At 42.1% G+C, this 72,089-nt stretch overlaps 1 protein-coding gene across 2 annotated transcripts; it reads left to right on the plus strand.

The window, feature by feature from the left end:
* The first annotated feature begins 36,221 nt into the window (after positions 1-36,221).
* Positions 36,222-49,296, plus strand: Gja1 (gap junction protein alpha 1). 2 transcript variants are annotated; one of them, XM_006981265.4, is made up of 2 exons: positions 36,222-36,469; positions 46,383-49,296. In XM_006981265.4, exon 2 carries the CDS (start codon positions 46,396-46,398, stop codon positions 47,542-47,544), a length of 1,149 nt encoding a protein of 382 aa, XP_006981327.1. In that variant the 5' UTR covers positions 36,222-36,469; positions 46,383-46,395; the 3' UTR covers positions 47,545-49,296. The 2 variants fall into 2 exon arrangements, with proteins under 2 accessions (XP_006981327.1, XP_076408611.1); XM_076552496.1 differs by lacking the exon at positions 36,222-36,469 and adding an exon at positions 37,771-38,313.
* The last annotated feature ends 22,793 nt before the right edge of the window (positions 49,297-72,089 follow it).

A 72,089-nucleotide genomic window follows, 5' to 3' on the forward strand; every position in this document is an offset into this window, starting at 1 on the left:
CCTGGGACTTGCCCTGTAGACTGGCTGTCCTCAAACTCAGAGATTCACCTGCCAGTAGACCATGGGAAGATCTTCCATGTTCTTAGACTGGGAGAATTGTTACTCTGAAAATAGCCATACTACCAAAGTTAATCTACAGACTCAATGAGATACTGATTTGCATTACTTACTTTTCTGTTGTTATGGAAAAACAAAAACAAAGAAAAACCACCATGATCATGAAGCAGAGAGCTTGAACTAAAAGTGACATTGGTAAGAGATTTCAAGTCTTCAAAGCCTGCCTCTAACAACATACATTCTCACAGCTTCATCACCTAACTCTCCTCAAACAGTGCCACCATCTGGGAACCAAGTGTCCAAATGTCCGAGCCTATAGGGAACATTCATCATTCAAACCACATTTCACATTATAGCCCTCATAGGCTCGTGGCCATATCATAATGTAAAATGCATTGAATTCAACTTCAAAATTCCCCATGGCATTTCACAGTCTTAACACTGTTTAAAATTTCCAAGCCCAAAGTCTCTTCTGAGACTCAAGTCAACATTTTTGTAACTTTTGTAAAACTAAAAACCAAATCACATACTTCAACATATAGTGACACAGAATACACCACATCACCATTTCAAAAGGGAGAAATGGGGGCAAGGTAAAGCAATCCTGGAGCAAAGCAAGACCAAAACCCAGCAGGAAAAAAACTCCAAATCCTGTAGCTCTATGTCTGATGTCAAAAGTCTTTTTTGTTTGTTTTGTTTTGTTTTTTGTTTTTCAAGACAGGGTTTCTCTGTGTAGCTTTGGAGCCTGTCCTGGAACTCATTCTGTAGACCAGGCTGGCCTCGAACTCACAGAGATCCGCCTGCCTCTGCCTCCCGAGTGCTGGGATTAAAGGTGTGCGCCACCGCTGCCCAGCGTCAGAAGTCTTAGATGACCCTCCTCTTCCAGCTGTGCTATCTACAACAATCATTTCTCTTGTGGACTGACTCCACCCCACGTATTCAGTTCTCCTTGGCAGATATCCCAAAGCTCTGGCTCCTCCAACGTCTTGATGTCTCCATTGCAACCCAGGCTTTTTACTATCATAGCTTCACCCAGTGGCCTCTCAGACCTTTTGCCATTTGAGGGCCTTTATGCAGGGGCTCCCCTGCCACCCACTCCCTGGCCTCAGCCGCCCTTTGAAACCATGGAGGAAGAATGCACATCTCCTTCACTCCTGCATTTTCATGCCTCTAACTCCAGCACCCTGTGGACAACACCGCCAAATTCAGCTGCCATCTTTGGATGGACCCTTTCCCTCTTGAATCATATTTGCAGCAGCTGCTTTCTGGAGCAGAATATTGTCTTATGCTCTTTTTCACAAGTTGGGAGGTTAGATGGGTAGGGTCTTTCCCTGAGGGAATCCTTCACTTTCTTCTAATATAGAACAGGCCTCTCCTGAATGGCACCAAACTCCTTAACAATTACAGTCTCTCTCCAGTGCATGTCTTCACTATAACATTGTTTCCTGTTACCCCTTTTTCTCTTCAAGCTGCACATTTTATATTTCTTCTTACCCCACTTGCATTTTTTCACTGTAGACCTGCCTAAGCATTATCAACAACAACTAAGCACCAGACATTACATAGTCTTACAATTTCCTCTGCCAAAGAAATTAGTCCATTGCTTTTAATTTCTACTCATGAGAATTGTTAAGACAAGGGGAGAAAAGCAGCCACATTCTTTGCCAAAATGTCACAGGACTGGCTTCTCTCCCAGTTTCTAGTATTGGTCCCTATGAAACCTCTATAGCCAGGCCTCTGAAACACGTTGCTGTTGGCACTACCATCTTCCAGGCTTCTCCTGGAATAGTCCTTTAAGTTCTTCGTAGAATATTCAACAACTTCTCTAGTCCAAAATTTCAAAGCTTTCCACATTCCTTCAAAAAAAATATGATCAGATTCTTCACAGCAGCATCCCAGTCTCTGTCACTGACTTCTGTATTAGCTACTTTCCCATTCCTGTGATAAAACACCATGAACAGCTGGATTATGGATAGTCTACTCAAGAGGCAAAGGCAGGTGGATCTTTCTGTGAGTTCAAGACTAAGTTAGTCTATATAATGAGATCCAGACAAGCCAGAGCTACAGAAGAAGACCTTGTCTCAAAAAAAACAAAACAAAACAAAAAACATCAACAACAGCGACAAAAACTATATGACTAAAGTCAACTAATAGAAGAGTTTATTAGGACTCCTGGTTCTAGAGGGATAAGAATCCGTCAAAGTGGGAAAGTATGGCTGCATGGTGGCAGAAACAGAAAACTGAGAGCTCACATCTTCAAACACAAGCATAAAGCAAAGAGAGTGAACTATATGCTCAAATGAGACTATAAACACCCAAACACACTCTGAGTGATATACTTCTAATAAGGCCATACTTTGTATATATTCCCAACAGCACTGGGGACTAAATGATCAATTATCTGAGCTTATAGGGGCCATTCTTATTCACACCACTAAACCATCAAAATTCTGATGTCATATGTAGGGGTCTGAAAAAAAATGGTCTGCGTAGGATCGTAGGGAGTGGCACTATTAGGAGCTGTGGCCTTGTTGGAGGCAATGTGTCATTGAGGGTGGGTTTTGGGGGCTTCAGAAGCTGACGCCAGGCCCAGTGGCATTCTCTCTTCCTGCTGCCTGCTGATCCAGATGTAGAACTATCAGCTACCTCTCCAGCACCATGCCTGCCTGCCTGCACCCATGCTTTCCACCATGATGATAATGGACCGAACCTCTGAACTGTAAGCCAGTCCCAATTAAATGCTTTTCTGTATAAGAGTTGCCATGTCTCTTCACGGCAATACAACCCTAAATAAGACATCATACTTCATAGAACTAGAAGAAAAAAAACAGTCCAAAATTCATATGGGACCACAGAAGACTACAAAATGCCAAAGCAATACACAATTGGAAGTATCATAATTCCTGTGTTCAACTTATACTACAGAACTATAGTGACAAAGACAGTCTGACGCTGGCATAGAGACAGACAGGTGGACCAGGGGAGCAGAATAGAGGCTCTAGAAATAAACTGACAAAGTTACAGAAACCTAACTTTTGACAAAAGTGAGAAAAAAAAAACCAGTCTATTTTACAAACAGTGCTGGCAAAACTAAATATCGTCCCCCAAAGAATGTAATTAAATCCAACTGTTTCACTCCGTACAAAAATAAACTCAAACTATAGCAAAGACCTTAATTTAAAACCTGAAATGCTTAAATTGATAGAAGAAAACACAAGGGATGCTTTTCAAGATTTGCTACAGGCAAGAACTTTCCGAACAGAATTCCAATAGCATAGAAAACAGCCCCACAAACCAAATTAAAAGGCCCCTGAACAGCAAAAGAAACTATCAGCAAAGTAATTAGACAGCCCACAGAAGTGAGAAAAATTTTACAGCTTGTATTAGTTATTTTCCAATTGCTATGACGAAAACACCATGACCAAGGCAATTTATAGAAGAAAGAGTTCATTTGGGATCCCAGTTCCAAAGGATTAGAGTCCATGATGGCTGAATGAAGCATGGTGGCAAGAGGAAGAAGCTGAGGGACCATATCTTAAGCTGTAAACAGGAAGCTGAAACAGAAAACATTAAATGGCTTGAGTATTTAAACTCTCAAAAGCCTACCTCCAGAGACACACCTACCCCCAACAAGGCTATACTTTCTAAGCCTCTTAAAACAAGGGCACCAAATATGGACCAAGCGTTCAAATGCCAGCAGCTATAGAGACTATTTCATTCAAACTGTAGTGTTGCATGCTTTAGTCCCAACCCTCAGGAGACAGAGGCAAGGGCTGACCCAGCTGAAGAGATAGGACACAGTCACATCACCTGGACTGGTTTACATCAGTTTTCAGCAAGTTCAAGGCTTTCTTCCGGTTTTGTAGGACTAGTTGGGGCTGTTGTGGTGTAGATCACCTTGGGAGCAGTTTGTAGTCCACAGCAGATTTCTGGATGGTGTCTACCAGTTGAGTAGAACTCTGCCAAGACAGATATCGAATAGACGTTTAAGTTAAAGAACTTAAAGGAAACTTTTATATTTGGAGTTCCCCCCTCAGGAATAGACAATAGGAAGGAAACTTAGGCTGTTGATTGACAGGAGTACTTATCTGGAGTCTGCTTGACCTGTGAGAGGTGAACCAAGTCTTATGACTCTTTTGACTAGTTGAAGATTACATTACCAGTGTTTGTAATCTGTACTGGAATCTACATTGTAGAAAAAGCAGCTAATGGGGGTCTATAATACAGGTAGAGTAGATTCACACCTTTGAGTCATAGGAAAAGCTGTCTTGGGTTAAAAAGCATAAAACGTTCTTTTTTTATGTCCAGCAGTATAGAGTTGTAGATTGGACAGACATGTTTTCAGCATGAGAAACATTGTGTGATTTGAATAAAAATGGCCCCCATAGGCCCATAGAGAGTGGGAGTATTAGGAAATGTGGCCTTGTTGGAGGAAGTATGTTACTGGGGGCGGGCTGTGAGGTCTTAGATGCTCAAGCCAGGCCCAATGTGTTACTCTGTTCCTGTTGCCCGCCTATTCCGATGTAGAATGCTCAGTTCCTTCTCCAGCACCATGTCTGCCTGCATGCTGCCATGCTTCCTGCCATGACAATAATGGACTAAGCCACTGAACTATAAGCCAGCCACAATGAAATGTTTTCCTTTATAAGAGTTGCTGTGGTCATGGTGTCCCTTCACAGCAATAGAAACCCTAACTAAGGCAAGCGTCCTTAAGTCTATACTTAGAAGAAAGACAACCACAGGAAATTTCAAATCTTAAGCTTGTGACTGGTAATAGTTAGTGCTTACCAGAATGTCATTGGTTAACCCTTAAGAAACAGTCATTAAAAGTCTCCCAACCAAAAAAAAAAAAAAAAAAAAAAAAGCCCAGGACCAGATGGTTTCAGTGCAGAATTTTCAAAGAAGAGCTAATTCCAATACTCTTCAAATTGTTCTACACAATAGAAACAGAAGGAACATTACCAAACTCTTTTTATGAGGCTACGGTTACCCTGATACCCAAACCACACAAAGATGTAACAAAGAAAGAGAATTACAGACCAATCTCCCTCATGAACATTGATGCAAAAATACTCAACAGAACATCATTGGTTAATGTTAAAACTTTGAACTTCAGCTGGGTGGTGGTGGCGCATGCCTTTAATCCTAGCACTTGGGAGGCAGAGCCAGGCAGATCTCTGTGAGTTCGAGGCCAGCCTGGTCTACAGAGCAAGATCCAGGACAGGCACCAAAACTACACAGAGAAAAACCTTGTTTTGAAAAACTTGAAAAAAAAAAACTTGAATTTTTGAAATCTTAGTTTAACAGTAGCATAGAGGAGGAAGGAAATCTGAAGCATCTCTCACTTTAAACCATTTTTTATATTTTTATAACTTATGTTTATATACCTTAAATCATTTTATTAGACCTTCGTAACTTTAGGCTTTTATATACTCAGATGTTTGCAACTTAAATTATTTTTAGACCTTTATGATTTACATAAACCTTACATTTTCTTAATCTAATCATTTACTATGAAATATATGTAAGTAGTTGATTACTGAGAGCACTCATTGCAAAGCAAGTTCTTTTAAATAAAAAAAATAGCAAAAAAGTTACTTCAGTAATCTGTTTATCCTTCAATATGAAGTCTGTTAGTAAGGCAAACCTGTCTGTGAGTTTGCCTTTTTTATCAGGTAACCTAGTAGCTCTAGAAAAGTAAGGCCTGGTTCATATATAAGAAACACACTGACATAAAGAAGATGGAGCAATCCCATACCAATGAATTAACAGCACAACTGAAAGCTCTAGAACAAAAAGAAACAAACTCACCCAGGAGAAATAGACGCCAGGAAATAATAAAATTGAGGGCTGAAATCAACTAAATAGAAAACAAGAGAATGCAACAAAGAAAGAGAACTACAGACCAATCTCCCTCATGAACATTGATGCAAAAATACTCAACAAAATATTGGCAAACCGAATCCAAGAATACATCAAAACAATCATCCATCACAACCAAGTAGGATTCATCCCAGGGATGCAAGGATGGTTCAACATACAAAAATCAGTCAATGTAATACACCATATAAACAAACAAAGAAAAAAACCACATGATCATCTCCTTAGATGCTGAAAAAGCCTTTGACAAAATCCAACACCCCTTCATGATAAAGGTCTTAGAAAGATCAGGAATACAAGGAACATTTCTAAACATAATAAAAGCAATTTATAGCAAGCCAACAGCAAACATCAAATTAAATGGAGAGAAACTCAAAGCGATACCACTAAATTCAGGAACAAGACAAGGCTGTCCACTCTCCCCATATTTATTCAATATAGTACTAGAAGTTCTAGCTAGAGCAATAAGACAACAAAAGGAGATCAAAGGGATACAAATTGGCAAGGAAGAAGTCAAACTTTCACTATTTGCAGATGATATGATAGTATACATAAGTGACCCCAAAAACTCTACCAGGGAACTCCTACAACTGATAAACTCCTTCAGCAAAGTGGCAGGATACAAGATCAACTCAAAAAAAATCAGTAGCCCTCCTATACACAAATGATAAAAGGGCTGAGAAAGAAGTCAGAGAAACATCACCCTTTACAATAGCCACAAATAATATAAAATACCTTGGGATAACACTAACTAAACAAGTGAAGGACCTTTTTGATAAGAACTTTAAATCTCTAAAGAAAGAAATTGAAGAAGATATCAGAAAATGGAAGGATCTCCCATGCTCATGGATAGGTAGGATTAACATAGTAAAAATGGCAATCTTACCAAAAGCAATCTACAGATTCAATGCAATCCCCGTCAAAATCCCAACACAATTCTTCACAGACTTGGAAAGAAAAATACTCAACTTTATATGGAAAAACAAAAGACCCAGGATAGCTAAAAGAATCCTATATGATAAAGCAACCTTTGGAGGCATCACCATCCCTGACCTCAAACTCTACTATGGAGCTATAGTAATAAAAACAGCTTGGTACCGGTATAAAAACCCGACATACAGACCAATGGAATCGAATTGAAGACCCTGAAATTAATCCATGTACATATGAATTCCTGGTTTTTGACAAAGGAGCCAAAACTATACAATGGAACAAAGAAAGTATCTTCAACAAATGGTGCTGGCATAACTGGATATCAATATGTAAAAGATTGCAAATAGATCCATATCTGTCACCATGCACAAAACTCAAGTCCAAGTGGATCAAAGACCTGAACATAAATCCAGTTACACTAAACTTAATAGAAAAGAAAGTAGGAAGCACTCTTGAACGCATTGGCACCGGAGACCATTTCCTAAATAAAACACCAACAGCACAGACCCTGAACACAACAATTAATAAATGGGACCTCTCGAAATTGAAAAGCTTTTGCAGGGCAAAAGACACAGTTAATAAGACAAAAAGACAGCCAACAGAATGGGAAAAGATCTTCACCAACCCCACATCTGACAGAGGATTGATCTCCACAGTATATAAAGAACTCAAGAAACTAGACATCAAAATACTGAACAGTCCAATTAAAAAATGGGCTAAAGAGCTAAACAGAGAATTCACAAAACAAGAATCACAAATGGCTGAAAGACATTTAAAGAAATGCTCAACATCCTTAATCATCAGAGAAATGCAAATCAAAACGACTCTGAGATACCACCTTACACCTGTCAGAATGGCTACAATCAAAAACACCAATGACAGTCAATGTTGGAGAGGATGTGGAGCAAAGGGAACACTCCTTCACTGTTGGTGGGAATGTAAACTTGTACAACCACTGTGGAAATCAGTATGGCGGTTTCTCAGAAAATTAGGAATCGAACTACCTCAAGACCCAGCCATCCCACTCTTGGGCATACACCCAAGGAATGCTGATTCATACCATAAAGATACATGCTCAGCTATGTTCATAGCAACACTATTTGTAATAGCCAGAACCTGGAAACAACCTAGATGCCCATCAACGGAAGAATGGATGGAAAAAATGTGGTACATATACACAATGGAGTACTACTCAGCAGAGAAAAACAATGAAAGCATGAAATTTAGGCAAATGGATGGAACTAGAAAAAATCATCCTGAGTGAGGTAACCCAAACCCAGAAAGACAGTCATGGTATGTACTCACTCATAAGTGGATTCTAGATATAAAATAAAGAACAATCAGACCACAGCCCATAGAACCATAGAGGCTATATATATAGTATGGAGGTCCCTAGGATGACTGTGGCTTATAATAAATTTCGGTTCTACTCAATTATTGAAAAAAAAATAGCCAAATGAATGGAAACACATGAACTATGAACCAAAGGCTGAGGGGCCCCCAGCTGGATCAGTCCCTCTGAATAGGTGAGACAGTTGATTGGCTTGATCAGTTTGGGAGGCAACTAGGCAGTGGGACCAAGTCCTGTGCTCATTGCATGAGTTGGCTGTTTGAAACCTGGAGCTTATGCAGGGACACTTGGCTCAGTCTGGGAGGAAGGGACTGGACCTCCCTGGACTGAGTCTACCAGGTTGATTGCAGTCCTCGGGGGAGGATTTGCCCTGGAGGAGGTGGGAATGGGGGGTAGGCTGGGGGTAAGAGGAGGATGTGGGAGGGGGGAGAATAGGGGAACCCGTGGCTGACATGTAGAACTGAATGGTATTGTAAAATAAAATAAAATGAAATAAAATAAAATAAAAAAGAGGGGGAAAAAAGAAACACTGATTGGCCAGCTGCTGCTAAGCTGATAAAGCTATGGCTAGCTGTCAACAGCATCAGCAATCTGAGAAGGATAAATTATAGCAGAAAATATAACCAAATGGCCCCTGTACTGATAAAAATGACAGATTTACTCATTACCTCGATGGTTACCCTAGACTCTTGTGGTCTCAATGGCTTCACTGGGGGCAAAAGTAGTTAGTCTCTGGATGTCGCCGTCTTCAGCTGCGGCACAGGAAGCATTGGCCTCTACCTGCCAGACTTAGACGGTCTGAGAGATTTTCCTGGGTAGAAGAAACTGGGGAAAATTGGCCTACCTTGACTAGGCAGAGAAGGGCAGTCAACCCAACAGTGTCCGTAGTTTGTGTAGGGTCCTGGCAGTAGGTGAGGCATGGGACAACTCTCTGTCCAGTGGTTAGTGTTACCACAATCCAGGAGGGGGTGTCTGTGCACCATTACCTTCTTTGTAGACCCTGGAGTTACCACTCAATGAAAAAATTTAAATGCCATACTCAGAAGATCTCTGAGAAGTTTTGAGGGCTATCCAATAAGTATAACTGATTTTAAATAATTTTTTTAGTTACTTGCTTTATGCTTGGCTTGAACACACACACACACACACACACACACACACACACACACACACACACACACACACGACCAAATAAAACTTATTCTTATTATTTTCTCTCTCTCTCTCTCTCTCTCTCTCTCTCTCTCTCTCTCTCTCTCTCTCTCTCTCTCTCTCTCTCTCTCTCTCCCAGAGCTGAGGACCGAACCCAGGGCCTTGCGCTTACTAGGCAAGTGCTCTACCACTGATATAAATCCCCAACCCCTAAAACTTATTATTACATTTGTCCTTAGCATGGCTACAAGTATAGTTCTGAATACATTAAAGAATTTGATCATTTATAAGGTGACTTGCATGTCTTAATTATTTTCAAAAGTTTATAGCAAGTTCGTATCTTTTATAAGATTAGGATTTGCATTTTATTCCTGTTACACTGAGCCTTTAAAAATTACAATTTTTGAATTGGAGCTCTTTTAGTATCAAAATAAAACTTTAAATCATAAATACAGTCCATAGGGAGACTGGTGAATTTATTCCCTGGCCCTTTAGTAGCATACCATTACAGAATACTACAATTTCTTATATTACTCAGTTTATCAAAACAGCTAAAGCTTAACAAAGTTAGCAAATACTTTCTCAGAGTGGGCCTTTAAAGCATTAAAAAAAAAAAGTGTCTTGAGTTGACATACTTCAGTTAACAAGAATAATTAGAAGTAGAACTATAGAAGTTAAAAACTGCCAGGTATAGTGGCACATGCCTTTAATCCCAGCACTCAGGAGGCAAAGGTAGGTGGATCTCTATGAGTTCAAGGCCAGCCTCGTCTACATAGTGGGTTACAGGACAACCAGGGTAACATAGTGAGACATGTCTCAAAACAAACAAACAAATAAACAAACAAAAAAAATAAAAACTGAGGTTAGTGCATTTGGAGCCTTTCCCAGACCTGCGGACTTAGATGGATTAGGACTTCGTTTTAGTTTGGCTGGTGGGTTTCAAGAAGCACAACATAAGCATAGCAAATTGGTCATAACAACCTTCTGAATCAAAGGGATGTTGCAAGGTGGTCATAAGAAGGTGGTCACAACGACCGTTTGAAACAAAGGTGTGGCTGCAGTTTCCTAGAAAAGGCAGTAGAAAACAATTAGGTCATGGGTGGCCACAGCCTAATACTTGAGTAACACATTTAATCATAAACAGAAATTAACCTCGTTTGTCTTTACTATAAGATGGCTTTCAAGCCCAAGATAAACGCAGGCTGGTTTACCATAGAAGCAACCTGTATACCCATCAACAGATAAATGGATAATGAAAATATGGCACATATACACAATGGAATATTATTCAGGTATAAAGAGAAATAAAATCACAAAATTTGCTGGAAAGTATAATATGAAGTGAGGTGAGCCAAAGTCAGACATAAAAATATTCTGTGTTCTTCTTCATATATGGATCCTTGCCTGTACTGTGTACATGTACAAATGTAAGCAGGTATAAGTAAGGGTAATATTAGGTGATGAGGAAGGAGGGGAATGAGCAAAAGAGCACACAGAACTTGAAAGGGGAAAAGATTCTGAGGGAATGCTGTTTGGACAAAGGGGTAAAGTGCATGATACACAGCAGCTCCCAACACCACTAAGATGAATGAAGAGGCGATGTGGAGGCAGGAAAGACAGAAGGGTGAAGTGGTTTCCTCTTTTTTTAATTGTTATTTTTATTCTTTTTTAGCGTTCCTTTGTAGGGGGACACTATAAGAGTGAAGGGCAGATATGGAGGAACTGGGAGGTGAGCGGGATTGGGGAGCATGATGTGAAACTCTCAAAGAATCAATAAAAATTACCTCTGTGTGTGTGTGTGTGTGTGTGTGTGTGTGTGTGTGTGTGTGTGTGTGTGTGATATGAAAACTGAAGGAAGACTAGGGCATCAAGGAAGATGCCCGCAAGAGAAAGGAAAAGGCAGGACAAGGGAGGGTAAGAGGGAGCATGAATACGAGCCAAGCGTCTGATGCACGTGTGTGACGAGATCACATTAAACCATCTTAGATGCTAACTGAAAATGAATGACACTTTAATATCTCCTTCTTATGATTTTCCTTGCTCCATGGGTTATTTGAAGATGTGAGCTAACATCTGATCTTGGGGAGGGTTTTATTTTCAGACTTGTTAACTGGTTTCTGGGTCTTTTAGAGCATATGTATATATGTATTTGTTTGTTTGGTGGTGGCACACGTGCTAAGCTATGCATTTGGAGAGCCTGTGGGAGTCAGTTCTCTCCTTCCACTACTCGGCTTCTGGGGATTGAGCTTGTGCTGTCAGGTTTAGGAACACACTAAGGATTTCATCAGCCTCTGACTTCTGGTTTTAATTTGCTGATTTCATTCTTTTTTTTTTTTTAAGAAAAAAAAACACCTTTATAAAACCATAATTTTACATATGTAGTAGCTACAAATAGATCATAACACCATTATCATTGTTATAATTTGCTATCTTAAATATATTAGCTTTGTAGAAAAACATTTTTTTTTCTGTAGTGCTAAAGATTAAACCAAAGTCGCATACTTGGTAGGTAAGCATTCTACCAATAGGCTATCTCCCCAGCAGTTCAAGCTTATTGTTAAAAATTATTAATGGGGGAGCAGAGAGTTGGTTCAGTAGTTAGGAGTGCTTACGACTCTTGCAGAGGACCAGAGTTCAATTCTCCGTATGCACATGGTGGCCCACAACCATGCATTAATCCAGTTCCTGGAGCCATCTTCTGATTTCCATGGCCACCAGGAAGACACATGGTACACACACATAGTACATATGCTTAACATACAGAGAAAACAAACTCATACACACAAAAAAAAAAAACAACAACCCATGATCTTTTAAAATATTAATGAGATTTTTTTAAACAGGTTAGTCATTGTGTTTTTTTAATCAAATATATAGTCTTATTGCTATTGATAGTGTTATATGAAATCTGAATTGATTTTTTTACTATATTTTATTTTAAATTTTCTTTTTATAAAGATTTATTTTATTTTATGTGTATATATGTGTGCATGTGCTCTGTATGTGTTCCTCGTGCCCATGAAGGTAAGGAGAAGGTGGAGATCTCCTGGAACTGGAGTTACAAAGAGCTGTGAGCTTGTGGGTGCTAAGAACCAATCTCGGGTCCTCTTCAGGAACAGCAAGTGCTCATAACCCCTGAACCATCTCTCCAGCTCCTTTACCTATGTTTTCTACATGTACCATAAATTCATTGCATGTCTTTCATGTATAGAAGAACACATATAGAAGACTTTACCTAGAGGTACATTTCTCCCATTTGGAATTGAGAAAGATCTGAGAGCATGTCTTATAGATCTTATTTAACCTATTTAGTGGGAAACATAACTTTAGAGAACACTAAGTACTCCAAGTCCTTTTGCATAATCTTGGTGTTGTTTCTAATAAAATAAACATTGCTGTTAAAAATATGAACACAACAATATAAATAGTTCCCATCCTTCATACTCCTCCTTAGGAGTTTATCAGAAGCAATAATGGAATTCTCCAGGGAAGACAGTTTATTTGATGAAAAGGCTATTAACGCTGTTTTTATTAAGTCTTTTAAATTATGACAACACGATTATACAACATCTTCTAAAAGTCAAAGACAATGAGAGCCATCAACCTCAGGCAAACTTAATTGAACCCTCTTAGCACATCTTATCTCAGCTACTCCTGCAGAAACGCATTCTGCAAAGCTGCAGTCTTGTCCAATATGTCCACGCCACGCTGCTCCTGAAGATAGAACTCCTAGAGTAATTATTGTCTCCATGGATGTGGGTGAAATGGCTTTTCAGCAAAATGCGTTTTGCCTCCTTTCTTTAAAAAAGGCATCAGCTTGAATATCTGGCTAAACATATTCCCTCTTTGGACAAAGTCTATATGTTTTATGATGATACTAGTGTGACATCATTAATTGTTGGTAAGAGCCATTATTTTTCTCCTTCACTCAGTGCAGCAGAATACTATGCTGCCGTGGGAAAGAGCAAGACATACAATTGCCCAGAGCCCTGTTAGCTTCTTTTCTTTTTCTTTTTTTTTAAAGATTTATTTATTTATGTATATAGCATCTATGACTGCAGGCCAGAAGAGGGCACCGGATCTCATTATAGATGTTGTGAACTACCATGCGGTTGCTGGGAATTGAACTCAGGACCTCTGGAAAAGCAGTCAGCGCTCTTAACCTCTGAGCCATCTCTCCAGGCCCCAGCTTATTTTCATAGTGGTGAGGGGATGATACTTAGGGTGAGGACGGTACTTGTGGTTGAAATGAGGAAGGCCTTGTTGGAGGAAGTGTGTCACTGCAGGCGGTCTTTGGAGGTTTCAAGGTTCCCATCATTTCCAGTTGCTCTCTGTGCTTTGTGCTTGAGGTTGAGATGTGTGCTCTCAGCATCTTGTTACACCTGCTGCCAGCTGCTGTAATTCCCAGGTATGATGGATTCTTATCCCTCTGGAACTGTAAACTTGCTCTTTGTAATCTCTTTGTTCTATAAATTGCCTTGGTCATGGAGTTTTTCATAGCAACAGAAAAGTAACTAATTCTTCTTCTGCTTGGAAGAGGAAAGTGTAAGAACACTGAGTGAGGTTTTTGCCTTTATCTTCCACTGAGATGTGAACACCTTAAGGTCAGAGCACCCACCACATTCAATGCTGTACTTGAAGTGCACTGAAGAACCTAGATCCCGGCAGCCAGTGGCCATTACTTATTTTAATATATGGGTAAGTAAATGAGCAATTGAAAAGGGCCAGCTTTTTCTTAGTTCTGTGGGAGAAAATAGTTTATTATGCTGGGTTGCAGATTTATGTCATTTTGGCCTCAATCCTAATATGTAATGATTAAATAATAAAATATACCAGGTTCCCTTTGATGGAGTTCTTAATCAACTACATTAAGTCATATTTGCACTCTACCTTAGTCCAGACGGCAAACCTGAAATGGGTATGGTTATCACTTCCCATTTACAGACAAGAAAACCAAGAAATGGAACCCTGTTCTCTGCAACCCACTTCTGTTATATAGGGGATGAAACTGAACCCTGTTTCCGACAACTCATTTCTGTTATACAGGAGCTCGATTTTTCCCTTTTCAGCTCCCTGTGATAAAAGTCCTTCTTAGAATTCTTCTCCTGAGGTTAGAGAACTTCATCCCTCAAATTATTGAGGCAAGAACTTGGAGCTACTGACCACGCCAAGGTTTTGGGTGAACATGGGCTTCTGGCATCCTAACTGTCAGGTTAATGTCCACCTGAGAAAGAAAACCTTTGGGCTGGAGAGATGGGTCGGTGGTTAAGAACACCAACTGGTCTTCCAGAGGTCCTGAGTTCAATTCCCAGCAATGACATGGTGGCTCACAACCACTTGTAATGAGATCTGGTGCCCTCTTCTGGCCTACAGTGACCCATGCAGGCAGAATACTGTATACATAATAAATTAATAAATCTTAAAAAAAAAAAAAAAAAAAAAAAAAAAAAAAAAAAAAGAAAGAAAGAAAGAAAACCTTCATCAAACTCAAGGTCCCCAGTTCCCAGAATCACTAAAGGCACATTGGCGTGCTTCAGAATCACCCACAGATCTCTGAAAACGCAGATGCCCTCAGGCAGGCAGGGTGGCTCAATATGTAAAGGGAACTTGTTGCATAAGCTTGAGGACCCAAGTCCAATTCCTGTAACCCCTGTATATGTAGGAGAGAACAGACTCCACAGAGCTGTCCTCTGCCCTCCACATATTTACTAGACACATGTTTGTCTGTGTCACTTACAGACCTCTATCCCAAAACCCAGATAGATGTACTATATCTACAAGATGATTGTAGATGATTCTAGTCATTCACATTTGAAATGAATTCAACCATGGCAGTGGCCGAGGGCTCTAGTCCCAGAATTGAGGTTGTGGAGGCAGGAGGATTAGGTCACACCAGTTTCACCTAAATAGTGAGTCAGAGGCTAGCCTGAGCTAATGGTTATTAAATAAAAATTAATTGCCAGGCATGTATGAGGTACCACCCTATAAGTTGCTAATCCCAGAGCCCCATTACCCCACCCCCAATAATAGAGGTTATTGTCCACCAGAATACACAGCAAGAATCTACTACTGAAGAGACCACATACTTTGGTTACAGGACGTAGAGAAACCATGCTGCCACTGAGCTAGAAGTTTCCTCCATGCTGTCTAGCTTGCCTAGGTTTGGAAGGTGCTGTGCAGGTTGATGAGTGAGAAAAGGCATCAACTCTCTTACCCACTTATACAACTCTCTTACCCATTTATAAACCCTCCAAATTACAGTCCCAGCCCGCTAGCAAAATGTACCCACTGGGGCAATAGTGGCATGAATGTTACAGGAGCAACGAATTGCTTTCTGATTGGAGCTGAGGCCCATTCCAAGGAAGAAATTCACACTCCGCATACAGTAAGTCTGGCTAGAAGCCCACATATCATAGACTCTAGGGGTGCACCCTTCTATTGTTTGGCTAAACAGACACTGGGCCAAGTTGCTTTTAAAATATTTACTCACATACTCATATGTTAGTGATGCTCTCAACCTTGGTCGGAGAAGTTTCTTTTTGGAGTGGGTAGCTGTTAATTCAGTACCTGGTCAACATGCCGAGAATCAGTGATGATGAGTGCTCAGCCTTAAAAGTTACAGCTGTGCACTGAGGACCATGGAGGAATGGGGTGGAAATAACATAAGACCCGGAAGACAAATATGTGCAATTCTGTGTTCTTGATATGACATGACTGTTTTGCTCACTAGCTCATAATATCTGTTATGAACAAGATGAAACCACAGCCTTTGAGTGAAGAAAGGTCCAGAGAGTCATCAGTAGAGAGTAGGAGGGTCAGACACTGATAAGCTGAAGTAGCTCAAGCTGGAGAGTGTATAAAGAGAGATGGTCTTGGGGGCTGAGGTAATTTTCTCATCAACTAATAATTAGCCTGGAGTTTGATAGCTTTGAACCTGAAACTACACCTTTAATTCCAGCATTCAAGAGGCAACGAGAGATGGATCTTTGGGAGTTTGAGGTCAGCCTGGTCTACATAGATAGTTCCAGACCAGCTGGGATTACATGGTGAGACCCTGTCTCAAAATAAACAAATACAGAAACACCTGAAAAAATTAACAACTGAAAAACATATCATCCAATCAGTAATTGAAGTAATGAACTAAAGAGAAAGTTCTAAAAAAAAAAAAAAAAAAGTCACCAAAACCCAGATGACTCAGGATGTGACACATTTATTAAAGTGTTTTTCAGCCATTTGAATTTCCTCTATTGAAAATTCTCTGTTTAGATCCATACCTCATTTTTTTTAAATTGAGTTATTTGTTTTCTTCATATCTAGTTTGTTGAGTTCTTTATATATTTTTGGATATTAGCTCTCTATTAGATGTGTAGTTGGTAAAAAACCTTTTCCATTCTGTAAGCTGCCACTTTGTCCAAATGATGATATTCTCTGCCATCCAGAACTTTTCAGTTTCATGATATTAGTACCTGTGCTTACAGTGTTCTATTTATAAACTTTTGTCCTGTTCCCATGAGTTCAAAACTATATCCACTTTCTCTTCTATCAGATTCGGTGTATCTGGCCTTATGGTGAGATCTTTGATGCATTAGAGTTGAGTTTTGTGCATGGTGATAAATATGGATCTATTTGCATTCTTCTACATTCAGATATTTAATTTGACCAGAATCATTTGCTGAAGATGCAGTATTTTTCTTGTGTGTATTTGTGGCTTCTTTATATAAAAAAATAATAACAGTCAGCCGTCCATAGGTATGTGAATTCATGTCTGTGACTTCAATTTGATTCCATTGGTCAATATGTCTGTTTTTACCCCAATTCTATGATGTTTTTATTGCTTTAGCTCTGTAGTACAATTTGAGGTTGGGAGTGGTAATACCTCCAGCAGTTCTTTTATTGTTCAGGAGTGTTTTAGCTATCCTTTTTTTTTCTTGCAGGGGGTGGGTGTGGGTGTTGGTTAGTATTTTATTTATTTATTTATTATTTATTTATTTGTTTGTTTGTTTATGTGTGTTTCCATATGAAACTTAAGATTCTTCTTTCAAGATCTGTGAAGAATTGTATTGGAATTTTGATAGTCAATCTGTAGACTGCTTTTGCTAAGTTGGCCATTTTTACTATATTAGTCCTACTGATGCATGAGCATGGGAGATCTTTTTTTATCATCTTCTGATATCTTCTTCAATTTCTTTCTTCAATTTCTTAAGTTTTTATTGTCCAACTCTTTCACTTGCTTAGTTAGTTATCCCATGTCTTAGTTAGGGGTTTTTATTGCTGTGAATAGACACCATGACCACAGTAATTCTGATAAATGAAAACATTTAATTGAGGGGGCTTGCTTACAGTTTCAGAGTTTCAGTCCACTATCATCATGGTGGGGAGCATGGTGATATGGCAGCAGACATGATACTGGAGCTGAGAGTCCTACATTCTGACTCAGAGGCAACAGGAAGTCGACTGACTGGTTGTCACACTGAGGGAAGTTTGAGAAAATAGACCTCATAGTCTGACCCCACAGTGACACACTTCCTCCAACAAGGCCACATCTCCTAATAGTGCCACTCCCTTGGAGGGTCATTTTATTTCAAACTATCACACCTCAGGAAATTTTTTTTTGAGCCGAGGATCAAACCCAGAGCCTTGTGCTTGCTAGGCAAGGCTCTACCACTGAGCTAAATCCCCAGCCCCCCAGGATATTTTATATTATTTGAGGCTATTGTGAAAAGTGTTGATTCCTTGATTTCTTTCTCAGTCCATTATCATTTGTACATGGGAGGGTTACTGATATTTTTGAGTTAATCTGGTATCCAGCCACTTCACTGAAATGTTTTATCAGCTGTAGGAGTTTCCTGGTGGAATTTTTTGGTTCATTTATGTATAGCATCATATCATCTGCAAATACAGATAATTTTGACTTCTTCCTTCCTAATTTGTAGACCTTTGATCTTCAGTTGACTTATTGTTCCAGCTAAGACTTCAAGTATTATATTGAATAGGTGTGGAGAAAGTATACAACCTTATCTTGTTCCTGATTTTAGTGGAATTGCTTTGAGTTTCTCTTCATTTAATAAAAAAAAATTTGAAACAGTGTCTCACTATGTAGCATGTTTAGTACTGAGTGAGATTCATTCTAGTAATTGTTTCCCTTGCTTCTTAAAATTTCTTAAACTCAGGAGGAGGGAAGAGGGAGATCTGTGATTGGTATGTAAAATAAATAAAAATTTTCTTAATAAAAAAATAAATAAAAATGTATAATAATCTCAAAAAAATTTCTTAAACTCCTCTAAGTTTAGTATTCATGTATGCTCAGTACTGTTCTACCTCTAAGAAGCATCTATGGGTTAGAATTAATTGTTCTTTATGTTTTATTTTTTGAGAAAGGGTCTTATGTAGCCTAGGAGAGCTTGGCACTCATGGTCTTCCTGCCTCCATGTCTGGAGTGCTGGACCCACAGATGTATACCACCACATGTTAAATGTTGCACATTTAAATATTGCACCTTAAAATATTGAAGTTGCAAGAGGATACTGGGAGGGAAGAAGGAAAGGCAAATATTGAATGTTGTCTCCTATATGTGAAGCCTAGACAACTCCCACCCACCCACTTTGTGGTATGATATGACACATATGATATGAAATCAGAAGAAAGGCTCCTTTGAGGGGGAGGGCACCAGTGGCAGGAGGAGATGGGGAGGGGGAGTAGCACCATGTAGGGGTGAAATTAAGTGTGCCAGTTAGTTTGTGTTAGCTTGATACAAACTAGAGTGACCTGGGAAGAGGGTCCCTCTACTGAGAAACTGTCTCCATTAGCTTGGCCTATAGGGAAGTCTGTGGGGGCATTTTTTTTCTTATTAATGATTGGTGTGGGAGGGTCCAGCCCACTCTGAGTGGTACCACCCCTGTGCAGGTGGTCCTAGGTGGTATAAGAAAGCACGCTGAGTTAGCCATAAAGAGGAAGAGAGGAAGCAGTGTGCCTCCATGCCTCTGCTTCAGTTCTTGCTTCCAGGTTCCTGCCTTGAGATCCTGTCCTGACTTGGTGATGAACTGTAAGCCATAAGCCAAATGAAGACTTTCCTCATAAGCTGGTTTTGTCCAGAAGCCAAACTTGAACCATGAGCAAAGTAGAATGACACATATGAATGAACATGTCATAAAGAAACATGTTAATTTCTAGGCTTTCTTTGTTTGTTTGTTTTTGGTTTTTCAAGGCAGAGTTTCTCTGTGTAACAGCTCTGGCTGTCCTGGAACTCGCTCTGTAGACCTGGCTGGCCTTCAACTCACAAAGATCTGCCTGTCTCTGCCTTCCAAGTGCTGAGATTAAAGAAAGGCACATACCACCACCACCTGTCCACTTTCTATACTACCTAAAAAATGTGTTTAAAATAACCCACATCACAAGTATTAATAATACAGAAAGTAAAATGCAGTAAGTTATAATTACCAGAGAGAATAGTTTTAAATTTTCTAAAGCATTAACAGAGGCCATACATGCAAGCTAGTGGTGTGGTTCTTTGATGGATTAATACATAAAGCTTTTCAGTAATTTAGTCTTTCATGAAATAGCTTACTTAGTGGGGGAGGACAGTAGACTATGAGTCAGACCCTTTGATTACACTCATCCATAAAAAGACAGCATACTGTGTGCACAGCCTAAAATGCAGACATTTTAATGAATTTGCCACTAAACTAGATAGGACAGAAAAATCAGTCTCCATCTTGAACCTTAATTAGGAGATGAAAACTGCAATTTTAAATTTAGATTTGAGAAATGGTTGTGGAAGGTGTCTTAGTTGGGGTTACTATTGCTGTGGTGAAACATCATGACCAAAGGAACCTGGGGAGGAAAGGGTTTATTTGGCTTCCACATCACTTCTCATCACTGAAGGAAGTCAGGGCAGGAACTCAAACAGGGCAGGAACCTTGAGGCTGGAGCTGATGCAGAGGCCATGGAGGAGTGCAGCTTTCTGGCTTGCCCCCATAGCATCCTCAGCCTGCTTTCTTATAGAACCCAGGACTGGGGCTGGAGAGATGGCTCAGAGGTTAAGAGCACTAGCTGTTCTTCCAGAGGTCCTGAGTTCAATTCCCAGCACCCACATGGTGGTTTACAACCATCTATAATGAGACCTGGTGCCCTCTTCTGGCCTGCAGGGATATGTGCAGACAGAACACTATATACATAATAAATAAATAAATAAATAAATAAATAAATAAATAAATAAATAAATAAATAAATAAATCTTAAAAAAAAAAAAAAGAACCCAGGACCACCAGTCTAGGGTGTTGTGATGGATCCTTCCCCATCAATCACTAAGAAAATGCTCTACAGGCTTTCCTACAGCCCCATATTATTTTCTCAATTGAGGCTCCCTCCTCTTTAATGACTCTAGCTGTGTCAAGCTGACATAAAACTATCCTGGGCAGAAAGTCTATCATTTATTTTAGTATGTTGTGTTCTTATGTATAGGCAATCCTGGTGAACTTGGCTTCCTACTTCCTACTGATTTTCTCCGAACAGTTCCTCACAGGAGTGTGTGAGGGGCTGCTTACAGGTGCATGAGCAGCTTAATATTAGATACCCCACAGAAGAAAATGTCTCTCCCCATCTAGCAACCATGAATTGCTTATAGAATACCAGGAAGGGTTGGGGTCTCATAAATCCCTCTCTCTTGCATGATGGAATATTAAAAGATCTAATTTTGTGCAATTTTTTAAAGAAATGTAAATATGCACGTAGAAGAATGCAAATAGATCCATATTTATCACCATGCACAAAACTCAATTCCAATGGATCAAAGACCACAACATAAGACCAGATACATGGAATTTGATAGAAGAGAAAGTGGGTATAGTTTTGAACTCCATGGACAGGAAAAGAGTTTGTAAACAGAACACCAATAGCACAGGCACTAAGATCAACAATTAATAAATGGGACCTCATGAAACTGAAAAGCTTCTACATGGGAAAAAAACACAAAACAAAACAAAAAAAACCACCATTATTTGGACAAAGTAGCAGTTTACAGAATGGGAAAGATTTTCACCAACTATACATCTGATAGAGGGCTAATATCCCAAATATATGAAGAACTCAACAAACTAGATATCAAGAAAATAAATAAACCAATTTTAAAATGGGGTACAGGGGTTGGAGAGATAGCTCAGCGATTAAGAACACTGGTTGTTCTTCTAGAGGTCCTGAGATCAATTCCCAGCAACCACATGGTGGCTCACAACCATCTGTATTGAGATCTGGCACCCTCTTATGACCTGCATGCTTACACACAGGCAGAACACTGTATACATAATAAAATAAATCTTAAAAAAATGGGGTGTAGATCTAAACAGAGATTTCTCAATAGAGGAAACTCAAATGGCTGAGAAACCCTTAAAGAAATGTTCAACATTCTGAGTCATCAGGAAAATGCAAATTAAAGCTACATCAAAATTTCATCATACATCTATCAGAACGACTAAGATTAAAAAAAAAAAAAAAAAACAGGTGACATCCCATGCTGGTAAGGATGTGGAGTAAGGAGAGCACTCATTCATTGCTGGTGGGAGTGCAAACTTGTATAACTACTATAGAAATCAGTGAGGCGATTCCTTGAGAAGATGGGAACTGATCCACTTCAAGATCCAGCTATATTACTCTTGGGAAATCTTGAAATTTGCAGAGAAATGGATGGGAGTAGAAAAAAAATCATCCTGAGTCAGGTAACTCAAACCCAGAAAGACAAATAGACAGATCTTCCTAGAAAGGGGAAGTAAAACAGATAGTTGTGGATGGACAAGGGGATGGGAAGGGGCTGGAATGGGAGGATCAAGGGACAAAGAGAAGAGAAGAGGGGAACCAGGGAAGGAATACAGGGAGAGAGAGGCAGCTAAAATCAAGGGTCGTTTGAGGAGGAGTACGGAAACCTAATCAGTAGAAGCTTCCTAAATGGAAGGCGGTGTAAATGAAATCACCAAATAATGGGGGTGGGGGAGTTGTCAGAGGCCCAACTGGATATCTCTTGTCTCCAAGTGAAGCTTTCAGGACCCAGAATAGATTACATCTAGGTAAGTTGCTGGCCCAAGAGTCCCGTGGGAACCCCCAACAACCCAGGCTGTTGCCAAGACTATAGGTTGCTCCCCACAAATGGAAGGCAAGACCCACTTGCTGAAGACAACACCTACACACTCATTGAACACAGAGAAGCTGAGCTGGTGCCTACATAGAGGTATCATCCCTCCAGACTATTTTTCATGATACTGGATGGTACTCTGAATACTACAAAAGAAGAAAAGTAAACACCAACCCAGCTACAAACCCTTTGACCTACAATGGTCTCCTACTAGCAAGATATGCTAGTACAGTGGTGGTACAAAGTTGTGGGAGTAACCTGTGGCGGGGATATTTGATCACACTGTGAACCCCAAGATTGTGCTGTTTACTGGGGGAACCCGCTTCTAGCTGTGGTGTGGCTCAGCCCTAGCACACACCTTTAATCCAAGAGCTTTCAGCTTTAATATTGTAAACAGGATTAAATAAAATCAACCATAGGTCAAGAGGTGGAGCAAGCAACCAGTAAACAGGAAAAAGACAGAGAGTGGGAGTAAGTCAGGAGGATGGAGAGAGATGCATAGGAAGTAGAAGGGAGGGACATCCGACTGGAGGAGTTTTTTGTTTTGAGACAGTGTAGGAGAAAGAAAGCTCTCTTACTGGGATGGCGTTGAAGGAGGAAGCAGCTGGGTACTTTCTCTGCCTCTCTGAGCTAGCAGGTTTTCACCCCAGTATCTGGCTCCTAAATCTTAAGTGAGAAGATAAAAAGATAGAGACTTAGTTTAAAAACAACAGTAACCAAACCATATTTGGCTTAAAACCTACTCCATGAGCTGGAGGAACCCACACACAATACTGCTCGGGTGACCGAGAAGCTGCAACTAGATAGGCCAGGGACCTGGGGTAAAAACCAAATACTACTGTAGCTAGAGGTTTCCTGCCTTGCCCACAGTCAGGACAAATCTCTGTTCTGTCACCCGCCAGTCCCACAGCCGCTCAGACCCAACCAAGTAAACACAGAGACTTATATTGCTTACAAACTGTATGGCCGTGGCAGGCTTCTTGCTAACTGTTCTTATAGCTTAAATTAATCCATTTCTATAAATCTAGAAATGGCTTGGCTCGTGGCTTACCAGAGTCTTCACATGCTGCTTGTCATGGCGACGGCTGGCAGTGTCTCTTCCCACCTTCCTGTTCTTTCTTTTCTCCTCTCTGTTAGTCCCGCCTATACTTCCTGCCTGGCCACTGGCTAATCAGTGTTTTATTTATTAACCAATCAGAGCATTTGACATACAGACCATCCCACAGCATACTACTGTTTTACTAAAAGAATGTACCCATAAAGTGATTCCTAATGACAGTCTGCTGTACTCACAGACCAGTGCCTTGCTCAGCCATCATCAGAGAAGCTTCCTCCAGCACAGATGGGAACAAATACAGAGACACACAGACAATATGCAGAGAGATTTTAAATCACTTCCCTTGGGGCTCAGGGAACTCGGCTGGAGAGGAGGCAGAAAGAATTTAAAGGCCAGAAGGGAATGAGGACATCAAGGAAACAAGACCCTCTAATCAACAGGATTGACACATACATGAACTCATAGAGATGGAGGTAGCATGCACAGGGCCTGCATGGGTCTGCAACAGATGGGCTCCTAGTGCTGAAAGGAGAAGTGGGCATATGCCCTGACTCCTAACCCAGAAGTTATCTCCAATTGATAACTACATACAAATTGAAATTTAGGTTTTTTTCTAAGAGAGTCTCAAGGGGAAAATGACTAATCTTAAGGGTGGCCACATGTCCAGATGGCCACCAGAAAATCAACTCAAGGGCTGGAGAAATGGCTCAGAGGTTAAGAGCACTGGCTGTTCTTCCAGAGGTTCTGAGTTCAATTCCCAGCAACCGCATGATGGTTCGCAACAATCTGTAGTGAAATCTGGTGCCCTCTTCTGGCCTGCAGGGATGCAGGCAGGACACTGTATACATAATAAATAAATAAATGTTTTTTTTTTTTTAAAAAGAATAGTCAGAATAGTTTATTTTAAAAAAAAGAAAAAGAAAAAGAAAATCAACTCAAAGGCATCTTTAGAGGTTCCTTGCCTCATAATGTTGTCTTGGGACTTTTTTTTTAAAATCTTTAAAATAATTTTAAATCTAATTTAGATGCTTCCCCCCTCTCTTTTCTTTTATCCAATATGTCTTATGTGTATATATTATGGCTTCCAGTTTAGTGTTTTTGTGGAACTCCTAAGTGTACAAATGAGTGGGTCTCTGATTCTCATCGCTCCTCTTGCAGTCTTTTCCTCTGTTTTGTCCAATTCAAATGTGTCAGCTTTAGTTCTATCATCTTTGTTTTATTTTATTACTGTCCCTTAGAAAGGAGGAAGATCTGGATGGGAGGGGGTGGTGAAGAACTTGGAGGAGTAGAGGCAGGGGAAACCATAATCAGGATATAGTTGTGTAAGGGGAAAAAATCTATTTTCAATAGAAGGGGAAATTTTGTTTTAATTTTTATTTATGTGTATGTGTGCTGTTTCCATGTATGTATGCTACCTATGTGCGGGTGCCCATTTAAACTAGAAGAGGACATTGGGTCCCTGGAGCTGGTGTTATCAGTTTTAAGCTGACTGATACGAGTCTTGGAAACTGAATTTGGGTCTATTGGAAGATCAGTAAGTGCTCTTAACCACTGAGCTCTTTCTCCTATCCCAGGAAAAATAAATTTTTAAAAGGAAACGTGGCAAGGCATAGTGGTGCATGCCTTTAATTCCAGCACTCAGGAGGCAGAGGCAGGCAGATGTCCATCAGTTTGAGGCCAGCCTGGTCTACAAAGTGAGTTCCAGGACAGCTGGGAATTCAGAAAGACATAGATAGACACTGTCTAGGAAAAAAAAGGGGAAGAAAGAAAAAAAGAAAAGAAAAAAAAGAAAAGAAAAGAAAGAGAAAAAGAAAGAAGTCAACCTTCTCTCTCCTCCCGCCCAAAAAGAGGGAAACATTTTTCAGTTGTATCCAGTGGTTTCAGGTAAATTATGATTTCCTTTTCATGATTTTGGGAATTTTTTAATTTCCTCCCTGATGCCCACTAGTCATTAATGATTGTCCTGTCCAGTCTCTAATAGTTGTGTGGTTTCTCTTTCTATTGATTTCTATTATGATCTTCTATGACATAAGAAATTGTTTTTCTTTTCTTTTTTTGTGCCAAAGCTTGTTTTGTGGCCTACAAAGTGATCCATTTTAGAGAAGGTCCCAGGGGCTTCTGAGACAGGTGTGTAATCTGTATCTGTTGGACAGAATGTTCTATAACTATCTTTTGAGTCCATTTTATCGGTGTCGTAGTTTAACTCTAGTTTTCAGTTTAGGTATTCCATCCAAAGATGAGATTGGTCAGGCCAGTCACCGTCCAACATAGATAGGAGAGACTCCATCCCTCGGTGTCCAGCTTCAGGCAGTGATGGCTACTGAGGGAAAGAGTCAGGTTTCAGGCCCACGGCAGGTGGCCCAAGCTCTGGTGAATAGCACATACTGGCAGCATTGACTGTACTCAGTAGGTTATGAAAGATGATGAGGATGATGATGAAGACTTGAATTCACAGAGATCCACCTGCCTCTGCCTCCCCAGCACTTATATTAAAGGTGTGCTCCACCACTCCTGACTTCAATTAGCTAATAGATAAAACTAAGTACCTGCAGGTCATATCAGCTGGCCTTTGCCCTTCCTTTTGGAGGCCAGCCCTGAGGTACCTTGTAGGTAACTGGGGGTTTCTCAGCTTTTCTCAGCCAGGGCAGGCCCAACTCTGGGCTTGTTTTTAACTCTCACTTAACCTTATTTTCTATCTTGTTTATCTATGGACCTAGTTTTCAGTGTTAAATAAGAACCATAGGGGAGCATGGCAGTGGTGGCTCACGTCTTTAATCCCAGCGCTTGGAAGGCAGAGGCAGATGGATCTCTGTGAATTTGAGGCCAGCCTGGGCTACAGAGTGAGTTCCAGGAAAGGCTCCAAAGCTACACAGAGAAACCCTGTCTTGAAAAATAAAAAAATAGCCAGGTGGTGGTGGCGCACTCCTTTAATCCCAGTACTCAGGAGGCAGCAGGCAGGTGGATCTCTGTGAGTTTGAGGCCAGACTGGTCTACAAAGCAAGTTCCAGGACAGGCGCAAAGCTACACAGAGAAACCCTGTCTCAAAAAACAAACAAACAAACAAAAACAAAACAAAACAAAAAAGAAAAAGAAATGAAAAAATATAAATAAATAAATAGAACCATGGGGGAATATTTACTAATGACTTGATTTTCCAAGGAACAAAACCAATATGATAAAGTCAAATGCTACTAAAATTAGAGTAGAAATGAGGAAAAACGAGGCAAATTCACAATGTGGTGTGTGTGTGTGTGTGTGTGTGTGTGTAGAGGATTGCCCAATAATGAAAACAACATGTAAACAAAATTGGATGGATGTATAAAGGGGAATATAAAATAAAAACATAAAGATTTTCTTTTTTAATCTGGGATATCAAGCCAGGGAAGCCCTGATACATGCAAGACAAGCATCCTACTAGCTGAGCTGTATTCCAGCCCCAAGTGGTTTTTCTTTAGGTATAATAAAGTGCAACATTGGTCACTAGAGGATCTGGAGAGAGGGCTCAGCAGTTAAGAGTGTTTACTGTTCCATTAGAGGAAAGGAGTTCAGGATCCTGCCACCCATCATCAGGGGGCTCACACTTCTAACTCCAGCTCCAGTGAACCTCACACCGCCTTGTGATATCAGTGGACATAAATACACACACACACACACACACACACACACATAAACGGGGGGGGGGAGTAAAAACAAAGAAAAGGGGGAGCAAATGGGTCAAAAAGAAAAGGAAAATAGAGAAGAAAACCAACAGCATTGGTGACCTATAACATGGACACTGAGAATTAGGTTCAGGGTGAAGGCCAGTTGTGGGGTTCCCAGCAGAACTTGGGGAGCGTTTTCTTACCCATTCAGCTGTGTCAAGTATTTGCCTTTGATAGCTCTGTCTTCGCCTTAGTGGCTTCTTTGCTTTGCTTACCTAGAGCCCCTGACTGTGGCTCTTGGCTTTGCAATCTGTAGGCCAAACTGGTCAACCACTTTTCCAGGGGCTCTCCAGTTTTCGTCACCTGGAGTGCTTGCATTCTAGCTGAGGGTGGGCCCCTTAGCTGCCCCAGGAGTGTGGGAACCAGCCACATTAGGAGGACCTAGCTTTGTGGACCTCAATAGTATTGAGCACTCAACTGAGCTTGGCCTTCCAGAGCCTGGCGGCTGCTGGACGATAGGTGGCGCCAGAGATCGACCCATTGGCAATCATGCTCAGGGCTAGTCTCAGTTGAGATGTGCTCTCAGCCTCTAGGGACGTGATGATAAATTTCTCTGTGCCGGTCACTGACCGAGTCATGCCTTCTGATACCTGCAATGGCCAGCAACCAGCCTTCGCTTTCTCCATAACTACCTCTCAGGGCTGTCTCCTACCCTGGGGCAATGATAGATTAAATCCGGGCTCCCTGGCTTACCTTTATTCTCTGCTCTTAGGTCTCCAGAGTTTTCAAGAGTAGTTTTCCTCTCAAGATTGTACCTGACCACTGTCCTTTGAGTCACACAGTGTGACAAAGTGAAATGCTTCTCCACTGCTGCCAGGTGAATTACTGTCTCATCAAAATCTGCACTGGAATTTGATCCTTGCCAGGGCTATGGGCTTATGTCGAGGGTAGGATTTGCGTGGTACCCACAGACTTGAGTTTAAGTCAATAGGAGTTCTTTATTAGCTGGACGAGACCACACTGGGTATTCAGGATCCCAGTGTAGCACTGAGCATTTCTCAGGTTGAGCTTTTAACCATTTAAAAAAAAAATGTTCTGGATTGACATACTTCAGTTAACAAGAACAGTTAGCCAGACTCAGAACTACTGATGTCAAAAGGCAAGGTTAGCACATTTAAAGACTTTCCCAGAACTACGGACTTTGATGGATTAGGTCTTTGTTTTTGTTTTGGCAGGTGGTGCTGTCTACATGCTGAGTTTTCTGGCCTGAATGGTATGTACATCATGGAGTCAGTTGTGCTAAGACCTGGGTAAGTCCATTACAGGGCTTCCAGTATGTTTTTACCAACAGGCTTGCCTTCTGCATGGGGCCTCTGCTTCCCCCCACCTGGCAGGAAGCTGTGTTGCTGGGACTGTGTTCAGCTGGGCTGCTTCATTCTTGGTTCTTTTTGCCTGTTCTGTTATCACCTTTGGTCATTTCTGGCACTTTCCCTCTATCTTTGAAACCATCTATTTCTTTTTTTTTTTTTTTTTTTTTTTTTTTTTGGTTTTTCGAGACAGGGTTTCTCTGTGTAGCTTTGCGCCTTTCCTGGAGCTCACTTGGTAGCCCAGGCTGGCCTCGAACTCACAGCGATCCGCCTGGCTCTGCCTCCCGAGTGCTGGGATTAAAGGCGTGCGCAACCAACGCCCAGCCGAAACCATCTATTTCTTATGCTGACTCTTCTTAAGCAGTCAAATGCATGGCAGCTTCCTTTTTGAGATCTGACCCAGAAGTCCGGGATTTTAGTGTCTTTATCAAACATGGAACTCCAAGCAATATGGTGTTGCAGACCTGTAATACTAGCACTTGGGAGTTTGAGGCAGGAGAATTGGTTCAAGATAATCCTCTGCTTCTTGAGTTCAAGACCAACCTTGGCTATGTGAGACTCTGTCTCAAAAATGAAACAAAAACACAAACAAAAATAGACTTGGAAGGCTAACTGTAGAAAATCTACCTTCCATGGGCAACAATTGAGGAAGACAGCTTGGGTCTGAGAAAGTTTGGGAAATTTTTAGGTAAAAGGCTGGAGAGATGGCTCAGAGGTTAAGAGCACTGACTGCTCTTCCAGAGGTCCTGAGTTCAATTCCCAGCACCCACATGGTGGCTCACAACCATCTATAATGAGATATAATGCCGTCTTATGTATACATAATAAATAAATCTTTTAAAAAAAAAACTCATACTTTAATGTGAGTTTATTATGATAATGGATGACAGGAACTGCCACGAGATTAAAAGCAGTCTCTAGAGGGGGCTAGAGAGACAGCTCAGTAGTTTGGTTCCCAGCACCCATATGATGGCTCCCAACTGCCTTTAACTCCAGCTCCAAGGGATCCAAGCCCCTCTACTAGCCTCCAAGGACACTTGTACACACACGCCACACACACACACACATAAATAATAAAAATAAACCAATCTTTATAAGTCACAAGAGCCTTAAAGCCGTATTGAATCCTGCTACAGTAATTTGGGGCTTCATTTTTATGCCAATAAGAAATATTAACTAACTTACTACCCCTTGTCAGTCGTTATCAATAAGTGAACTGAAGCTTTTGATGAATACCCAGTAGGGTTTTCAGCTTTAGTCATCTGTACTTTTCAGGACGAAATATTATCAGTGCATTTATAGTTACTATGATATGTGATTCTCAAGAGTAATTGCATTGTTTTATGTCTATACTAAATGGAAACTCTGTAAAATGTGGTGCTGTCTATCAAGGACATGCATGGTCTAAAGCTGCGATAGGTCCTTCTTCATGTGTACCAAACCCAACTCAGACATACAACAGAAAGGCACTTTAACGACCTGAGTAAGTGGTACTATAACCAAGCACTGTAAATATTTCATTTGGGAATTTTTATCTCAGCTGACTCTTAAAGCAATGTTAAGTCAGTCTGTTTTTCCTTTCTTTTATTTATTTATTTTTTTGATTCAATTAAATACTGGTGTGAATAATTTGGTTCTTAATTTTGTTACATTAACTATATACTTGCTCCCCTCCTTAAATTTCTAAAAAAAAAAAAAAAATTGCACACACAAGGATGCTTTCAACACATAGAATATCCTCTTTCTAAGTCTTCAGCATGCGTATGTGTAACATCACCCTAGTTTTGAGTCAGGCATGATGGTACATGCCTGTAACCCCAGCACATGGAAGGTCAGGAACTCAAGGTTGTCCTTATCTACATAGCTAGTTCAGAGTTAGCCAGGGCGACAGGAGAGCTTGTCACTAAACAAAACTCAACACCTCTCTGCTTTTGTTCCTGAACAATTTGCAGTTTTTCCAGGGGTGTGGGGGTAGATATCTTGTTCATAAGATTTTATTCCAATTTATTTATTTAGCACATGTAAATGTAGGCACATTCATGGCAGAGTACACATGTAGAGGTCAGAGGGCAATGTCCAGGAGTCCCCAGAGTCCTGGGGAATCAAACTCAGGTGGTCAACACTTTTACCCATAAGCCGTCAACCAGCCTCCTATTCATAGTATTCTTCAAAACAGCACCTCACTACCTAATTACAGAGGGAAAAGATTGTCTTCCCTTTTGAAAAACAAAACTAGCACACTTTTTTTCTTTTTCGTGTCATTTGTTGCTTTCTCAAAATTCTCTTAAGAAAACACAATGAAACTCACCCTGACACTGTTTTTGTCTTCTTGCCATCATTAAAAATCCCCTCACTGGCATCTAGCATGGTTCCTAAGACACAGTCAATATTTACTGCAGAACAAAATGTAAACATCCTAAAAGGTTAATCGTACTTCCTAAAAAAAATTGATATCAAACGAACATTAAATAAATAGCAAGTGGTTTAGCGGCTACATTTTTTTTTTAATCGGAGTTGAGGTTTGTTAAAAGACTTCTATACGGAGTAAGTAAGCAACAGGACAGAGAGAAAGAGAAAGGCTGGGGAGAAGGGAGATCAGGTGTGGGACGCCACATTGCAGCTTGTAAAGTTCATTTTCACTCCGTACAGAAGATGGAGCCAGAGGCGTATTTATCCACAGCTAAGCTTCTTTCCCTTTCAACAAAACAAAGCCAAACAAATTCATCCTTTCCTTTATAAATACCTTTTTTGTTTGTTTGTTTGGCTTCACCATCGCCATCACTAAGAGGTGGATGGGAGTCTTTGAAATTTTACCTAGATAGTGTCAAACTTTGATCTTTACATTGTTTTCAAGGATGGCAGGTTGCTAAATAAATGGGGAGCAAGGTTTCAGTTACGTGAGTCCTCTGGAATGAAGAGGTGAGTTGTGAGGTATCAGATTCTGTCTAGTGCAGTTTGGCTGTGAAGCTGACACTCAGGGAAACCTGGCTCCCTAATCGTCACAGTAAGATACACATTTACACATAAGAGACACCATCGGATTGGTTGACCAATTTAGGTAAAGCACTCCTATGTTGCATGCTATTGAGCTCCCAAGTTCACATTCAATCCTTCCTCGCAGACTAAAAAAAAAATAGAAATTTGATGCATGCATGCAAAAAAAAAAGTATTGTAATGCAGATGGAAGGAAATCTAAACCTGGCTGGCCACTCACACCAGCATCCCCAGACAGGAAGTGAGGGAGGAGGGACGTAATCTGTTCAGTGAGGCTTTATCTCAAAATTTAAAATGACAGCAAAACAAAAAACAAAAAACTCAGCATCAGATAAAGCTGGCCACATGTGGTGGTGCACACTGTGGTGGTGCACACCTTTAATCCAGAACTGGGGCATCAGAGAGGGGCAGCGGACCAGTAAGGGGTATATATGGGGGGGGGGCGGGGAGAAGGAGGAGGAGGGAAGATAGAAAAAAGATAATGGTATCTGAGGGCCATTGCAATGTTATTTTTTTATCCTTCCAATCTTAGATAGCCCTGTCTCCCACTGATCCATTTTAATTCCCGAAGAGATACATATCAATTCCTCAGTCAGGTGACAACCCCACTCACTTGAAGAGAAACTACGTTCCCTCTCCCCTTTCCCGGTGTTCTACCTCAGCCCTTCATTTCCGGTAAGGTCCGCATTCACTCCTGTTTTCGGTGAATAATCGCCCTTTCAAAGTTGAAGGCCCAGGAGGCCTCTGGCTGGAGGAATTTTCCTTCCAAACCAGCCCCTTCTGAGAGCGTTTTGAATGCCCTCCTCCTTTGTCATGCTCTTTCTTTGTTGGCATTAGAGGAAAGCCACTCAGGCTTTGTCTTGGAGATTCACTGGCGACATTCCCTCTCCTGACAAACACTTCAGGACCTGGGGCTTTAAACTGTTGATTCTTTTCACTTAATCGAAAACCTTTCAACCATTTTAACCAGAACACCTTAGCCCACAGTTGAGAGGTCGCTCAGATATCTTGGCCTAGGCGTTTCTGCTCTTCACCACAGGAGACTCCAGAGTGAAACGATTGTGTCTTCCAACTGGTGGGTCGCTCCCCAACTTCCTTGTTTGGGGTTAGTAGTATTTTCCTAGTTAAATTTCCAAACTCGCTCTCCACCTCCCCTTACCTCTTGCTTTCCCACTGGAGTCCATCATCAGGTTCGAATATTTCCGCTTCCTTTCTCTGCCCTTTGTCACAGCCGTTCCCAGGCACGGCTCCCCTCTCTTCCGTTCTCTCACCCATTGCAACCCTTCACAGCAGTCTCGACACCCTGTTTTTGATTTAAGACCGAGTTTCACAATTGTTGCTGCGGCCTGCTTTGAAACTCTCCTCAGTTGACTGTCCTGCCTCCCACTCCCAAGTGACTGGAGCTGCATCCCTCTCTACATCAGTAGTGTTTTCTAATGTTCCTGCTACTCACTAAGAGTGTATCTTCAGTTCAAGGACAGCCTGGTCTACAGAGTGAGTTCGAAGTCAGTGAGACCCAGTCTCAAAGGAAAAAGGATCGCCTAACAGTTAACATGAGACAGACCTTTAACATCCCTAAAATTTATTCTGTGCACCTCAAAATCCCCTAAGTGTGTGTTTGTAGACCAAAGTAAAAGTTAAAAAGTGAAGTCAGCTCTCCTATTAACAAGCACAGTTCTGAAAAACAGTCTGCTACGATAATGTGCTTCTCAAGGGTGCTAGAGAGACGGCTCAGAGGCTGAGCGCACTGGCTGCTCTTATGGAAGACCTGGGTTCAATTCCCCGCACCCACATGGCCACTCACAACCATCTATAACTTCAGTCCCAGGGAGTCCCACAGCCTGCTCACAAAGTACACAGACCTTACATTAAGGAAAAATAAAATAAAATAAAATTTAAATAAATAAATAAATAAATAAAAGAATAATGTGCATTTCTCAGAACCTAACTAGAAATACATTTGTTTAGCCCAGCAAGTGACACCCGTACAATACCTGTGCTGTAAGGGAGAAGCAAGAGGAAGCTCAGAGGTTAAAGGCCAGGTTGAGCCGTGTGGGCCACAGCCTCAAAAATAGGAAAAAAAAACAAAATAACAAAAAAAAAAAACAAAAAACATAATTGTGCTTTTAAAAATTCTACTGGGGCCAGGTAGTGGTGGCACTCGCCTTTAATCCCAGCACTCAGGAGGCAGAGACAGGCAGATCTTTGTTAGTTCGAGGCCAGCCTGGTCTACCAAGTGAGTTTCAGGACATCCAGGACTGTTATACAGAGAAATCCTGTCTCGAAAAACCAATGGGGGGAAAAATTCTATTGTAAGACTGTTAACCAATCACAACTTGTCTTTTGGTTTTGTTTTTTGTATTTTTGCAACTAATTCTGAATTGATATTACAGGAATATTATTAATAAAATAGGTATTGGTAATAATTGCACTTGACAAATAATTTTATAAAAATAAGGCAAACCTTTTTGTTTGTTTTTTAGAGACAGGGTTTCTCTGTGTAGCCCAGGCTGTCCTGGAACTTGCTTTGTAAAACTGGCTAGCCTTGAACTCACAGGGATCCGCCTGCCTTTGCCTCCAGAGTACTGTGATTAAAGGCGTGTGCCACCACACCCAGCAAGCAAATCTTTCTGTAAATTAAATAAAATTTGTTTTTGTAAAGAGAAAAGAGGAACAGGGAGAGGCCTGTTTGTGGACACTGAATTTTACAGCGATTGTTCTTTAAGTGTGGTGTACCATGTGTTTCAAAAAGAATTTCTTTTCAGAATCTGCATATTTTAGCATAGGGAGTGATAAATGTTTCAGCAGACAAATATACTGAGTTCAACACCCCGGATTTTACATATGTCTCTAAATAGCACATTAATCAAACATTATGTACAATTCTTATATTTTATCAGTTAAAAATAAACTTAATAAGCCAGTTATGGTTGCACACATCTTTAATCTTGGGAAGACAGAGGCAGGCAGATCTCTGTGAGTTCTATGCCAGCCTGGTCTATGTAGTGAGTTCCAAGACAGCCAGGGCTACACAGAGAGACATTTGTTTGCTTTTCTCGAAAAACAAAACAAAACAAGCTAACTAAATAAGTAAATAAATAAATAAATTTAATAAGGGCCAGAAAGATGGCTCAGTGGTAAAGGAGCTTGTGGCCAGGTCTAAAAACCTGGGCTCAGCCTTGAAATGGAAAGAGTGAACCAACTTTCACAAGTTGAAGGTTTCTAACTTCCACTTGTGTACACACACACACACACACACACACACACACACACACACACACACTAAATAAATAAATGTTTTTGTTTTTGTTTTTTTTAAAAAAAAAAACTAATTTCAGGTTGCTGAGCATGAAACCTTGAACATAACATCATTTCCCGTTTTGAAGTTAAAGGCATGCAAACCTTAATACGAATGGGATAAATCAAAAGTGATCAAGCATGTTGGTGTCTTAAATGGTAAGATTTCAAATGGTCCTTAGTCATTCCAGTGAGAGGATACTTGGGGAAAGTATTTCCCAGGAAACCTTTGCCATCCTTCTTTGGTCTGCTATCTGTATTAGTGTGAAAAGTTTAGGAGGATCAGAGGATGTCTGTAAAAAGGCCAAGAGACTTCCCTGTCCGACACCACTGAAGCCTGTTTATGGCAACTCTCCTACCACAAGCCCTCTTAGAGGATATCTGGGAGCCCTCAAAGAAGCTGCCCACCCTAGGAATGAGGCCAAGTGGCTCAGACCTTCAGAAACCCCACCAGGTCTGATGAGAACCATAAAGCTTTGGAGTGGTGAACAATCACCAGGCTGGGCTTCCAGGGACATGATCGAAAGAGGGAAAGAGGGGGTGAAGTTTTCTGAGCCACTTTATGCCAAAATAATGCACCTGGCAACTCTAATCTGCAGGGTTTTTTTTTTGTTGTTGTTGTTGTTGTTGTTTTGTTTTGTTTTAAAGAGAATTCTGACAGATTTAAATGTTAAAATGTTGGCATGACTAGGCCTGAGATATAAATTTTCACTTCCTTGGAGATCTGGTAGAGGTCAGTATCAACATTTCAGTCAAAAATTATATACATGATATATTGTAACACGTATCTTCTGGTGCTTAATTGAAAGAACACGTAAAAATTCCTAACTCAGTCCAGAAGCGGCAGGGGTAGACACACCACCACTCACATCTGGTTGTGAAATGCCTTTCCCATGCCCACCGCTTCTTTCCTTTGTTAATTGTCCGTGTTTTAAGAGGAAGGGAATTAGGTCATAAGAAAGATCACTCACACCCACCTCAAGCTTCACACAGCTTGGGCAACACAGAACAAGTCCACACTGGTTAGCCTCGTCTCCCCCGTTTTAATGTATTGTACTTGTTTTTTTGGTTTATTTAGTTTAGAAAAATGTAATATAAAACGTACATGGTCTCGCTTTCCCTGGTCATCTGGTGAAGCCAGCGCCAGACTCAATAGTTTTTAAATCTGTGAAGAGTCACAGCCAAGTAGTGGCGGAGGTATATCTAGGGCTGTTTTCTTTCTTTTTCTTTCCTTTCTTTCTTTTTTTTCTTTCTCTCCAGCACGTTCAGACTACACTTTATCTTGACCCGGCTGCTGCTTCTGCCTGCTCAGCCCCACGCTCACCAGCCTCCTCCCCGCCTTTCCTTCCTCCCTCCCCTTTCCCCTAGCCCCGCCTTCGAGTTGAGTCAGTGGCTTGAAACTTTTAAAAGCTCTGTGCTCCAAGTTAGAAAAACGCTTTTACGAGGTATCAGCACTTTTCTTTCATTGGGGGAAGGCGTGAGGAAAGTACCAAACAGCAGCAGACGTTTAAACTTTAAATAGACAGGTCCGAGAGCGTAAAGCTCTCCTTTGCTTTGACTTCGGCCTCCAAGGAGCCTCACCGCTTTGGCGCGCCGGCTTCGCTTTCATTAAGCGAAAGAGTAAGTTTTTGAAAAGAAAAAGAAAAAAAAAAAAACTCACTTTACCTATTAGCGTCTTCTTCTGTAAGGAAAACTCTCCTATTGCGGTTTATAAATGCGTTGTCACTTTGCCTTATGATACTGCCAGCCGAGCGAGGGACTTCAAAGTGCCTTTCATCGCCACGTGCTGGCTTAGATTTGGGTTGTTTAGAAAGTTTTCCTGACAATGCAACAGGTAAAAGACTCAAACTTTTTCCAGCCAGCGTAAGGAACCAAGTTACTAAATGTGGCTCTTTGTCGCGGAGCCTAACTTTTTTACTTTTGCGTAGTCACTAATCGGGTAGGTGTTGCGGGAGGTGGGGGCCGGGTTGGGGGGCAGAAGCGTTGGGTTGGACATTTCCGTCAAGTTTGCTTAGCGTGCCTCCGATAGTGTTGGACACTGCGTGCTTTTTTTTTTTTTTTTTTTTCATATGGAAATACTGGCCGCCGATCTGCAGCCTTCAAACAGCAGATCCCTTTTGTGACAGAGTGCTTTGTTGGGAAGCTGAGGCTACTTGACTTCCACGTGGTTCCTTCTTTAGACTTTTCAGGATTAAAGCCAGAAGATATGGAGATCAGGAGGCTGCTGTTCCGGCCAACAGTGGTTACTTTGTGCAAGCCCGCGCGCAGCTTCGGGACGAACCCCTTCTTTGCACGCACCGCCAGCTTTTAACTCCACCACGCTGGCAACTCCGGGGCAGGAGAAATCTTGAATGGGGTGGTGGTGACTTAGAGGAGCGTTAGGGGAGAAACGGGCGTTTTAGAGAGAGAGAGTGTGTGTGTGTGCCAGGATGCTTTTCCAAAATCAACTGCTAAAACACGAGCTCCTAGGAGGAATTGGGGAAAGGCACTTTCTGAAGCCGCACTTTTAGAGGGAGCTACCCCACCCTGCCTGCGGAGGAGACCTGTAGCGACTTCGGAGCTACTGGGACAGTTTGGAGTTGGCGCTAAGCACCAGGCAAAGATGATGTTAACGGGCAGCTTAAAAGGGGTCCGTCTTAAAGCCTTTTGTGTTTTGTTTTATTTATTTTTATCGGTAACACATTCTGTAAAGCACTTTGCCCCGAGTTCATTCTGTCCCGCCTAAATCCAGACGGAAATAACTCGGGGTGAGTCTGTATTGAAGTTCTTGGGGGGTTTTTTTTGTGCCAGATGAGGCTTGAGAGTCGAACCGAAGTGAAAGCTTTGGGGGGGCCGGTTGCGCGGGCCGGTCCTGCCATCTTAGCATCCCGAGCTCAGCTCGCGCTCCCCGCAGCCTCCGGGCTTCGCGGTCCAGACCTCGGCCCGCGGAGGGGGGGGGGAGGGGAGACCGGGCTCGCCGCCCGTCGGTCAAAGAGCAAGCGATCGGCTTAAAGTTGAAAGTCTTAACGTCTCCCCCCTCCCCACCACCCTTCCTCACCCTATTCTCCCTAAATTCGAGGGGTGCAGCCCCTGGGAAGGGCCTCTGAACACCTAGGGAGCCCCGGTTACTGGTCAAGGCACTTGTAACACTCGTGGAAACTCTTGAAATTCCCTAAGAATGAGGCGGGGCGGAAGAAGGAGGGGCAAAGAGGACCCTTCGAGAAACCGTGCGTGCGGCATGCTCCTGACGTGGGCTGAGGCAGATCCGTCCGGGATTGGGAAATTCAAACCTTGAGTTCCGAGCAGAGCTCTCGGGTTCGTGCCCCCCGGGTCCACCTAACGCTCGCTGGGCACGTCTGGCAGAGCCTCGGACCGGCGCTCCCCAGCCCGCGCGCGGAGGCGAGCTTCCCTTCCCTCCCCGTGCTGGGTTTCGGGTGGCAAGAGCAGACTAGAGACCTAAAAAGCCCACCGGGCTGTGTTTGGAGGTGGGTTTCATTTCCTTTGTTCCGCCATCAAAGTACTAAGTGACTGAAAAGTGGTAAATCTTACCAATCCAACGGCCAGCAGTGTGCCACGAGGAAGCTTAATGTTATTATTACTTTTTTTTTTTTGAGAAGAATTGCTGAAAATAAAAGCCTGTAGAATAGGATATGCTAATGAGGACCTAGATTCTGCTTGGTAGGCCGAGTTGAGTGAAAATGAGCGCAATTACAGACCGTACATTCTGTCCCGGTGAGGTGTTGAATTCTCAATTACTGGACTGTGTCTCCCTAGTGTGTGAAAGCCACCGTCCTTGGCCTGCGGCCCCCGGTGGTCCGTGCTTTGATCTCCCACGGTCTTAACGCCTACCGTATTTTTCTAGTGCCCCTTTGAAGCTCTTCATCATCGCCGCTGCCCCCATCATCTCATCCCTTGCAGTTTGGGATTCCTCCTCTCCTTCCCATGACCTTCCATGGGAAGTTTGGTTCGAAAGCCAGCAGCGAGCAAAGGAAGGCTGCATTTCCTTCCAGATAGGGAGCAGCAGCGTTTGGTTAGGTACTTAGACGTTTCCAGTTCAGGCACAGAGAGAAGGGGATGGCAGACACTGCATTGCTTTAATTATTACCGTATGCAGAGGTGTAGCTCGGCGTGAACTGTAGAAACTTTATATACCCCGAGGGAAGGGGAACGATAGGAAAGTCACCCACTGATTAATACCTGCGACTCCACCTTTCCTGTTGTTCTAACTTCACTTCAAGATTCTGTTTGACTCTTGATGTGTTGGGGCCGGTCCAGCTCAGCTCAGGAGAGAGAATGTAATCATCTTGTGTATCATTAACGTCCACATTCAGTATAGAATACACCCAAGCTTACAAAAAAAACCTCCCAGCTACTTCTAGGCAAGAAGGTGCGAATGTGTTTTGAGTTTTTGGGATAAATGATTAAACCCTCCACTTTCCATGACTGTTAATTTACCATGTAGAGATGTGTGAGCAAAATACCTTTTGCCAAAATTCAACCCATGGTTAGTTCTTTAGGTAACTTGCCTGAACTTCATGTCTCAACTTTTCTAGCTGTTTACAATTTTTAGAAACTATGTTGTTTGAACAGTTTTAGTTACTATTTTGTTACAGAAAAAGATACCAAATTATTTTATCATGGTGGTAACTGAAAGCACGGAATACATGAGTTATCTCATGGAGTGCTTACTGAGGCAAATAGAATTTCTTCTTTTTTTTTTTTTTCCAGACAAGGTTTCTCTGTAGCTTTTGGAGCTTTTCCTGGAACTCATTTTGTAGACCAGGCTGGCCTCCAACTCACAGAGATTCACCTGCCTCTACCTCCGGAGTGCTGAGGTTAAAGGCGTGAGCCACCACTACCCCACCAAGACTGTTCTTAATATATTTGGGCATCCTAAACCTGTGTTTACATGCTCAGAGTAACAGCATTGTTTAGTAAGCTATCTTTGGAGGTGGGTGTGGGTGGAGGCAGACGAAATTAACAAAAAAATGATGGCTTTTTCAAGTTACTTGGATGGCAGTTGAATATGGCTTTTAGTCTGCAGCTTCTAACTCCCTCCATCCCCATCCCTAAAGTTGACTGAGCAGCCTTTGGCAGGGGAGCTGGGTGGCCGGTGGTGAGCAAAGGCAGAGATTGTCTCTTGGTTTACCATCTTCCTTTGGGGTGGGGTCCCTTAGCCACAGTTTACCCCATTCTGTGGAGTCTGCTCTATTTTGACTGTTCAGATGAGGATGTGTATGTAGGCAGGACAGAAAAACTGTCTGTTCCATATCAAATCCTGTGAGACTGGGGATATTAGAGAATCCCTAACAAAGGAATCGAGGTAATCTGAAGCCTGTGTGTCAGCATTTGTGACAGTGATTATATAGGTTTCATTGACAAGAGCTAAGCATATTCTCCCGGTACGAGGTTGCAAAGGTTGAGGTGTCTGATCTGGCAATGTTTTCTGTGGTGTGCTAATTCAGATCACCTCTAGACTCAGGCTGTGTAGAGGTATTACATTAGCTGGTTAACATCAGCTCTGCTCTCCTATTCAGAACCATCTCCCCACATTGGTCATTCTTTAAGCAAGCATTTCAGGTAGACTGCTTCTCTGATTTTTGTCCTTTGTTACCTTGAAATTGTGTGTTGCCATCTGTCTGAACTGGGGGAACACAGGGGCATTTCTTGGGTCTTTTCACCACCATTGAGGTCACATCTCCTAAACTTAAGCAGCTCAACTTGGGTGTGGTGGTGCATGCCTTGAATCCCAGCACTTGGGTGCCAGAGGCAGGTGGGCCTCTGAGTTTGGGGCCAGCCAGATGGTCTACAGAGTGAGTTCCAGGACAGCTAAGACTACACAGAGAAACCCTGTATCGAAAAAAGAAAAAAAAAATTAAGTGGCTCAAAATGATTGGAGTATATTGTTTCAACTAACAGCAGTCCTTAAGCAAAACTGTCCTTTGAAATTTTAGGCACTACTTCTGGGTGATGGGGTGGGGGGAGGGGACACACAATTAACCTTTGCTTTAAGTGTATGAGTGGTCTTTCCTGAATGTACAACATGTGTGTGCCTGAAACCCAAAGGTTCAAAGAGGGTGTTAGATCCTCTGAAGCTACTGAAGCCATAGATAGGCATGTGGAGAACCAAACCCATGTCCTCTGTCTTCAAGGGCAACAATCGTTCCTCATTGCTGGATCATTTCTCCAGCCCCTCTGGCTTTTTCAAAGAAGATCTTGGTTTTATTTTGCTTTGTTTTGAGGCAGTCTTGTTTTTGTCGACCTGACTCTGACCTTCAATTTGTCGAGGTCCATCTGTCTCAGCTTCCTAAATGCTGAGGTTACGGCAGATGAGAGTCCCCCCAGTTCCCTCCCAGGGTTCAGATTCTGGAGGATCCCGACAGTATGCAAATGTGTGACGTGGTAGAGAGGAAAGCTGTTTAAAAAAATAGGACAGGAAGCAGGATATTCCGGGACCTGGGAAAGGACCCTTGCATAGTTCCTGCTCAGGAAAAGTTTGCTAATGAGAGCTGAAATGAAGAGTGTAGTGCGGAGCTGAGATGCAAATATTTTGGCAAGAGGAGCGGCCGGAAAACTTGAAGAGAGGTGAGTCAGGCTACATGCTAGGAAGCTGGGAGGAAGCAGTCAGGGTCTGATTTCATCTTGAAGATAAAGCTTATCTTTCAAATTAGATTCAGGTATGTTATTCATGTGTCAACTGAAAGTTGCCCTAACAAACAACCCAAAAAATCCATCTGTCTGTGGTTGGAAATAAACAGGGAAAATCACGATTGAGCATTTGGTATAAGGGGCAGGTTTCCTTATAAAGCTAAAGGGAAATAGTAGAAAAGTTTGTATTTTAGGAGTTTTAGGAGCATACAGTCTTTTAGACTCAGCATATGATATTGGACATGGTGATGATACACATCTTTAATTTTGGTGCTTGGGAGGCAGAGGCAGGTGGGTTTCTGAGTTCAAGAACAGCCTGTGCTACACAGACAAAAAACTGTCTCGAAAAAAACACAGCAAAAACCCACAATGGAGCTGGGATAATCTCAGCATTTTGGAAGGCTGAAAAGGGTAACCACCCAGGCTATCCATCCAGACATGAGTTTAAGGCTAAGGTGACGGGGTGGGAGTCGTGGCAGGCCGGAACACACACAGAGCGATAACCTCCTCCATTATATTGTCTATTAAGTGACTTTATCAAGAACTTCCGTAGACATTTCCTCGTGTATTTCTAGAGAGTATAATTTTACATAAAACATTAAAGGACCTTCATCTAAATTCACTTTCCCTCATTCTGAGATGGTTGCTAGCCTAGGAGGTGGTGGCACACCCCTTTAATCATAGCACTTTGGAGACGGAGGCAGGCAGATCTCTGAGTCTGAAGCGAGCCTAGATTACATAGTGAGATTTCTCAAAAAAGAAGAATGCTGCCAGCTGGGCATGCTAGCACATGCCTGTAATCTCATCACTTGAAGTAAAAGCAGAAGGGCCAGGAGTTCAAAGTCACCCTCGGGTACAAAGGAAACCCAGTGCTAGGCTGAGCCCGGCCCTACCTCAAAAGATGCTATTAAAGCCCGCTACAGTGATCGGTAATTTTATTTCTTACTCATCATAGTTGTCTATCAGAAAATTTCTATACAATCAACAGTCAATTATCGCAGTTGAAATATCACTGTGATACCAAGGGCATGCAATTTGACCACAGCTTCTACAGGATGCTTTGTTAAGACTCTAGGGAAAGGGACAGTCAACTAGTTTTATTTCAAATGTAAAGTCTTTTTAAGACAATTCATTTAGGTTAAACAGTTCCATTCCTGTGATCTTGGGCAGTAGCAGAGAGTGACTGACGGAACAGAGGGGCCAAGGGTGACCTCAGTTTGCAGGTGGCGGAGCCCTGCTGTCCCTGAATGTTCTGTACCTCCGACTAAATATTTAGACACTCTGGCCTTCTCTCCTTCCCAGATGTTCTGCCACTTGGAAATATTTTTGGGCAGGGAAATGCCCAAACTTCTGAGGAGCCACTGTTTGGTCTCCTGCTTGCCTACAAAATTTTACTTCAGAACCACCTGGGACATTTGTTTTAAATAGTAATCAAAACAAAACAAAACAAAAGATGATTTCTCTGGCCTTGCCTTCCAGAGCTTCAGATTCATTCCATTCTTGAGGGCCGGGCACGTATGTCAGCAAATGCTGTTGTGAGACCAAGGTTCTAGAGCAGCTGTAAAGAGACCGAGTGGGTCCTTGTGAAGGTCACACTAGATGGTTGGGGCTTGGATCATCTGGCCTTGGTGATTGTGTCTAGCAAAAGAAAGTGATTTAGGAGACGGAAAGTACTGGAAGAGTGGCTGGCCTGGTCTCTGTCAAGAATCTGCTGTTAAGGGCTGGGAATCGAGCTGAAATTTGAATGAGTGCTCATTTGGGCTCGTAACCACAGCAGAGCTGTAGGCAGGAGGTCCAAGGCCATCCTGTGTATAACCTGAGGATAACCTGGGCTACATAAGACCCTGACTCAAAGGGGGAAAAAAAGAATAAAGAACCTATATCTGAGAATTTTGCACAAACCATTATCTTAGACCATGTTATAATTGCGTTCTGGGATGCTAAGGTGGGAAGTGTGCTACAAGTTCAAAGCTAGCCTGGGCTACATAGGAAGTACGCTAGAGGCTAGTCAAGAGTACATAGCAAGACCCTATGCTGAAGAACCAAAATAATTTTTTTTTTTTTTGGTCTGGATGATCTCTAAGATCGGGAAAAGTGAAAATATTAAAGTCTAGAAAAAAGAACATCCAGTGGATAGAACTGTTGATTGGTAACAGTGAACAACTAAAAACAGAGAGGTAACTAAGTTTGGAGTCACACGATGAGCCATCCCATTAAGCATTATTTGATGGTATCTATGATAGTGGTAATAACAGGTGTCTACATGTTACAGGAGCTGGAGTGCCCAAATTGGATAATTCGTATCTTATTCAGATGAAAGGCTGTAACTCATTAATGCAAATGACTGCTGCGTGGGTGCTTCAAGAAAAGGCAACTTTGCAATTAAATTGCTGGTGCAATAAAAAAGAAAGAAAGAAAGAAAAACTATTACCTAGAGAACCGACTGATGACCTAGTTCACATGCCCTGGCACTGGGAATACTTTTGAGGATTCTCAGAATTATACAGAAGTTAAGTTTCTTACACTCGGGATATAAAGAATTTAATAATGAACTCTCCCACCGGCGTCCCTCACTTGTATTTCCCTTTGAAGAACGGGGATGTGCTGACTGAAAGCTTTCGTGGTGCCCAGTCTGCCTCTGAGCATCCTGCTTGCCTTGATCTTATTGCTGTGCGGGATCCTGATGAGATGTGTGCAACCATCTGATCACTTTGTTTTCACCCCCCCCCCCCGCCCCCCAACAACTGGCGATCTGAGCAAAAGCAGATGACCCTGGCAGAATATTATAATTCTTTACCAACAGAAGTGGGGCCAATTTACACATCATCACATAGAACTGTCTGGATACGACTCCAAAAAATTCTGTTGTTTGTTTGACCCTTGCGGACTACTCTTCAGTTCTAGTCTAGCATTTTCTGCTAAATTAGAGGCTTTCTCTTTTATGTTCTCAAACCATTATACTGTCTATCACGATTAAATTATTCCCTTCACTTCAAGCCTTTCCCTGGCTTTTTAACTCTGGACCCTGCCAGCCCTTGCTCCTCTTTGATTACACTGCATACGCCGATTTCACAGTCTGAAATGACCTCCCGAAAAGTAGGAGGAAAGATCTTTCCTTCTGTTTATGGTTGTTTAGAAAATGTTATTTGCCTGGACCTCCCCACCCACCTCTTCTAGTTTTGGCAGGAGTCTGGTCATCATCAGAGGTACCCATGGAGCCAGGAGAGATTCACAACCCCACTCCTCTCTCAGGAGCTGGAGGCAGGTCATCCTTGACTACCTCTGTCCTGCTACTTGTTGCGTTGTCCCTGGCTGTCAACCTTGTTAAAAAACTGTGTGTGTCTACATCATCTGAACCCTCAGAGAAACTTTCCTCTGCCTCCAGAGCCTCTGTATGATCATTGGAATGTCTTGGTCTAAGGACCACGGGTTTTCTGGGTAGGCAGGAAGCTGTTTCCAAAAATTTGAAGGGAGGTTTTCCCCTTCTGCCATGTGAGTCAGTCCTGGGGCTCAAGCTCAGGTTGTCATGCCTGGTGGTTAGAGCCCTCACCTGCTAAGTAATCCATCTTCCCATTCCTGCTTTGTTTTTTGAGATGGGGCCTAACTTTGTAGCCCTTGCTGGTCTGGAACCCAGGCTGGCCTCATTGGTAGTGATTCTCCTGTTTCTCCCTGCTGAGTGCAGAAGTTATAGGCATGCACCGCCACCCCTGGCTAGGTTCAATTGGATGCTCTGATTCAAGGCCCAAAACTCGCCAAGAGAACTGGAAAAGGCAATCTTTTTTTTTTTTTTTGCTTGAGAAAATATTCTTTTTATTTGGTTTTTGTGACAAACAAAAACCCAGGGTTCCTCTGTATAGCCCTGGCTGTCATGGAAACCAGTCTGTAGACCAGGTTGGCCTTGAACTCAGAGATCTGCCTGCCTCTGCTTCCTGAAGTCCTGGGATGAAAGGCACTACCACTACTGGGCAGAGAAAAATAGTCTTGATATGGTCCTTTTTCCTCTATCAAACTATTAAATGGTATTGAGACAAAGTGAATTCAGTGGAAATGTGGATGTTAGTCTGGAGATTTTTATTCAGGCAAAGTGGCAGGATAGCCTCAAACTCAGCAGTCCTCATGCTAGATAGAAAACAGACCAAGTATGGGAGCACATGCCCAGAATCTCAGGAGGCAGAGAGAGGCAAGAAGAGCATAACTTCAAAAACAACCTGGGCTAATACAGGAGGCCCGTCAAAGAAAGGAAGAGAAATGTACAAATGTCCTTAACACAGAATGCACACAAATTACATGCCTGATATATCAGGGAGAAACATTTCAGAGTGAAATTAGGACTAAGACAATATCCTAACATCTTGGGAACTAGGGTTAGTTGCTTGTAAGGCCCTGTAAGTCCTTTCCCAAGTCCTTACTTAGATCCCTATACTTTAATTATACACAACAATATTTTGCTTAGGCATGCACAGCCAAGAATTGTCCTTGTTTATCAGACGAATAAAATAAGCATAGGCAGCCAGGCTGTGGTGGTGCACGCCTTTAATCCCGGCACTTGGGAGGCAGACGCAGGTGGGTTTCTGTGAGTTGAAGGCCAACCAGGTCTACAGAGCTAGTTCTAGGACAGGCGGGGCTGTTTACACAGAGAAGGCGCCTGTCTGCGGTGGTGACAGCTAGGAATATATCCTCCCACAGGTTGGCACTAACTTGGTGCCGTTACTTCTCTGACTTAACCTCATCTTTGGAAAATACAGCCAGGGTTGCACTTGAATTTTGGTTTGGCTTGGGTTGAATCTGCCTTATTTTGATAGTCACCTTAAGCAAAAAAATTGTGTATGTGTGTGTATATAGATGCACCCATTTGCGGTCTATAATCACTGAGTTGCTTTCTTTCTTCCTTTTTTTTTTTCCTTAGGAGGTGCCCAAACATGGGTGACTGGAGCGCCTTGGGGAAGCTTCTGGACAAGGTCCAAGCCTACTCCACGGCTGGGGGGAAGGTGTGGCTGTCTGTGCTCTTCATTTTCAGAATCCTGCTGCTGGGGACCGCGGTGGAGTCAGCGTGGGGTGACGAGCAGTCGGCCTTCCGCTGCAACACTCAGCAACCGGGTTGCGAAAATGTCTGCTACGACAAGTCCTTCCCCATCTCTCACGTGCGCTTCTGGGTCCTGCAGATCATATTCGTGTCCGTGCCCACGCTCCTGTACTTGGCTCACGTGTTCTACGTGATGAGGAAGGAGGAGAAACTGAACAAGAAGGAGGAGGAGCTCAAAGTGGCCCAGACGGACGGCGCCAACGTGGACATGCACCTGAAGCAGATCGAAATCAAGAAGTTCAAGTACGGCATCGAAGAGCACGGCAAGGTGAAGATGAGGGGCGGCCTGCTGAGAACCTACATCATCAGCATCCTCTTCAAGTCTGTCTTCGAGGTGGCCTTCCTCCTGATCCAGTGGTACATCTATGGCTTCAGCCTGAGTGCCGTCTACACCTGCAAAAGAGACCCCTGCCCCCACCAGGTGGACTGCTTCCTCTCGCGCCCCACGGAGAAAACCATCTTCATCATCTTCATGCTGGTGGTGTCCTTGGTGTCCCTCGCCCTGAATATCATCGAACTCTTCTATGTCTTCTTCAAGGGCGTCAAGGATCGCGTGAAGGGGAGGAGCGATCCTTACCACGCCACCACCGGCCCACTGAGCCCCTCCAAGGACTGCGGCTCCCCCAAGTACGCTTACTTCAATGGCTGCTCCTCACCCACAGCCCCGCTCTCGCCCATGTCTCCCCCTGGGTACAAGCTCGTTACTGGTGATAGAAACAACTCCTCCTGCCGCAATTACAACAAGCAAGCCAGCGAGCAAAATTGGGCTAATTACAGTGCCGAGCAAAATCGGATGGGGCAGGCCGGAAGCACCATCTCCAACTCCCACGCCCAGCCTTTTGATTTCCCCGATGACAACCAGAACGCCAAAAAGATGGCCGCTGGACATGAACTCCAGCCGCTAGCCATTGTGGACCAGCGACCCTCCAGCAGAGCCAGCAGCCGCGCCAGCAGCCGACCTCGGCCCGATGACCTGGAGATCTAGAGAGAGAGAGGCTTGAGCATCAAAGATGATGCCACTCGATTGTGGAGGAGAAAAAGGGGTGCTTACAGAAAGTATACCTGGGGTGTTCATTTTTGTTCCCATGGAGGTGGTACTCAACAGCCTCAGCGATGAGGCGTAGAAAAACAAAGACATTACAATACCTAGGTTCCTTGGGGGGTGTTCGGGATAGCTGGGTGGCACAAGTGGGGGATAAGGGAGGTACATATTGGTAATTTAATGTAGTTGATTCGAAGAACTTCAATTCTAGTAAGAGTCACATTGGGTGAATATAGATAGGTAAGGGCTTTCTCTCTACCCCCCCAACCGAACCTTAAGAATGGTTCTGTACATGTGAGTGAGTGGGTGATTTTATTTTTTATTTTTTTGTTTTATCGAGAAACTGAAATAGCTTTTGGCCAGGAACCCATACTTCCTCAGCAACGCGTTTTCTTTATGAAATGATAGGTTGTCCTATGTCCCTGCTAAAACATTCCAGTGTCAAAAACTTGTGGTTTTGCAGAAAAGCATTCTAGGCCCGACCCTTCAGGTGTGGGTGGACCTTGTGCTACCATTCTTAATTCTCATTCTTAGTATCAGTTCAAAGTTCAGACGAGGCTCAAAGAAAAAGTCGCCCATGGCAATTACATCCCCGTGGGTTCTTTTTCACATCTGTCCCACCTTGTGTGGTGTTACCATAGAGCCCATACATCATCCTCAGCTGTCCCTTAACATTCACCAAATGGTTTCTGTCAACATTTCCAATACGGTCGTCATGTCATTGAAGCGGTTTCTTTTCAAGTTAGAATCAGGGAAGCAAGCCATGCTCAATATTTAACAATTCATTTCTACGTGTGGGTGTGCATGTGTGTAAGAGTGTTTTTTATTTGTCATTATTGGTACAAGCAGAGGCAGTACAAACTCACAAATGCAGATTTGAATCTAATGCACACGGTGTTCAAATTTGAACCTTCCTCATGGATTTTCGTGGTGTGGGCCAATATGGTGTTTACATTATAGAATTCCTGCTGTGCGAGAAAAGCACACTTTTTCCCTAAAATTTTTTTTTTCTCCATGTGTCCTATTATGGATACTGGTTTTGTTAATTATGTTTTCCCCCCTTCTTTTTAGAATGTAGCAGTAATGCCATTACTGAAATGAATGATTTCCTTTCTCTGAAATATAATCATTGATGCTTGAATGATAGAATTTTAGTACTGTAAACAGGCTTTAGTCATTAATGTGAGAGACTTAGAAAAAGAAATGCTTAGAGTGGACTATTAAATGTGCCTAAAGGAATTTTGTAGTAACTGGTAATTTGATTTTTGTCCTACTTAACTACACATTAATTCAGAACTTGTCTTCTGAGTTTAACAGCCTTTTATAGCGACGAGTAACTTCGATGTGTGCACTAAGATTTTATTTCAAATACAAGAGGGCCTGAAGGGCGTTACAGCAGTGCACATGTAACTAATTTATTTGAACTATATGCTAAAGACATCTACCAGTTTCTTCAAATGCCTTTTTTTAAAAACGCGTTACATATGATTGGTGAAATGTTGAGTATCATATTTTTCTTATTGCACGTGGGCTACATAAATGGTTTTGTACAATGAAAAACTAATGTGTTTGACATTCCATGTTAAACTACTGTCATGTTCAGCTTCATTGCATGTAATGTAGACCTAGTCCACCCAATCATGTGCTCGGGAGAGTGTTCTTTATTCAATAAAGTTTTAATTTAGTATAAAGATAGCCTGGATGTCTTGTATGATTTAAAAAAAATATTGCATTGATTCAAGATTACCAAAAATAGGTCTAATGACTATCATGTCTTGGACTAATAAAACTCATCATTTTTTTTTAAGTGGATTTTGATATTTTGCCTGCCTGTATGTCTGTGTTCCATGTGTGTGCCTGGTTGCTTGCAGTGACCAGAATGTGTCAAGTCCTCTGGAACTTGAGCTCCAGATAGTTGTGAGTTGACATGTGACATGTGGGTGCTGGGAATCAAACCTAGCTCTGTGAAGAACAGCTAACCACTGAGCCATCCCTCCAGCCTTAAAGTCCATACTTTTAAGAATATTTAAGAACAGTGTGCAGAACTAGAGAGATGGCATAATTTTTTTAAAAGGACAATCATAAGCTATATGATTGTGCATCATTGACTTTGGAACTTTGGGGTGATATTTTACCTAAGAAGACAAAAAGTCTATATATAAATGTTCAATTTGGGATACAATTCCAGGCCCCACACTATGCAAGCCTCTGCGGTCTCTTGCCACAGCTCCCTAGATGTGTGGGAGACTACAGGCCCAACCTAGTGGTTACAGCTTTTGGGAGGGCTATCTACACCAAAACCCAGACCTAAAAATGCCAAGAAGAATGAATTCTGCGAAGGGACCGTGATTCTGGTTAATTGATGTTTCAGCCATAAGATGCAATATAAAGACGGATAGCTGACTACAGTGATCTCAAACACATGGGAGTTGGAAGCAAAGGAATGGCCCCAAAATCAAGTCTCACTTGGGCGTAAAAAGTTAAGAGTGTGTGTTTATGGACTTCACCACACTTTTGTAGTCTCTTCAGTCAGAAGGCTGAGGCAGGGCTGGCAAGATGGCTCACCCAGGTCAAGGTGTTTGCTGAGTAAGCGTCACAGCCTCAGTGTGATCCTAAGAGTCCGCGATAAGGATGAGATTGATTGACTTCTGTGGTGGTCATGTAAGCATGGAGATTTAACTGCAGAGCAGAGGCCCTCAACCTCTGGGTCACAACCATTGGGAAATAGATTTCCGACGGGCATAGGAACTGAGGCACCGCTCAGTGGCAAAATTACAGTTATGAAGCTAGCAGCAAAAATAATTTTCATTAGGCGGCGGTGGCGCACGCCTTTGATCCCAGCACTCGGGAGGCAGAGGCAGGCGGATCTCTGTGAGTTTGAGGTCAGCCTGGTCTACAGAGCGAGATCCAGGACAGGAACCAAAACTACACGGAGAAACCCTGTCTCAGAAAAGTCAAAGATAATAATTTCATGGTTGAGGGTCACCACAGCATGAGGGATTCATTAAAGGGTCACAACATCAGGAAAGCTGAGAACGTCTCTTGAGGAGTGTTTGCCTAGGTTTCAGGGGATTGGGGAGAGGGGTCATAAAAACACTTTAAAATGTCACAATGGTACCCAGTGTGCTACATACTAGTTTTAAAAATATAATGAAGTTTAAAGGCACTCCTAGCCACCTAAGATTGAAGCTAGCTTGGGGTATACTAATATGAGACCCTATTTTCAGAAGAAAACCTAAAATGGGGACAAAAACAACAACAAAAAACCAACTAGTCATGTGATCCAATATAAACATTTCACTCATTGCTTCAAGGCTTTAGCTGCAGACTGAGCCCCAGTCCATCCTGACTGCAGACTGAGCCCCAGTCCATCCTGGCTGCAGACTGAGCCCCAGTCCATCCTGGCTGCAGACTGAGCCCCAGTCCATCCTGGCTGCAGACTGAGTCCCCTCAAAATAAAAACCCTCGGTTGCATTTCCAGCCCAAGTAAACAATCCTTGCATTATGTGTGCAGAGTTTGAACACTCAGAAGTACACGAAACAGGGTCAAAGTTACTGTCATCTATCTCTTCACGCTCCTCAGTGGACAGCAGAGAGATCCTGATTTGCAGAAGAACCTTCCGCACACATACCAACCACCTCTCAGGTGTTAAGTAGCATCGAATGATTGAGTGATTTAGTTCCTGTCCTCAGAAGCATACAAAATGAATCCCTCCAGAAACTGGGAACATTTATGTTCTGTTCATTTTTCTAATATAAATAAATATGGAGATGATAGCAATGAATTTTTGGTTGAATTCCTAATCCTGCCTTAAAGGCTTGTGCCACCACATCCAGAAAAATTCTCCAAACTTTAAAAAAAAACTTATTCTTTCTTTTCTCTTTTCTCTTTCTTTCTTTCTTTCTTTCTTTCTTTCTTTCTTTCTTTCTTTCTTTCTTTCTTTCTTTCTTTCTTCCTTCCTTCCTTCCTTCCTTCCTTCCTTCCTTCCTTCCTTCCTTCCTTTCTTTCTTTCTTTCTTCTTTTTGTTTGTTTGTTTGTTTGTTTGTTTTCGAGACATGGTTTCTCTGTGTAGTTTTAGTGCCTTTCCCGGATCTCACTCTGTAGACCAGGCTGGCCTCAAACTCACAGAGATCCGCCTGCCTCTGCCTTCCAAGTGCTGGGATTAAAGGTGTGAGCCACCACCGCCCGGCTTTAAAAATATATTTTTTTAATGATTTATTTATTCTTATTTTATATGCTTTGATGTTTTGCTTGCATGTATATCTGTATGAAGGTGTCAGATGCCCTGGAACTGTAGTTATAGACAGTTGTGAGCTGCCATGTGGGTGCTGGGAACTGAACCTAGGTCTTCTGGAAGAGCAGCCAGTGTTCTTAACAGCTGAGCCATCTCACCAGGCCCTCCCTAAGGTTTTTGTTTGTTTGCTTATTTTTTAGACAATTGACAATCATATTTTCTATTGCTATCATTTAAATTCAGGATTCAAAAATATAAAGAGGCTAGTGCTGTAGGCCTGTAATCCTAACTACTCAGGAGGTAGAGGCAGGGAGATGCCATCAGAAGCTGACTGAGGTAGTTTAGCTAAGATGTAACTCTATGGTAGTGTGATGTAATACAATGGACAAGCCCCTGCCTATATCCACAAGGCTATGGGTTCAATCTCCATCACCACACACAACTTTTATTTTGTATTTAAAGATTTATTAGTTTTATTTATGTGCACGTGTGTGAGGCTGTGTGAGTTTATGGGTCCCACATGTATATACAAGTGCCCACGGAGACTAGAGGGCATCAGAACAGTCGGTGAGTCCACGGATGGTGGGTGCTGGCAACAGAACCCAGGTTCTCTGCAAGAGTCATAAAAGCCGTTAAATGCAAACAAGCCAGGAGCCAGGCGGTGGTGGTGGTGGCGGCGGCGGTGGCGGCGGCAGCGGCAGCGGCGGCAGCGGTGGCCTACCCCTTAGGCAAGCTGATCTCTGAGTATGAGGCCAATCTCATCTACAGAGCTAGTTCCAGGACAGCCAGGACTGCACAGAGCAACCCTATCATAAAAATAAAATTAAAAAAATAAATAAAACAAAAACAAACCAAACACCACAACTGTTAAATGCTGAGCAGTCCCCCCAACCCCCTTTATACCATTTTTAAAAGGCCATGGAAGTGTCTCCTATCTTTAAACACTAGAAAAATCCAGTCCAGCTCCCTTGTTTTGTTCAGTGAATTTTCACCTTAGTCTCTAGAGGTTTGGGTTAAGTTTCCAGGCCAAAGGCTGTCCCTTTATCATATTTTAGGAAAATTGCTCAACTTCTTCACCTGCCCAGGGTACTAGGTCCCTACCCACACATTACCTCTTCTAAAAATTCCAGACTTCAGTTTCCAACGTGCCGAAACAGCTGAGCTTTGTGCTTAGAGGGAGGAAAAAATAGTAATAATGAAGTTGGAGAGCTTATTAAAATCTTAAAAGTGAGTTTTCTCCATAAACGGCAGTGCACCAACGGTAGGAACATATTTATAGGCTTTATTGGCTCCTCACTTCTGTTTTTCCCTTTTCTTAGTTGAGGCAAATATAATTGAGCTCCTGATGTGTAAAGTTGGCGGCTGGCAACCTCCAGAACTCAAGGGGAGACCCGGAACGAACACGCCGGAGAAGGCAAGAAAAGCCGGGTAGCCTGTGGAAAAGATCGTTCATTCGGAAGTCTTCAAAAACGGTGAATTTTAATTTTTTTTTCCGTTGTTTGGTTTTAGTTTTCTTTCCGCGATCTCCAGATGTTTCTGGGAAATGCTTACTTGAGTTCCGATGTGTAGAGAAATGTCAGTGCCCACACACTTTCTTGTTGAATATAAACAGTCCTGGGAAGCACCCCCATCCCCCTGCCCCACACCCGACACACAATACACCACGAAAAAGGCAAACCCTCTGCCCCAGACATTTAGTGCACTGAGCCACCTGCCCCCATGCAGTGGGGTGCACAATGGAACCTTTTGGGGAGTTTCTGCTTACACCCTGGTCTGGCAGTTACTTTGTAACCATGCTGATCACCAGACTTAGTAAAGATAGTGTAAGAGAGGTTTTCATTGCTATGGTAGCAGAGGCCAATACCATTATTTTGTTTTATTAGTAAATAAATCCACGCATGCGTGTCTCGAATCCCAACATCAGGGAGACAGAAGCATGTGGATCTTAGTGAATTCAAGGATAGCCTTATTTGTATAGTGAAACCCTGTCTCAAGAATATAAATTTATCCTAGCCTGATGAGATGATTTGGCAGGTAAAGGCGCCAGTTGCCAAGCCTACCAACCTGTCAATCATTCCCCAGGACTCACCTGGTGGAAGGAGGGTACTAACTCCCCCAAGTTATCTTTTGCCCTCTATAAAAGTGCAGTGGCAGGAATTCTCACATACATACACACAAATATATAAATAAATATAAAAAAAAAGTAAATTTATACCGTCTTTAGCCACAAACTAAGAAAACGACTCTGGGTTTAACTTGCAACCCTTTAGAGAAGGCATGAGTAAACTATCTTGGTTCGTTAGACAGAACTGGGACCCTCACCTCCAGCCAGAATGCCAGAGTCTGAATGGCCAGGGCTTTGGAAGACAGATGTTCCCGACACAGCTGTGGCTCAAGTTCAAGTTTTTCCCAACTCAGAGCAACTAGCATGCGGCTGACTGGAGTAGTTCTCCAGCATACCGACCTCAACTCAATCGAGCTACTCACTGTGTGTCAGTGAGAACGTGAGAGACACTGTCAGGAGAGCTCGAGGCAGTGTTTATGCCCTCGTGCTGTGACAAGACTGTGGCCACAGCACTTGGGAGGCAGAGGCAGGTGACACCGGCAACTCCAAGGCCAGCAGCCTGGGTCACCCAGTGAGTTCCAACCCAGATGGGGCTACAGAACAGGACCCTACCTCAAAAACCAAACCAAAAAGGAAGCGTGGTGGAATATGCTTGTAATCCCAGTATGAGCTGGAGTCAGGAGAATCAGGAACTCAAGATTAACCTCATCTGTATATTGATTTCAAGAACAGTTCCGGCTATATGAAGGCCTCTCTCCGAAAACAAAGTAAATAAATAGAATAAAAATATCTTGGAGAACCACCTTACATCCATGAGTTTCATATTTTAGTGAGGCCAGGAATGGTAGCACACATCTTTAATCCCAGAACCTGGAAGGCAAAGGGCAAATGGGATAGCTGGGAGTTCAAGGCCAGGCTGCTTGCCGGGCGGTGGTGGCGCACGCCTTTAATCCCAGCACTCGGGAGGCAGAGCCAGGCGGATCTCTGTGAGTTCGAGGCCAGCCTGGGCTACCAAGTGAGTTCCAGGAAAGGCGCAAAGCTACACAGAGAAACCCTGTCTCAAAAAAAAAAAAAAAAAAAAAAAAACAAACAAACAAACAAACAAAAAAAAAAAAAACATAGTGAGCTCCAGGACAGCCAGAAATACATTAAAAAATCTTATCTTAAAAAAAAAAAAAATGACATGCCGGGCCGTGGTGGTGCATGCCTTTAATCCCAGCACTCGGGAGGCAGAGTCAGGCGGATCTCTGTGAGTTCGAGGCCAGCCTGGTCTACAGAGCGAGATCCAGGAAAGGCACAAAGCTACACAGAGAAACTCTGTCTCGAAAAACAAAACAAAACAAAAACAACAACAAAGATGACATACTTATAATTTAAGTGTAACTACACCCAGCACCCTAACATGTATAATGCAGTATGTAAACACTCTAACAGAAGCCAGGCCCAATGCATGCATTCCTGTAATTGCAGGATTCTGCAGGTAGAGGCTGGAGGACCAGAAGGTCTAGGCCAACCAAACCAAAACAACAACAAAAACCAAAACCTGATAACCAAGATGCACCTGATATAGTCTGTAGAACTCATAATGTATAATGTTTGCTTCACAATTTAAAATGAAAACAGCAGCTATGGTAAGGGGTAACACGACTGTGGTTCTCATCTCTGAATTAAAAGCTCTCCATCTTCTATTTTTTACTATTCTGCTTTCATCTAACTGCTTGAGGCTTTACTGGCTCCTGACAGTGTAGGAATACATATGCAATTTCAGCACAGATTTTGTTGTTGAAGATCGTGTGTGTGTGTGTGTGTGTGTTGTTCTGAGACAGACTTTGACCATGTAGCTCAGGCTGGCCTTCAGCTCCCTGTCTTAGGCCTTTCCTTTAGGAATTACAGAAACAGATGTGCACCTCCATGCCTGACATCCCGGAGTTAGAGCTCTATAACTGGTCTCTGACCTTGAATCTACAACTGAAGTTAAAACAGGTTAAATAGAAAGATTCATTTTCTATCAAATTCCTTCCTTTCTTTTTTTTGATCATAATTTAGAACCATTTTTGATTAGATTCTTCTGGTTCATCTGTGGAGTCAACCACCCTTCAAATACCTTGACACCCCACATCCCACCCCCACACATATTTACCTTAGAAAAACAAGTACCAAGTGATATATCTCCAAGGTAGCCCTGGGGAAGCCGCAGATGTTTAACCTTTGTAATTAAAGCGTGCCGTGGGGATCCATCAGAAGCACGCTGAATTTTTATCTTTGCTCGGGTTCTCACTTGTCTGGAAGACCTGAAGTATTTCATAATTAAAGAGGATGAGGAATGCAGGTGATCATTATCTAAAACTCCAAACATAGCAAAGGTGGGAACGAGGGTACTGCCTGGCAGGAGACCAGTGATTTCAGTCAGCGTTAGCACAAGCTCCAACTCTAAACTGATGATTCTCCCTGATAATAAGCTGTTATGGGTGAGAAGAGCTAAGGAAGCTGTAATATAAACTGGATTTGGTGGCATACACCTTAACTCGAAACTTGGGAGCTGTAGGCAGGAGGATCAGGAGTTCAAGATCAGCCTGGGTTATGTGGAACACTCTGTTTTGTTTTTTCGTTTTTTCAAGACAGGGTTTCTCTGTGTCACTTTGGAGCATGTCTGGAATTCACTCTGTAGACCAGGCTGACCTCGAACTCACAGAGATCCACCTGCCTCTGCCTCCCAAGTGCTGGGATTAAAGGCATGTGCCACCACCGCCCGGTATATGGAACACTCCTAAAGGTGTGATAAAAAAAATAAAATACAAGTAACTGCATTAGAGGAGATTTTCAGAGTAGGAATCTCTTCACATGAAAGCACATTAAAGTTTAAAGAATTAGCTGCCGTATGTAGTGGAAAGTGCCTTTAATCCCAGCACTCAGGAGATAGAGGCAGGTGGAGCTCTGTGAATTTGAGCCTAGCCTGGTCTACAAAGCATATACAAAGTTCCAGGACAGCCAGAGCTACATAGAGAGGCTATCTCAAAAACTAAAACAAAATAAAACCCCTTTAGAAAAGAAAGGAAGGAAGGAAGGAAGGAAGGAAGGAAGAAATGTAAAACGTAAAATTGACATTCTGATTGAAAGGGAGAAAGGATAGTTGAACAGCTGTGGAATCAGCAGCATCTGTAGACTTTTTGGTCACTTGCCAGCTGTATGTCTGTTTGGGAAGTAAAGCCAAAAAGGGCAAAGTGCTGGGCCAGGTTGACTCAATGGCAAAGTAGCTGCCTTGTAGGATGCTCCAGTCCTGACTATAACACTGGGGGGGAAATCAACTTTCTGTCATTTTCTTTTTTCTTTTATTTATTTATTTTTTTATTTTTTTTTATTTATTTATTTATTTATTTATTTATTTATTTATTTATTTATTTATTTATTTGAGACAGGCTTTCTCTGTGTAGCTTTGTGCCTTTCTTAGAACTCGCTTTGTAGACCAGGCTAGCCTCAAACTCACAGAGATCCACCTGTCTCTACCTCCCAAGTGCTGGGATTAAGGCGTGTGCCACCACTGCCCAGCTTTTTCTGTCATTTTCAATCATTCTGATACCAGTACTAATCTTAGAGTTAGTGGTGGCAAAGGTAACCTAGTGATCAGTCCCAGCATGCCATGGGCATCTCAGTTTTCGTTCAAATACTTTTGAACAACGATGTGACTTGATGCCCTGTGACCTTTATGAGGCAGCTGTGTTAAAGGCAGCATTACCATAAGGCTGAGTGTGTTAGCAAGAGTTAGAAACATGCACATCTTCAGAGTTTTCAAAAATCCCAGGGCTTCTGGGGGATTTCCAACATGTGCATGCCATAAATTCGCTGCTTCTTGAGAAGTGTTCGTAAGAGCCAGGCACTCAATGCTATGGTGAAGCGGTATTCCGAGAAAAAAAAATGAAGTAAGTGGACTCAAGGGGCCTGTGCAAGAAAAGGATGTCTGAAGAAATTGTTGCCTCGTTCAGGAAAACTTAGTCATGTGTTCATCTAAAAGGTAGGCTTTAAACAAGACTTGTCCACTCTTGTTATTTTTAGCATGTCCTTCCTAACCCCGAAAACACCGTAAGCATAGGCGGATGTCAGGGAAAAGCTGTCTGGATCGTTTAGATGTTATTTTCCACATTTGCTCTTATGGATAGCTCAGAACATGTATTTTTCATCACTGACCTGGGTTTACGTTGTTTTGGAACCAGACAGAACACCTTTCTGCTCATGATTTTCAATGCCCATAATGTCAAACACAAATTTGTTCAAAGTCTCTCTAGGAATCTTTCTTTTTAATGTATGGACCTAGGAATCTTTGAAACTGGTAGATATGGGATCCCCTCAAACTGACAACCTAGTAAGTGTTTGCTGTCGAATCACCCTATGAGCTTGAGTCTCAATCCTGACCTATAAACAAAACATAAGTTCTGTCTCAAAAAAAAGTCAGGTAAAGTGAGGGTAGGTAGAGAGATGACTCATGGGTAAAAGCACTTGTGTGGCCAGAGTGATGACCTTAGTTGACCTCTGGATCAAATGGTAGAAGAAGAAAAGTGACTATAGACTCTGATCTACACACACACACACACACACACACACACACACACACACACACACACACCAATAAAAGAGCATTCTTGCAATAAGTCCTTGATAAATGGGAGGCCTTAAGTAATGCTTACAATTTCTTCTAAAGGAAAAGAACAAAGAGATCATCCGCTTCCAGGAGAAAAATCCAGGAAACAGTCAGTTCTGAATGTCAACACATCACGTCTGTGTTGTCTACTTTCATGAAAGTTTTGGCAAGAAGAACATAGATATGTTTCTTCTTCTTTTTTTTTTATTGTTATTTTTTTAATCACAAGGCCATGGAAAACAAATCCCTATGTCTTACTCTCCACCAGGTAAGGAATATTTTAAATACATTCAGCTCCTCTAGTGAAGAAGCATATACAGTGTTACTCTCAGAACTCTGAGAATTAAGTGAATAAAAGATACCATATAAGAAGAAGGGTCCACCCAGGGATGAGGAAGTACCTGACATCCCAAACATTCTAACCATTAGGTAAGACGGCCAGATGCCCTGGAGTCTAGCACACACCTATTTTTGTTTTACAGATAGATACCCCTAGACAATTGTCAGCCACTGTCAGAAAAGCAAAATTTATGCACAATCCTGCATGCTAGGCAAGCATTGTTTTCACCAAGCTCCATTCCCAGCTACTTTTGCTTTCTTTTGGAGACAAGGTCTCATTATGCAACCCAGGCTGGACCAGGACCAGAACCCATAGTCCTTCTGCCTCTTCTTCCCAAGTGCTGGAATTACAGGAATGAGCCACCATGCCCGGCAAATTTACCCCATAACATTTCATCATTTCATACAGTGACTATTTCATACTGAGAAAAATTATCCTTTCATTGTGTGACACTGTCTTTCCCAAACTTTGCCTTTACTATAAATAATATCGAGGTGCCTGTGCATTATCCTGGCAATGTGTGTAAAATTAAAGGAAGGAACTGTAGCTAGTCGAATGTCCTAGGACCTAGGTCAAATGGGCCACTTACAGGCCTCGCAGTCATCACAAGGGCATGTCCGTGACTGGCCTTGGCTTTGCCTCAAGATAGGAAGAAGCCTCCATCATAACGGCAGTGATAGATTCAAAAGGCTATGACGTCTTATCTTTCATAGTCTCCCCATATTTTTCTGTGGGAAGACTGAGAGTGTCTCAGGGCTCTCTAATTTATCTTCACTCAGCAATTCCTTTTTACTTTCTGCCTAGCTAGCTGCTTCGCACAGAGAGCTGTAATTAAAGGACAAGATAGATTTCAACAGGACAAACTATCAGGGCGAAGATCAAGACGTGGTCCAGATTTCCCAACGCCTGAGTTACTTCTTCTTCTAACGAGCACAAAGAGTCCTCATAATGGAGTGTATGCCCCTGCTGAAGGTCTGCCTATTTGTTTACTTATATTTTTGTCCTTCTGGGGATTGAATCTCGGCATGCTAGGCATGGGCTCTACCAGTAAGCTACACCTCTTGGCCTAAGTAATAGTTTCCAAAACTATAAGAAAAAAATGAAAATTTATTACAGAAAAATTTAAAGAATCCAAAAAATGGAACAAAAAGAAAAACCCTTAATCCAACATCAAAACCAAAAGCCAAACCAACCAAACAAGCAAAGAGAAATTACAGTGGAAGGTGGTCATGGTGGCACATGCCTATAATTCTACCACCCCCTGGCTGAGACAGCAGTTGCCAAGAGCATAAGGAAAGCTTGGGATATGTATCAAGACCCTGTCTCCAAAAAAAAAAAAAAAAGTGGGTGAGAGTGGGGAGATACGAATTTTCTCCCCTCTGCCCCCTCCAGTTTTTTGGGACAGGGCTACACTATGCATCCTTGACTGGCTACAAGAACTAGCTATATAGATCAAGCTGGCCTCAACTTTGTAACCATCCCATCTTGACTCCCCTGAGTTACTTCTTCTCTGAAGTAACTCAGAGACAAGGAAGTACCTGACATCCCAAACAGTATCCTGTTTTTTACTTACTTACTTACTTACTTATTCGTTTGCTTGTTTTGCTTTTTCGAGATAGCATTTCTCTGTGTTGGCTGTGCTGGAACTCACTCTGTAGACCAGGTTGGCCTCGAACTCACAAAGATTCGCTTGGCTCTGCCTCCCGAGTGCTGGGATTAAAGGCGTGCACCGCCGCCACCCAGCTCTGTTTTTTATTGAGACAGGATATCTCTATGTGTGACAGGCTGCCTTTAACTCAGTACTTCTGATCTTCCTGCCTCAGCCTGTGCAGTACTGGGATTACAAGCATGTACCCCTATGTTGGTCTGTCTATCTATCTATCTATCTATCTATCTATCTATCTATCTATCTATCTATCTATCTATCTATCTATCTAAATGACAGTGTTTTTTATTAAGACAAAACTATCCTCATTAGTCCTTCGGTGAAACATTGTGTCTGTGAGAGCAACTCATAGAATGATGAGTCACATGTTTACCAAGATACCCAGAGCAAGAAAACGTGAAGTCACGGTGATATCAGCGGGAGAGCCTTACCATGGGGGTGGGAAGGAGTCTGTGCAGGTGAGTACAGTAGGAGCTGTATAACAAAGTCAGTGTGGGATGGGAACTGCCCGTACAAAGCCCACAAGAGCTACGGGGAGAGCATGAGCCGTCCAATGATGGAGCTGAACCAAAGCCAGTGGTTTTCAGTCCACACTTCATAGGCTTTCCCGAGGAAGGATGAAAAAATCAGAAATTTAACAGCTCTTTTCTCCTCTCTCTTCCACCAGATGGAAACTACCCACCTTGCTCTGATGTGAGACCATCTGAAGAGAAAAAATGCCCATATTTTCTAAACGTTTTGTAGAAATTTTCAAAGCTACAAGAAGCTCACAAAAATAATACTTCACTAACAATCATTGGTCCTTCTTTTTTTTTAAGATTTTTTTAATTGATATTTTTTGGAATTTCACATCATGCACCCCTATGCCACTCATTTCCTAGTTCTTCCATATCTGTCTTTCATCCTTGCAGCATCGCCCCTAAAAGAAAATAAAAATATTAATTAAACAAACAAACAAACAAACAACAACAAAAAGTAACAAAACACTTCGCTCCTCCATCTTTCCCACCTCTCCATCACCTCTTCATTCATCTTAGTGGCATTTGGAGCTGTGGTGTGTCGTGGAGTAGACCCTTTTGTCCACACAGCTTTACTTGCAAATGTTCATGGTAATGAATTATTGGTCTGGTTCAAGGCCTCTGACTTCTGCTACACCATCAATGCTGGACCCTCACGGAAACTTCTCTCAGACATCCTGCTTTTCCCCGGAGTCATGGAGATCGTGCAGCTATGGTTCCGTAGGACATGGTCCGGCAGGTCATAGATGCGGTTGATGTTGGGGTGGGCCTGGGTGGTAACTGAGGGTTATTTAATGTTCTGAATAGGTTTTATTGTCTAGAAGAAGGTTTATAATTTAATCAACTACTTTTAGATGAATTTATAATAAATATTCTTATTCTTCTTCCAGGTACAATTTTAGTTCCTTTAAACTTTCTAAGAAGGTTGCTCCACCGGGTGGTGGTGGCACACGCCTTTAATCCCAGCACTCGGGAGCCAGAGGCAGGCAGATCTTTGTGAGTTCGAGGCCATCCTGATCTACAGAGCGAGATCCAGGAAAGGCACAAAGCTACACAGAGAAACCCTGTCTCAAAAACAAACAAAAAACAAAACAAAACAAAAAAAAGGTTGCTCCAAAGGTTTGAGTCACACTAACTTCTACTAAACAAAAGCTGTGATAAATCAATAATTCCTAGAGTGAAGAAACTGTTAATGGTTTCTAAAAACAGCAGTGCTTTGACGGTTTGTATCTGTAATCTCAGCACTTCAGAGGCTGAGGCTCATTTTCACAAGTTCAAGGGCAGCCTGGGCTACATAGTGTTCCAGTTCAACCCAGGCTACAGAGTGAGATTCTGTTAAAAAAAAAAAAAAATCTAACTAAAAGTTTCTGGAAACAAACCTAGAAACACAGTGTACCTGATTCCTTCCTGTGTTTCAAAAGTTAATTCAAAGGAAGAAAGGTGTCTTAGGGTTCTTTTATGGCTGTGAAGAGATACCGTGACCACAGCAACTCTTACAAAGAAAACATTTAATTGAGGTGGTGGCTTACAGTTTCAGAGGTTCAGTCCATTGTCATCATGATGACGGGGAGCATGGCGGCGTGCAGGCAGACACAGTGCTGTCTACATCTGGACCAGAAGGCAGCAGGAAGCCAAACTGTCAGTCTGCGGGAAGCTTGAGGAAAAGATCTCAAAAGCCCACCCCCCACAGTGACACACTTCTCCAACAGGGCCACACCTATTAATAGTGCCCCTCCCTTTGGGGGCCGTTTTCTTTCAAACCACCACAAAAGGATCCCATAGGGACCTACCCAGCATACATAGTGCAAAGGAGAGAGAAAAGCCTTCCAGGGTGAGACTTCTGCACTAGTTCGGAGCAGAGTCTAGGGGAAAAGTGAGAAGATGGGAAACAAGAGATAAAACTGCTGATGAAACGGAGGAGACAGTGCCAAGCGTTTTTCCCGATACCGATCTCATTAGGAAGGGGCAGAAAGGGGGAAAGGCGGCAAGCTTATGCCTCTCCGTTCTTGAAAGACAGCTTCCTTGGAGACCCAGCCGACTTGCTTGACTTCAGATGAGCAATTGTTTTCTTCTTCCTCTTCCATTAAGTGCTGAGTCCATGGAGGATGGAGGTTTCTCATTTTTTTTTTTTTTTTTTTGTAGCTTGCTTAACTTGTTTATAAAATGAGGTGTGAGAGATTTTGACATCTGAGGCTGCTTAGGGGTAACTGCTCGATTTCTCAACACAGCACAGGTCACTGTGTATTGAGGTGAAAGGAAAGTCAAAAGATACATTGACTAGATTCCCTACAGTGTCCAAGGTGTCAGCTCCAAAAGCAGGGAACCCTCTTCTCACCATAGCCTAAATGTTGTTGGTTCTATCTAAGTTACCCAGACAACATAATAAATCATCAGATACTTTCTGGAGCACTCTCCCTCTCTGTCTCTGTCTCTCTGTCTGTCTCTCTGTCTCTGTCTCTGTCTCTGTCTCTCTGTCTCTCTGTCTCTCTCTCTGTCTCTCTCTCTGTCTCTCTCTCTCTCTCTCTCTCTCTCTCTCTCTCTCTCTCTCTCTCTCTCTCTCTCTGTGTGTGTGTGTGTGAAACAGGGTCCCAGGATGTAACCTAGACTGGCCTGAGATACCTGATCCTCCTGTCTCACCCTGATGATGAGTGCTGGGATTATAGTTCTGTGTCACTGCACCCAGAATTTCTAGACTGTTTTTAGCAGCCAATAATAAGCCCTCACTAGGGGCTAGAGAGATGGCTCAGTGCTTAAGAGCACTGGCTGCTCTTCCAGAGAACCTGAGAAACTGAGGACTTGAGTTCAATTCCCAGCACCTAGCTGTAATAGGATCTGATGCCCTCTTCTGGCATGCAGGCATATATGTAGAACACTCATACATAAAATATAAATAAATAAAATAAAATAAAAAAACTCACTGAGACATATATGTAGAGCACTCATACATAAAATATAAATAAATAAAATAAAATAAAATAACTCACTGAGAAGTGGTTGGGATGACCCATACCTGTAACTGCAAACCCAAAGAGGCTAGGGCAGGAGGATTGTGAATTCAAAGCCAGCCTGGGCTACAAAACAAGGTAGCAAGCTCTAGGCTATCCTGGGCTACATTGTCACTTTAAAAAAAAGGAAGAAGAAGCCAGGTGGTGGTGCACACCTTTAGTCCCAGCATTCAGGAGGCAGAGGCAGGTGGATCTCTGTGAGTTCAAAGCCGGCATGGTCTATAGAATGAGTTCCAGGACAGGCTCCAAAGCACAGAGAAACTGACTAGGAACCCAGCTCCCACCCCCACCCCACGCCCCCCTCCCCCCCAAAAAAAAGAAAAAAAAAGAAAAGGAAAACAAGGAGAGGAAGAAGTTGCTACTGATAAACCAGGCATGGTGGTATCGACCCATAATCCCAGCACTCTGACGGTGGGGACATGAGGACGAGAAGGAAGTTCAAGGTGTTCATCAGCTTCAGGGTGAGTTCAAGGCCAGCCTGAGATACAGGAGGCCCAGTCTCGGAAAGGGAGGGGGGCATAATTTTCTCAATATATATACTACCCATCAAAGTTAAATCAAGATCAGATAAACAATTTAAACAGATTTGCAACCCCTAGTAAAATAGAAGCAGTCACTAAAAAGTCTACAAACCAAGAAAATCCCAGGGCCAGATGATTTTAGCACAGAATTCTACCAGACTTCAAAGAAGAAGTAATAACAACACTCCTCAAATTATTCCACAAAATAAAAGCAGTAGAAACTGTGCTCAATTCTTTTTATGAGGCCACAGTTGCCCTGATACCTAAACTAAGTAAAGACCCAACAAAGAAAGACAATTACTGACCAGTTTCCTTTATGAACATAGATGCAACAATTCTCAATAAAATACTTGCAAACTGAATCCAAGAATAAATCAAAAAGATCATCCACCATGATCACCTAGCTTCATCCCAGAGATGCAGGGATGGTTGAATATATGAAAATCAGTAAATGATATCCATTATATAAACAAACTGAAAGACAAAACAAACGAACAAAACAAAACAAAAAACATGATCATCTCATTAGATGCAGAAAAGGCTTTTGACAAAAATCTAACATCTCTTCCTGATAAAAGTCCTGGAGAGATTAGGGATACAAGGAACATAACTCAGCATAATGAAGATAATTTCCAGTAAGCCCATAGCCAACACCAACTTAAATGGAGAGAAATTCAAAGCATATCCACCAAGATCAGGAACAAGACAAAGTTGTCCACTCTCTTCATATCTATTCAATATAGCACCAGAATTCTTAGCTAGAGCAATAAATCAACTGAGGGAGATCAAGGGTATACAAATTGGGAAGAAGTAAAAGAATCTTTATTTGCAGATGATATAATAGTATACATAACTGACCTTTAAAATTCCACCAGGAAACTCCTACACATGACAAACACTTTCAGCAAAGTACCTGGATCCAAAATTAACTGAGAAAAATCAGTAGCCCTCCTGTATCCATATGACAAATGGAAAGAGGGAGAAATAAGGGAAGAAACACCTTCCACCGTAGCCTCAAATAATATTAAATATCTTGGGGTCAATCTAATAATAAGTACTTTAGGACACTGAAGAAAGAAATTGAAGAAGATATTAGAAGGTGGAAACATCTCTCATGCTCATAGATTAGTAAGATCAATATAGTGTAAATTGCCATCTTACCAAAAGTAATCTACAGATTCAATGCAACCCCCAACAAAATTCTAACACAATTCTTTCATAGAAGTTGAAAGAACCATTTCAGCTTCATATGAAAACATAAAAAACCTTGGATATCTAAAACAAGCCTGCATAATACAAGAACTGCTGTATGTATCACCATTCCTAATCTCAAATTGTATTACAGAGCTTATAGTAATAGAACTAGCATAGTATTGGCAAAAAAGAAGACATGTTGATTAATAGAATCAAATTGAAGACCCAGATGTAAGTCTACATAGCGATAGACATCTGATTTTTGATAAAGAAGCCAGAAATAACACTAGAAAAAAAAAACACCATCTTTAACAAAGGGTGCTTGTTAAATTGAATGGCTGCTTAAAGAAGAATATAAATAGATCCATTCTTATCACTATTGTGTGGTATTTTGTTTGCATTCTGACAGAAAAGTTTGTTTTGAGTCAGAGGGCAGAGCTAGCCACTAGCTGACCAAAATTAACCATAGAGGATTTGGAGGACTGAGGACAGATAGGAGACAGGAAGTAGTAAGGTGGGGCTGGGAGAGGATCTCAGCCCTTCTGGATGGTGGAACAGAAGAGATAGGAGGTCACTGGTGGCTTCCTCCACCGCTACACTGATCATTTAGGTTCTTACCCTGATATCCAACTCCCAATTTTTTATTGATAAAGAATAATTAGATAAGTGTATCATGTCACCTTGCATAAAACTTAACTCCAAATGGATCAAAGACCTCAACATAAAACCAGATACACTGAACTCAGTAGAAGAGAAAAATGAGGAATAGTCTTGAACTCATTGGCACAGGTAAAGACTTTTTGAACTGGACACCAATAGCAAAGGCACTAAGATAAATAATTAATTAACAGACCCTCATGAAACTGAAAAGTTTCTGTATGGCAAAGGACACCATCATTCAGATAAAATGGCAGCCTACAGAATGGGAAGGTTTTTTGTTGTTGTTTGTTTTTACCAATGACACTTTTGATAGAAGGCTAATTTCCAAAATTTATTTTAAAAAAACCCTCAAAAACTGTACATCAAAAAAACAAATAACCAAATTAAAAAATGGGGTACAAGCTGGGTAGTGGCATCCCACACCTTTAATCTCAGCACTGGGGAGGCAGAGGCAGGCAGATCCCTGTGAGTTCAAGGCCAGCCCAGTCTAGAAAGTGTGTTCCAGGACAGGGCTACACAGAGAAACCCTGCCTCAAAACCTCCCTTCCACCTCCCCCCCCCCACCAAAAAAAGAAAAAAGAAAAAAAATTGAGTATGGGGTACAGAGCTAAACAGAGAATTCTTTATAGAGGAAATTCAAATGGCTGAGAAGCACTTAAAGAAATATTCAACATCCTGAGTCATCAGGGAAATGTAAATCAAAACTACTTTGAGATTTTACCTTACACCAGTCAGAGTGGCCAACATCAAAAACTAAATGACAGTTCAAGCTTGTGAGGATATAAAGCAAAGGGAACACTCCTCCATTGGTAGTGGGAGTTCACTTGTACAGCCAGTCTGTAACTCAGTGTGGCTGTTCCTCAAGAAGGAGTAGGTCTACCTCAAGATCCAGCTAGTTATACCACCCTTGGGCATATACCCAAAGTACTGTACATCCTTCTATAGGGACACTTGCTTAACCATGTTCATTGCTGCTCTCTTCATAATATCCAGAAACTGAAAACAACTTAGATGTCCCTCAACAGATGAGTAGATAGAGAAAATGTGGTACATTTTTACTTTATGAGATGGAATCCATACTCAGTACTGCTTGGGTGGCCAACAACCTGAAACTAGATAGGCCAGGGACCAGGACAAAACCAAATACTACTGTTCCGCTAAAGGAATGTATTAATAAATTGACTCCTAATGACATTATGTTATAGATCAGTGCCTTGCTCAGCCATCATCAGAGACGCTTCCTCCTGCAGCAGATGGGAACACATACAGACACACGCCAGACAATGTACAGAAATTGAGAGATCTTGGAACACTCAGCCCTAAATGGGATGCATCAATCAAATCCCTCCTCTCAGGACTCAAGGAAGCGTGTGGAAGAGGAGGAAGAAAGGGTGTAAGAGCCAGAGGAGATGGAGGACACCAAGGAAAAAAGGCTTTCTAAATATATTAGGACCAACAGGTAGGAACTCACAGAGACTGAGGCAATATGCACACGGCCTGCACAGGTCTGCACCAGATGGGGTCCTAGGACTGAAAGGAGAAATGGATACATTGTCTCATGCCTAACCCAGGCGCTATCTCCAGTTGATAACCACTTGCAACTAAAAACAATTAGTTTTCTCCAAGGAAGTCTCACTGCGGAAACAAATCACTCTTAAGGGCAGGCCTCAAGCCCTGTGGTAGATGGTGAACACAAAACACACCCCAGAAGCATCTTTGGGGATTCTTTGTCTCATAATGTCAAGCCGGTGCTTTTTAAAATCAGACCTTGCTGTATTTATGGCTTCCTATTGTGTGTTTTTGTGGATTCCTGGGTGTGTAAATGCATGTGTCTCTGCATGGATATGTGTTTCTTGTGCTTCTTTGGCTCCTTTTCTTGTTTGGTTGTTTTGTCCTATTCGGATTAGTTTGGTTTTGATTTGTCTTATTTTATTTTATTATTACTCCTTACATGTTAGTTTGTTTTCTAATGAGATACAGAAAGTGAGTGGACCCAGAAGGGAGGGAAGGTGGCGAGGAGCTGGCAGGAGTTGAGGGTGTGTGTAATCAGAATGTGTTTTATGGAATTTCTCAGGGGTGGTTAATGTTATTTTATTTGAGATAAAGTTACCTTAGGTAGCTCTAGCTGACTTGGAACTCGCTATGTAGACCTGACTGGTCTTGAATTTGTGGCAATCTTCCTGCGCCTACCTTCCAAGAGCTGGAATTGTAGGAATGCTCCAACCATGCATGGGTAGGTTTTTGTTTGTTTGTTTGTTTGTTTTCGAGACAGGGTTTCTCTGTGTAGCTTTGGAGCCTCTCCTGGAACTCACTCTGTAAACCAGACTGGCCTTGAACTCACAGAGATCTGCCTGCCTCTGCTTCCTGAGAGCTGGCATATACCACAACATCTAATTTGAAATAGAATTTCGTAAATCGAGTTTCCACATACGAAAATAATTTTTCTGTGGGGCAGCAGTGGCACACACCTTTGACCCCAGCACTTGGGAGGCAGAGTTAGGCAAATCTCTGTGAGTTTGAGGTCAGCCTGGTCTACAGAAGAAGTTCCAGGATCACCAAAGAAACACAGAGAAATCCTGTCTCAAAAAACCTAAAATAAAATAAAGTAGTTTTCCCAAAGAAGTCTTCCAGTACAACAAAATGTTTAGTCTAATCGGCCTTCATCAGTCAGGATGGTGGCACATACCTATAATCCTAGCGCTTGGGAGGTAAAGCCGGGATAATCTGGTGTTTAGGGCTACCCTGACCTATAAGAGACCTTGTCTCAAAAAACAAACAAGCAAAACACCACCATCACAGCCACCAATAGAAAAAAATGTGACTTTATCCAAAGGCAAACATTTGAAATGAGGGGAGGATCTTGATCCTGAGTAGTTGCTGACTAGGTGATAAATTTAGCATGTGGTGCTATCTATCGTAATTTAATGAGATGTATTCTGATCACATTGTATTGAACTGGAAGTCCATGGACTACACAGTGAATTAATGTCCAAAGAAAATCAGAAAGGCGAATCCACTTTGTTTTAGACGTACAACCCCTTTGGCACTGAGGCTCATGTGAGAGTCTGAAGCCATCAATCATGAACATGCAGCCTGGTAAGTTTTAGCCACTACAGTGACTTTTTTTTAAAAGTGTTTTCTTTTTTGATGAGCATGTATGTAATTTTGTTCATTCTCAACTGTTCTTCTTAAGAATTTATTATTATAATAAATTTTAATATCTTTAGCAATTTAAATATATACTTGCTTTTGAGACTGAACAGGACTTTTTTTTTTTTTCCTTGCAGTACTAGACATGGAACCCAGGGCATGCTGTATGTTTAGTAAGCCCTCTTGCTCAGAGCTGTGACTTTAGACCTTGTTTTCATCAACTGTTATCAGCCTTGCTTACGGCATACCATCCTTGGTGTCTTGGAAATGTTCAGATAGGAAAACGTTGTAAACTTGGTTAAGGAGGAGTTTGGATTTGATCAGCACAAACTGTGTGTGTATATGAAAATGTCAAACTAAGCCCCGTTAATAAGAAAAAAACAGCATTAAGAAGTTATAAAGGTCACTTTTTTTTTAGTTTCCGAGCATGATTGGTTCTTTCTCTCATTTTTGCTTCGTGACACAGTGTCTGCCATACCCCAGGCTGGCCTTGAGCTGGATAAATATAATCTCAGAGAATGACCTTGAATCGCTGATCTTCCTGCTTCTACTTCCAGAGTACTAGATTTGTAAACTGTTTTTAGCACCAGGTTTATGTGGTGCTGAGTCCAGGACTTGGTGCGTGCTAGCTCAACACTTTACCAACTGAGTTATCTCCCTGTCACCTCTATTTTAGATAATCACTGCTTGGTGGTGGTGGTGTTTTTTTGAAAGAGTCTTATGTGAAGCTCTGGCTGCCCTTGAACGCACTATGTAGACAAAACTGGCCCCCAAACTCACAGCAATTTGTTGCCCTTGTCTCCTGAGTACTGGGAAAACTCAACCTGAAAAACAGAACGGTTTTGCGTGATAATTTTTTTTCTGAAGTTCTAGTCTGACTTGGAGTTAGCCCTTCGTAAGCCCTGCTCTCTGTGAGCAACAACAGATATACGGATTGATGTGAGCTTTAATATGGAAATGTGGGTAGAGGCCTTTTTGTTTGATTCTTTCTTACAGGAATCAAAGGTAGGAGGGCCAAGCTTCCTTGGTATAACTACCCCAGGTGGTTAGGAACCTGGGCACATACACACCCTGTCTTGAGAGCAATGTACAGCTGCCTCTTACAGCTGGGCCCCTGGCTGTCCCTGGGCATTTTCGATCCCTCAGGTCAGCGGCAGGTCAAGCCCCACACCTGCTGAAGGATTGGTTATCTCAACTGCACCGAATCAGCCTGCGTTGATACCTCCAGTCCCTGACCTTCCTGTGCTCCCAGGCTCCTCCTGCTCTTCTGTTTAATTTTCCTGTGTTTTCACCTTCTTCTCTCTGAGCTCTTTGTAGTCGGCATTTAACCGGGCTCCGCTCTGACCAGTAGAAACACAAAGGAAAATAATAAGTGACCTCTTTCACCTCTGCCTCCACCAAGCAACAACTTGGTTATCTCTTTCCTGGTGTTCCCAGCCAAACTTGTAGAAGGAATCTCATGCATGCTCTGTTTAAACATGCCCAGCTCCCCCTTCCACCCACTGAAATCTCACCCATCTGCTGCTCTGGGCCTTCTCACCTTGGTCACCAACAACGCCTAAACTGTTAGACCCAAAGGGCAGTCTTTGTTTTCTTGCTGGATCCTTGGGAAACATTTGTCACTATAAGCAACTGCTTCATTTGGGTCCGAACTGTCTCCTGGAAAAATACTTTGGTATCTCACAGGAATGCAGAACATAGCAGGTTCCAGATAAAATTAATCCCATGCCCTCCGAATCTGTTTCTCGGTGGAGTTTTGCCACTCAGTAACACTAGTCTACCCAGTAGGTGGACACATTTCAGTCCCAGCATTCATGATGTCATTATTTCACAATGGATAGCTGGATGGCCTGAGGGATGTGGCTGTTTTGTGAAACAGATCTTTAAAGGACTATACATTTTTATTAGCGGATTGAAAAATACATTTTCTCCCAATAATTATTCTTGTGAGGTGGTTATGTGGCCAAACATAAAGTCGATAACTGGTATTTGGAAAGAAGGTGTGCTACTACAATCAGGAGACAATAGGGAATTAAGGTCACCATTGTGAGTAAAACCCACCATATGGAGCAGCCATTGCTATCAGTGGGAGTACCTAAAAGATGGTTAATTTTTTAACCAGGAGCTTGGAAACACCCAGCAGTCTAACAAAGCATTCTCGGTATCTTACTGAAATGTTTACTAAGCTAAAATCCAATCAATTGTAGAATGAAGAAAAAGAAACAGAGTGAAAAGAGTTGATAAGCTAAAAAATAGAAAACAAAATCCCAATGGATCAGACACCGACATGTGAGTCTTTGAAAGTCTGAATCAGTCTCAACTTCATGGTGAAATGCAGACCTTGGAGTTGGGACTTGATATCATAAAAATGTCAATAAGAGGGCTGGCTCCAAGGTTAAGAGCACTTCTTGCTCTTGCCGAGGACTTGGGTTTTGGTTCCCAGCATGCGCTTGGAGGCTTACAGCCATCCACAACTCCAGATCTGATGCCCTCTTCTGACC

This window comes from Peromyscus maniculatus, chromosome 16 (assembly GCF_049852395.1).
Source record: "Peromyscus maniculatus bairdii isolate BWxNUB_F1_BW_parent chromosome 16, HU_Pman_BW_mat_3.1, whole genome shotgun sequence".
Classification (NCBI taxonomy): Eukaryota; Metazoa; Chordata; class Mammalia; order Rodentia; family Cricetidae; genus Peromyscus; species Peromyscus maniculatus.

Coding starts and splice junctions, on each gene's coding strand:
- Gja1 (XM_006981265.4), top strand. CDS start 46,396: ATGGGTGACTGGAGCGCCTTGGGGAAGCTTCTGGACAAGGTCCAAGCC.